Source organism: Thamnophis sirtalis, unplaced genomic scaffold (assembly GCF_051295495.1).
Source record: "Thamnophis sirtalis isolate CommonGarterSnake01/CBP01778 unplaced genomic scaffold, rThaSir2_p1.2 scaffold_15, whole genome shotgun sequence".
Lineage (NCBI taxonomy): Eukaryota > Metazoa > Chordata > Lepidosauria > Squamata > Natricidae > Thamnophis > Thamnophis sirtalis.
In genome coordinates this window covers 29,927,169-29,999,068 of record NW_028261395.1, presented here as the reverse complement: position 1 = coordinate 29,999,068, position 71,900 = coordinate 29,927,169, and the positions used below count along the sequence as shown (strand labels likewise).

The following is a 71,900-nucleotide window of genomic DNA, read 5'->3' as shown; positions in this document are numbered from 1 at the left end:
GAAAGAAAGAAAGAAAGAAAGAAAGAAAGAAAGAAAAAGAAAGGAGGGAGGGAGGGAAGGAAAAGAAAGAAAGAAAGGAAGGGAAAGAAAGAAAGATGAAAATAGGGGAATGTATTTCTCCTGGCATAATTGCCCCAACTCTACCCCAAAATTAAGGTATTCCAAGATTGTAAAAAGAGATGGTTGTTGTTGTTGTTTTTTAAATCAAGAACTGGGGCAGGGAAATAACCCAAATACCCAGTAATTCTCACCTAGGTTTCTTGACAAGATTCTAGAAGCACTTGCCCTTGGCTTCTTCTTTAAAAGTTTTTCTCCCTGTCCCAACTCTCTAGCTTGGAAACTTGGCCTTCCTTCATGGTCTTCCACCCAGCTCCTAAACATGTCTAGGACCAGTAGTAGTGATCAGCCTCCCTCCAAAAAAATCCAACATCTTTTTGTTTCCATCTCACAATCACCTGCAATTTTGAAGACCAGATCTGGAAACTCAAAGCAGTAACAGTGCTTGAGGGTCTCCTCCAGGAGTGGGATTCAGCCAGTTCGGACTGGTTTGGGACAAACCTGATGTTAATGTTACATCTGGTTCGCTAAATCAGTAGTTGCAAGGACTGGCTGGCCCCACTCATCCCATCCCTCCCAGGAGTCTCCATGAGCCCTGTTTTGAATGCCAGATAAGTGCAGTGATCAGTTTCAGTTTCAGTTTCGCTTTATTTGTATGCCGCCCTTTTCCCTGGGGGGACTCAGGGCGGCTCACAGTTCAAAGGGGGGGGGGAAGGACAAACAATTTACAACATAAAAACACTACACTCAAGCAGAGACTCAGGGAGGGCAAAAAACTGGCCTCCTGGAAGTTCCAGAAGACTGGAAATGGGCCTGTTTCTGGCCTCCAGAGGGCCTCTGGAGCCTAAGGGAGGCCGTTTTTGCCCTACTGGAGGCTCATGGAGAGCCTCCGGAGCCTGGGGACAACTGGTTGCTAAAAAATTAAATTCCACCCTTGGTCTCCTCCTATATGGAGTTTGTCCCATAATCAGTTTTGCTGTGAGATACAGATGCTGGAGAACCATTAGCCTAATCCTATAGCCTGGGAAATAAGCTCTCAACTATGAATGAGACTGGCTTTGATCCCTTCTCTTTGCTCTTTTTTCTGGTTGGTAGTCACCCGCTTGTGGTTTATTATTATTATTATTAAGCAAATTGACCAAGTTAAGTGGAACCATCAAAAGTCCATTAATTGAATTCCATCTAATTTGGCAAATGAATTCTAAGAAGTCGAGAAGCTACATAGATGTCAGCCATGTTATTCATCAGGAGCTGAGCCTGATATTGAAGAGACTTTATTTCCAAGTTGTAGCAGATGGCAGCTCCTAACCAACATTGGCTGATCTTCAAAAGCTCAGCAGTCAGGGCCAGTTGGCAGTTGGGTGGCATCCAACCAGGAAATCCCTAGACAGGAGGCTGAATTGAGAAGTTGGACACCATCCCAGGAGGTGGCAGTGAGAGCCTATATCAATATCTTTGCTGAGAAAGGTACAATAGGAATTGTATTGAAAGAAGATTTAGTCTAAAGACAGTTAGGTTTCCATCCCACTCATGTGTGTTCTTTAAAGGTAAAGGTTCCCCTCGCACATATGTGCTAGTCGTTCCTGACTCTAGGGGGCGGTGCTCATCTCCATTTCAAAGCCGAAGAGCCAGCGCTGTCCGAAGATGTATCCATGGTCATGTGACCGGCATGACTAAACACTGAAGGCACACGGAATGCTGTTACCTTCCCACCAAAGGTGGTTCCTATTTTTCTACTTGCATTTTTACATGCTTTCAAACTGCTAGGTGGGCAGAAATTGGGACAAGTAACAGGGGCTCACTCCATTACATGGTGCTAAGAATTCGAACCGCTGAACTGACGAACTTTCTGATTCACAAACTTGGCATCTTAGCCACTGAGCCACCTTTTCATGTGTTCTTTACAAATATCTGAAAATGTTTACTAACTTTAAATGACTTGCTGGTCTGATCTCTTACAACAGGAACGCAAGGACCACCAGGTCCCCAAGGGCCAGCGGGAAAACCTGGTTCTACTGGAGCCAAAGGAGATAGGGGTGCCATGGGTGAAAGGGGGATAAAGGGTGATAGTGGTCTCTCAGGTGAGTGAGATGAATGTTGCTTCCTTGTTAAACTTTCATTTAACAACCTTTAGTTTAGAAGAACATTTTGAGTCAGTCCTTTTCATGTCATTGTGACAACCTTTCAGTGTCCTTTTTAGCAGGGGATGTGGTTAATATTTGAGATCAATCTGTTTGATGTTTCCATCAACCTATTGGTAAAGGGATGGTGGGATCCACCTATATTTTCAGCAAGGAAAAGGCACATGAAAAAAGAAGTGATAGGTCGGATTCATCAACCGCTATCAGGCAGAAAGGTTCAGGTCAGGGGTGAAATCAACTTACTTTCGCTACCGGTCCGCAAATGTGAACCTCCACGAATGTGTAGGACCTTCCATGCATGCACAGTGCATCAAAATGGGACGTGATGACATCTGGGTGGGTGGGCAGAGCCTGCTACTGAATGCACCTGCAAAGGTAAGTAGAATACTGAGGGGGGACACTGCTGTGCAATGCGATTTAGATTAGCTAGAAAGCAGAAAATCCAATGATTCTAGCTAATATAAATCGCGTATCACAGCTGATCATCAGAATTACCATTTCACCCGGAAACCTGTTTCCACGAAAATAAGACCTCCCCAGATAATAAGCCCAGTCAGGCTTTTGAGCACATGGACTCTCCCAAAAATATTGCAACACAGCAGCAGCCATCAGGCGACATACTCGCTGCTCCTGCACCTCAAACATAATAAGACCTCCCAAAAAAATAAGGCCAAGTGCTTATTGGGGGGGGGGGTCAAAAGAAAATAAGGCCCTGTCTTATTTTCTGGAAAACACAGTAGCATTTTTTTTTACTACTGGTTTGGGCGAACCAGTAGCATTTCACCCCTGGTTCAGTTCCTTATGTTAAATTGAAGTTCAAAAAAGATTTATCACTCTTGTATGCACAACCATCTAGCCAACTAACATTTAAAGGTAAATTGGCATCAGCTAAGGATCAGTGGAATTAATAGGCATTGGACTTGGATTGTTTCTGGCAATGTAATGACTCTTAGCTGATGATGCATTTACTTCCACCTCCCAGTTCTGCCTGCTCTTCTCCTACATTGGTTTTGTGCCAGTGTCTTCCTATTCAGGATGCTATAGTCCAATATCTCACAGACTGTGATCATCTTGTTCTCTCTTAGAGGTCAATCTTTTGAAGACTAAAGTTAGCACCCTGGAAGGACAGCTGAAAGCTCTACAGGCCAGCTTTGCCAAGTATCAAAAAGGTAAAAACAATGTGCAGAATACACAAATCCCTCTGGATGAGTTTAATCTCTTAGCAAAGAGTTGATGGATTAGAAGAACTAAGGCATATCTGCAGGTGTGATGCAGCAGCACCCTTATGCCCCAAACCATGGTAGAAAGCTTGACAGCAGGTGTTAATAGTTGGGAAGGTGCTCCTGCCCCATATTTGCAAATTATTCCTGAGTTGAAGATGCTCAACTACTTTAAGCATTGGGGTTGTGTCAAAGAGATGCTTTGTTTTAAAGAAAGTTCATGAGAAGCTTCCCTGTTGTTTCACGAAGCAAGGGTGTCCTTCAAGACAGTCTCTTGCATTTTCAGTAACAAGCTGCCATGATGTAAAAAAGATTTTGAGACTCTGGAAAGAGTGCAGAGAAGAGCAATAAAGATGATTAGGGGACTGGAGGCTAAAACATATGAAGAACGGTTGCAGGAATTGGGTATCTCTAGTTTAATGAAAAGAAGGACTAGGCAAGAGTCTCCAAAGCACCTGAGGGTAGGACAAGAAGCAATGGGTGGAAACTCGTCAAGGAGAGAAGCAACCTAGCGAGCCGAGGTGGCACAGTGGTTAGGGTGCAGTACTGCAGGCCACTTCAGCTGACTATTATCTGCAGTTCAGCGGTTCTAATCTCGCCGGCTCAAGGTTGACTCAGCCTTCCATCCTTCCGAGGTGGGTGAAATGAGGACCCAGACTGTGGGGGCGATATGCTGACTCTGTAAACCGCTTAGAGAGGGCTGAAAGCCCTATGAAGTGGTATATAAGTCTAACTGCTATTGCTAACTTAGAACTAAGGAGAAATTTCCTGACAGTTAGCACAATTAATCCATGGAACAACTTATCTCCAGTGACTGCTCCAACACTGGAAGTTTTTAAGGAGATGTTGGATAACCATTTGTCTGAAGTGGTGTAGTGTTTCTTGCCTACAGACAAGAAAGGGGGGTTGGACTAGAAGACCTCCAAGGTCCCTTCCAACTCTGTTATTCTATATAGGTGTGGAAGGGCAGAAGAGGTAGTGCAAAATATCATAACAAGGAGAATTGCATTATTTCCAAGGCACAACCAGGTTTTTTACACTTAGTCCTATCAGTGCAGGTATGAATTATTGCATATATACATATCCTACTGTACAACACAGTGGACAGGATGAATTTGCAAGGGGACTGTAAAGTTGCTTTCTGGGAAAACAATCCTCATATTTATAAAGATTTACAAAAATAGAGTACAAAAATAACTAGTTTTATTTATTTATATTTCGTACTTATTAACTGCTCCCTCAGATTTTATTTTATTTTTTAAATAAAATAACCCTGCAATTTTGCTATGGTTTGGACCAGTGGTGGGATTCAAAAATGTGAGCAACCGGCTTTCTGCACCAGGATGGAGAAGCATTTTTGCCCTCCCCAGGCTCCAGAGGCTTTCCCTGAGCCTCCTGGAGGTCTAAAATGTCCTCCCCCGTGGGCTCCAGAGGCCCTCTGGAAGCCGGAAATGGGCCCATTTCTGGACTTCCGGAAGGCCCATATTTCACCCCCTCAAAGCTCTGGAGGCTTTCCCCAAGCCTCCTGGAGGGTTAAAATGGCCTCCCACCAGGCTCTGGAGGCCCTCCAGACAGAGGCCGGAAACAGGCCTATTTCTGGACTTCCAGGAGATCCATTTTTCACCCTCCCAGAACCTCCACATGGGCCCTGCGCTTGCCTGGCATGATGAATGGGCCACGTAGAGACTCCTGGGAGGGGCGGGGTGGGGTCTGGGTGGGCAGGGCCAGCCAATCCTTGGAACAACCAGTTTGCATGCATGAACCAGTGCAAACTCGCTGAATCCCACTTCTGGTTTAGACCTATCTCCCGTCCTTGCCACTTGTTTAATTTTAAGTTGATTTTAATGTTAATATTTATTATTTTAATGTATTCTCTGGTTGCTTTTACTTGTTGTAAGCCACTTAGAAGCAACACTACCAAATAGGGAGAGCATATACATATAATAGCTATGGGCCCATTGTATTGCTGGACAAACCACTGGATATTTCACAAGGCTAGGATGATTGGGAAAATAACATATTGCTAACGGAAGTATTTTAAGAGCCAATGATCTTTTCCTATGGCAAGTTGACCTCACGTCATTTTGTGTTATGGTCCGCCGGCAGCCAGCAGAGCTGGCAACAGAGTCAGACAGTGAGGAGGTTGAGGAGGAACATGGGCCAGTCCTGAGGGCTGAGGAAAACTCAGACAAGGGCTCTGCATCAGAGGCAGAGAGGGAGTTAAACAGCAGTGAAGCAGAAGAATAGCTGGAGCCTGTTTCCAGTGTGCTCATGCGCAGAGCTTCCAGAAGACAAGAACAGCTAAGAAAGCAGGTTTGACTTAAGAATATAGCCATAACTTGGGGGTGGTTGGCCCCTCCCAGAGGAAACAAAAGAGGAACGAATGGGGAGTTGGAATGAAGAATTTGTTCATTCGATCCAGAAAATTCTGTTTGTGATTATAAGAGACTCTGTGCCAAGTTTTGCTTTGCCTTGTGTTTGGAAACTAGTTATCTTGCAGAGCTCCAAATGAGATAAGGTGCGTGTGGATAAACATTCCTCTGAAAGACTGTTTCCTAAAGCCTTGCTGACTGTGAATGAAAAGAATTCACAGTCATGTAAATAAAAGAGGTTTTGTCAGAACCCAAACTTTGCTTCTTGCTTTCTAAGGAAGCTTGGGTCAAAACAATGTGCATCAGTGTAACCATGAGCCGAGGTGGCGCAGTGGTTAGAGTGCAGTACTGGAGTCACTTCAGCTGATTGCTAGCTGCAGTTCGGCGGTTCAAATCTCACCGGCTCAAGGTTGACTCAGCCTTCCATCCTTCCGAGGTGGGTAAAATGAGGACCCAGACTGTGGGGGCGATATGCTGACTCTGAAAACCCCTTAGAGAGGGCTGAAAGCCCTATGAAGTGGTATATAAGTCTAACTGCTATTGCTATTTACTACACTATGGCTGATGTTGATGCTGACTTAAGAATGCACCTTTTTTTTCATTCTAGTTGCCATGTTCCCAGGCGGGCGCATAGTTGGCAGCAAAGTGTTCAAAACCAACGGCTACGAAGGCAACTTTGATGACTTGAGGCAAAGGTGCGTGCAAGCCGGAGGCCAGCTCGCAGCCCCGAGAAACGCCGCGGAGAACGATGCTGTCCAAAAGATTGTGTTGCTCTATAACAAATCGGCTTTCCTTGGCATAACTGACTTAAAGACTGAAGGGACATTTAAATACCTGAACGATCAGCCCCTCACTTACGCCAACTGGCTGACTGGGGAGCCCAACAATCAGGGCCAAGAGAATTGTGTTGAACTTTTTTCGAATGGAAAATGGAATGACAAATCCTGTGGGGAAAAACGACTCCTGGTCTGCGAATTTTAGACTCATCTGTCACACAGCATTTCGATCCAGGGAGGCTGCAAAGTTTTAATACCACATTTCCTTCTTATCTATAGGTGTTAGAGAAATCATGACTTAGCTAATCCTCCCTAAATTCTACTGAGGGGAGGGAACTGTTGATTTCATGTATGCAATTAAAATAACTTTACTACCAGCAAGGCCAGTTCCCAGGTATACTTCCCACCTGATGAAGTATATAATTGAGTTTCCTAATATCTTATAGGTGAAATAATTCAGGGGAGGCTCACTGTCACAGAGGGATACAGTGAAAGATCAAATGAGGTACTAATACTACTCTAGAAAGCCTTAGTAAGACCACACCTAAAATACTGCATTCAGTTTGGGTCACCACATATAAAAAAGAGGTTGAGAATCAAGAAAGAGTGCAGAGAAGAGCAACAAAGGATGACTGGGGGAGGCTAAAACAGATGATGAACCGTTATAGCAACTGGGCATGGCTAGTGTAGTGAAGAGAAGGGTCAGGAGAGACATGATAACAGTCTTCCAATATTTTGAGGGGCTGTCACAGAGAGAAGGGGGTCAAGCTATTTTCCAAAGCATGAATAATGGGCGGAAACTGATCAAGGAGTGAGATTCAACCAAGAAATAAGGAGTACTTTTCTGACAGTGAGAACAATCAACTGATAAAACAGCCTTCAGAAGTTGTGGAAGCTTTATCACTGGAGGCTTTCAAGAAGAGACTGGACTGCTATCTGTCAGAAATGGTGCAGGGTCTCCTGCTTGGGCTGGGGGTTGGATTAGATGACCTACAAGATCCCTTCCAATTCTTTTATTCTGTTACTGTCATCGTTTTAGTTACAAATATGCAAGCAGATGCTTCCCCTCCATATTTGTAAATGAATGCAGCCTGTTTGTAAATGTAGGATGCCTATGGTATTGGTTGATGGAGATTTCATTCCAGTGGGGAATCACAAATGAGATGGAGAGAAATATCTTAATTCAGCCATAAGGCCATTTTTATGGGTTTGTTCAAGGAAGTGTAAATGCTAGAACTTGATTGTTTCCTTGCAGGGGTTTCATGACACCCCCCCCCCCCCCCTAGGTAACATCATCAGTGCTAGATGAAAGTGAGATTTGCTCTCCGTTATGGACTAATGGCTTGCCCTGTCAGTGTTGGTGGGAGTGGTGATTTTTCTGAACAAGGTTTTCTGAATCCGGTGATTCTTCCACCTTTCAGAAGAAACGTCATATGTGGTAACTAACCATTTGGAAGGGGATTGGCTGCAAGAAAAGTGCTTTCAGCATTCATAGCAGCCACACTACACGGATAAATCTGAGTATCCCAAACATATCAGTCAATAGGTCAAAAGCACCACATGGAAATCAATGTCTGTCTGCTCTTATGGTTTGTGTCATTCTCTTGAAGTCAAAGAATGGTTCTAGACATGCATACCTGCCTTCCATAGCAGGAATATATATTGCATGGCTCAGAAGGAGGGCTGAGAAATTATCTACTGTTATGGCCCAGGTGACCTAGGTTTAAAGGCAGGCATCAATGGAATCCTTTATTGTTCTGATTAATGGCCACAACAAATGGCCCTACAATGGCCAGTAAGGTTTCACCCCACACTACCCTGAAGGCCCCTACCCTCAGTCCCTCAAACAAAACAATCATTCATATGTGTGTGTGTGTGTGTGTGTGTGTGTGTGTGTGTGTGTGTATACTGTGTCACAACCCCTGGCATGCCCAAATATGGGAGGGAGCATATTGCTTTCCTTTTCTGTCTTTCAGATCACCCTAGGAGCCACCCAGGCAGAAAGCCATTTTTTAATGTTGCCTTTGTTGCCTCCCTTTATTTATTTATCAGCACAAATGCAAGATGTGTCTGTGTGTGTGTGTGTGTTGCATATGCTCCCTCCCATATTTGGGCATATATATTTCTTAGATTTTCACTGGCGTAGATATGCTGGTCTTGTTGTATTCGGGTCTTTTCCCGTGTAAGATTGAGATTGTCTTGGCAACGTATCAGCAAGGTCTCACTCGCCATCTTCAGGCTTAAAGCGTGGTCGGAGCTGCCGTCTTTCTATAAATCTTGGTGAGGGCGTGTGTGTGGAGTGCTGGCTTTGTTTCAGTAAGTGGATTGATAGGCTGTGTGGTTGTATCATGATTGGTAAATTGGTGCTGATTGGTGCTGGCTGTGTGTCCGTTGTTGTTTTGTGTGGTAACAGCCTGGGTGGTAGGTGGGGCTCGTTTGTTGACTAGGGATGGTTTCCAGATGTCTGGTAGGTGGGAGGTATCATCACGTTTATTCATGTTGTGGGGGTGTTTCTCTATTTCGACAGCTTCCATAATTATTGAGAATTATTGAGAAAATAGAGAAACAACCCCACAACATGAATAAATGTGATGATACCTCCCACCTACCAGACATCTGGAAACCAGCCTAGTCAACAAATGAGCACACAACAAACAACCACTCCACCCCCTGCACCAAGATTTATAGAAAGACAGCAGCTCTGACCACGCTTTAAGCTGAAAACACCAGCCTGAAGATGACAAGTGAGACCTTGCCGAAACGTTGCCAAAACAATCTCAATTTTACATGGGAAAAGACCTGACCAGCATACCTACGCCCATGAAAATCTACGAAAACATATTTGTGTGTGTGTGTGTGTGTGTTCCAGCATAACCCTGGAATGCCTTGAGCAATTTCAACCTTGGTACACAGATGACTTACCCTGGAGAAAAATACTGTGGGGGGTAAGACACCCCTAAAACCCCTCGGTGTGTGTGTTATGTTGAGATACAACCTTTCGTGCCTTAAAATGGCTTCTACTGTACTGACGTAAAATGGCTTCTACTGTACAGGGCAGGGAAGTTGCCATGGTAACGGCTTCACAGTACTCCACAAGGGGGCTCCCTTTCATAAGGGGGAATATCCATCATTAGAAATTATATTTGGTCTGGACATTTTCCTTCTATAAATAAATACCCGGACAATGCAAGCTCACAGGGCAAGGTCCAGAGTCAAGGTAAAAAAAGGCAAGGGAAGTCCACAAGGCCATAGGGAACAAGGCAAAGGCAAAGCACGGGCGGAGCATGAGTCAAAGGCGGGGGAGTGTAAGCCAAAACAAGCAGTTGTTCCTGACAAAGACAAACTCCCCACCCCAGCTTCCCCTTAAGTCAATGCAGGCCAGGTGTTCCTTTCCCTGGGAAAATCTTCTCCTGAGCATCTTCACGGCCCTCCTTTGAGTTTGCCTCTACTCTACTCTCTGTGCCCTCGGATCAAGTGAGGGAGGCAGCTGTTCCTCCTCAGAGGGGATCTACTGCCTATCAGCACCACCGCCTGTCTGCAACTGCTCCTCCTCCATATCTATTAGGTAAAGCAGGTCTCCATCTGGTCGACCGCCTCCCCCAATGCCTGAGAGGCCTGGGACAGCATCGTCCTCATCCCCTGGCTTCTCCAAACATTCCAAGGGAGACATGCTATCCCCATCGAATGGTCCCGGTTCCAACTCTTCCTCCTGGATTCAGTATTCCAAGTGTGGCTTTTCCAAGGCATTATAAAGTGGTATTAACACTTCATGTGATCTTGATAAAGATCTGGACCAAGTTGACTAGATACTGCCATCAAAGTGGGTCAACAATAGAATCAGATTCAGATATACTATTCCCTGAATATCTCCACCTCTACAATCTACAATTATCTCTCCCTTCGCTGTAATTTGCTTTTTAAAAGCTATCCAGGACAACGCATCAAATTTGGCCCTCAGAGGTAATTGAGGCTGAACTAGTTGGGTGGATATGGCTGTTGGCAAGTTTGGATCATATGCACAACTGAACAATCGGAAACGACGTACACTGGCCATTCCATTTGCACATTTTCTTTTGGCAATTATCCATCTTACCTGGGCCACGATGAAAATCACATGGAGACTGCCTGCCAGACAGAAAACAGCTGCGACCTGCTATCTTGTTCAAACATCTTGTGGAAATTAAACATACTGAAGTGTGAAATTGGTTGATGCTGTCACTTCACACACGTTCTCTGAGCCTTCATTGGAACATGTGCCATCATGGTGTGATCACATTAATTACTGAACACATATTGATTTCAGGCTATATATCTAATTTATATAATTCCCTGCTGCCCCGCTCTTTCCAGCCCACTCATTATTCTATGTGTGCATTTTACTTGGATTATTTTGCCCTGTGTTACGAATCATGGCCCATGTTTTTAAAGCTACACAAAGTCCTTCTGCAATAGAATATTAGGGTTTTATGGATTTTAGATTTCCTTAGTCGTGGCGTTTTTAGAAAGCAAAAGCACTGATTGGTGCCAATGTGACAATGTCGCCAAAGCAAGTCCTTTCTTTTTTCTTTTTGAAAAAGTTTATTTTATTTTAATTTCATACATATAACCACAAATATACCATTACATCTGAACAGATTTTTTTGTATTGTCCATTATTATGTCATTCCCTCAACCCAGAACCGGTATCATTTGCTCTTCTGCTTTCAATGCATCATATTGTGCCCTATTTCACCGCCGCCCTATCTCCTCTCCCTCTCTCCTCCTCCCTACCTCCTTTCTTCCCTCTACCATCCCTCTCTTCTCTACTTCCCCTTCATCTCTCTTTCTCCTCTCTTCTCTTTCCACTCCTTCTTTCTCTTCTACTTCTCCTCTCCCTTCTATTTACCTCTCTCCTGTCTCCTCTCTTTCTCCTTATCTCTACCTTTCCTTTCCACTCTCTCCAATTAATTTACATGGTGTATTTCAGCGTCTGAGCACGCTTCATTTAATATTTGCTAGTATTGATAATTACATTCCAATAAACATCTTTCATGTTTATAATTTTACAATACATCCTCTTTTGAGTGGTATACATATTTCAAAATTCCATTCTTTCTCTCTCTCTCTCTCTCTCTCTCTCTCTCTCTCTCTCTCACACACACACACACACACACACACACACACACACACACACACCTAAAAGCCTATTTTTTTGACAAAGTGTGAGCCGGATTCAAGTTTTCTGCTAAACTCATACAAATTTTACATAATTATATATCGTTAAGAACTCCCAATTTTTAACTCACTCATTAGCGCTTCAGTGATTTATTCTTATTTGGCATATTTTCAATTCCCATTGTATTTAATAACAATCCCCACATCTCGGATATCTTCTCTACTTAAGAGGGGAAAAAAGAAAATTACCTGATCAGTTAGCCACACTTATATCCTGTAAATATCATTACTAATGTTATCTACATATATAATTCCCTTCTTCCTCTCTCCTATCAACTTTCTTTCTTTCCTCACTAGAGGCTCACAAGGCTCACTAGAAAGAAGTGGAAAGGATAAGAAAGTTCTTACTTTTTCTGGCATCAATAGACCTGATCCTACAGGAGAGGAATGAGACATCATGATGATGATGATGATGATGATGATGATGATGATGATGATGATGATGATGATGATGATGATGTTGTTGATGATAGATTAATATGAGTGTAATCAATTTTAAAAAAAACTGAAAAAAAAGAAGATAAATTACCTATGGCATTATGGACCTTGAACAGAGAAAATGTTTTATTAGTTGAAAAATATTTTTTCACCAAGTACTGTGCAACATTTCCATAATTCCCCCTTAACTTACTGTATTGTCCCTGAATTGAAGGTGTTGTCAGACCTGGAAGCCAACTTTTTCGTTGGGCTTCAGGGCTGCCACATTTAGTGCCTGGGAAAACGGGAGGGGGGATTACAAGGAGTGGTGGAGGATTAGCCATAACACCATTCCTTTCTCTGGGAGTCAAGGGGTTCCGGCTTGCATCTGGATGGGAGTGACTGGGGGTTGTCTCCAGTTGGGACAGTGAAATGATTGGGCCATGTGATGGACTTGTGAGTGCGGGCAGAGGTGATATTCAGCCGCTTCTCTCTGGTTTGAGTGAATCAGTAGCAGCAGCCGCAGGAGGCTGTGCCCACCCACCCCGACGTAATGTGCAAGCACGGTGCATGCGCAGAAGGTGGTACACATGCACAGACGAGGCACATGCACTCACACTTGCAAACCAGTAGGGAAGCTAAGTGAATCCCGCCACTGGTGCAGGGGATGGATCTTTGACTTTCTTTTGGGTGGGGAAAACCTGGAAGCTTTCATATTCAGGTTTTCACAGTGTGCCAGTAGGACATCTCTAATGAAATTGAACTTTGAGGAATTGCCAACCTCTGAGTCTTCTTTTGTTGGGGGTGTTGTTACTTGGAACCCTGACAGACATCTGAACTGATAAGATATTTTTCTCAGGATTCCACTGATGGTGCAAGCATCATATCCTAAATGTAGTCTCAGCAATTGGGACATTCATGAAATCTCCTACTAAGAGACGAACTACAATTTTGCTGCAACTCTCCCACCTGCCCTGTGCTGTGCAAAAAAGAAAACGTAAAGGAGGAAGTTTGACTGTGCCCTTTCAGTTCAAAAATCAGAATATGTGGCCGAATACTCAAGGGATTTTACCTAAAATAAGAGGAGTTCCACTTCTGTCATCCAAGGCCCATGAGTAGCTTCAATGTCATGCCAGCCCAAGGGTAGCTTTTGAATGTCATGCTTCAAAAATGCAAGTGGGGCATTCAGGAGCAATAGGATAGAATAGAATAGAATGTAGAGTAGGGTAGAATAGAATAGAATATAGAATGGAATGGAATAGAATAGAATGGAATGGAATGTAGGGTAAAGTAGGGTAGAATGGAATGGAATAGAATAGAATAGAAGGTAGAGTAGGGTAGGGTAGGGTAGAATAGAGAATGGAATGGAATAGAATAGAATGTAAAGTAGGGTGGGGTAGGGTGGAATAGAATAGAATAGAATAGAATAGAATAGAATACAGAATGGAATGGAAGAGAATAGAATGTAAAGTAGGGTAGGGTAAGGTAGGGTAGAATAGAATAGAATAGAATAGAACAGAATGTAAGGTAGGGTGGGGTGGGGTGGGGTGGGGTAGGGCAGGTTAGAATAGAATAGAATAGAATAGAATAGAATAGAATAGAATTCTTTATTGGCCAAGTGTGATTGGAATGGATGCATTAAAAACCTTTAAAAAACCTAAAGTATCCATGGTTTGTTGAGAAAGTAGGAGGGAGGGAGTGGGGGGAGGGAAGGAGAGATAAACTGGCTGGCCCTAGTCCTTTGTTATTTTCCATGGCTGACTTCACAGATCCTGTTTTCCTCTTTGCTCATTTATTCTCAGTTGGCAAACATGTTGGCAGGAAGCTATTGAAATCTAATTGCTTCCAAGGCATCTCTGAAGCTTGCAAAACAACCAGCATCTGGGCTGGTGGTCAGTTTGCTTCCCTCAGGACTCTTAGAGAAAGCACAGCTGTCCAGCAAGCAATGTTTCGCCCCACAAAGGTAGCAGATCTGGGAGTGAATTACAATCAGTGAGAAAGCAGCTCTGAATCTATTGACAATGGCCCAAGCAGATATATATAAGCTGGGCAAATAAAGAACCAAGCCATACCAGTGGGAAATAAAAGTGTATGACCTTTATCGGGAGAACCAGTGGAGTGGCAGGTTCTGCTCTGAAAGATCATGTTATTGTGGATGGATCTCAATATCATGGCTACAGTCCAAGGCATGGTTCTTCATCTTGAGATCATTCAACATTTAGAAATGTGTAACGGTAGGTCTGGATGTCTAGGGAGGTTCTCAGTCTTACTCCCACCCCATTCCAAGGGTGTTCATCCCAAACTGTATAGCTAAAAGTCTATAGAGATTCTCAGTCATCCAGATCATGGTTGTCGCAAAAGTTCCTTTTTCCCCCTCAAAAGGGAACTAGACTTTGTTTTTTTCCTTGAGGACATTTCGCTTCTCATCCAAGTAGCTTCTTCAGTTCTGACCAAATGGTGGAGGATGGAAGGATTTATATTCCTTGCGCACAGCAGATCATTTGCATTCTTTTAGAGAGTCATTGAGGCCACTTGAAGGTTTACCTGTGTCCTTGGGTCACCTGAGTGGTGCAAACGGATGTGGAGCTTTCTTGGAACTGTTCAAAGGACTGTGTTGCAGACTGGATGGAGATAGATGGTGTTTTATTCCTCCCCCTCTGTTGAGAGGGGGCTGTTCAATTTTGACATTGATGGCCTCTTAGACCCCTCTTTCAAACCGGCCGTCCTCTTTGTCCAGAATGTGGGCTTTGCTGTCTTCAAAGGGGTGACCTTTGTCTTTCAAATGCAGATGGACTGCTGAATCTTGTCCTGGTGGGTTTGTTCTCCTATGCTGTGCCCTGCATTTGTGAAGTGGTTGTTTTGTTTCTCCAATGTACAAATCTCTACTTGTTTCATTGCATTGTACTGCGTGTATCACATTGCTCAGCTTGTAGCTCCGAATAGACAGCAAGTAAGACATTTATCCATTAGAACAATTAATCAGCGGAACGACTTGCTTTCAGAGGTTGTGGGCGCTCCATCACTGGAATTTTTAAAGAGATTGGACAACTGTTTATCTGAAATGGTATAGGGCCATGATGGCAAATCTATGGCACGCATGCCAGAAGTGGCACGCATAGCCCTCTATGTGGGCATGCACGCCATCACCAGCTGGTCTTCAGGTGTTCACATTCTGGTTTGGCTACTCGGTGCTGAAAAGGTTTGCCGCAGGTGCTCCTGCTTAAGCAGGGGTTGGACTAGAAGACCTCCAAGGTCCCTTCCGACTTTGTTATTCTGTATTCTGTCATTGGGGTCCACCTTAAAAACTATTTATCGAGACATTTCAGCTGATGGCTCTGAATTCATGCCAAGAGAAACACCAGAATAATATATGGATAGAATCTTTTTTATTATTATTACAGTTCAGCTGGAAAAAGGCAACTGGTGACCTCCAGCTATTTTGGACTACTGTTCATCCAACTCTTTGCCACCAGCTCTGCTGGTGGAAGCTGATAAGAGCTTAAATCCTAAATATTTTAAAAGGCATCTGTTTACCCCTGATCTCCTTGTTAACTCCCAAAGTTAGCCACTTCCCATCTCTGACTTCTTTTTTCTACCACAGGATTTATCAGAAAAGTAAGTAACTTTATCTTCAAATTTAAGATAATCGCCTATTTCCAAGAAAGATTAGATGGGGAGGGTGGGGGGGAAAATTATTTTTCTCTTATTGGATGCACCGGGGAATTTAAGATGACCTCTCTTTCTAGAGATAAAGCGTTTGGGAAAACAACTTTTCCCCAGCCTTTTTAGAGGAATATAATAGTTTTGCTCACTCTGGAGCTGTGACATAATAGTAAATTCAATTCTTTTTTTTCTGAAAAGTTTTTTATTTTTTATTCTCTTACATACAATTATAGGTATATATTCACAGTGTTGTTATTCTTCTTTACATTTGTCATTCTTATACAGTTATTATTCCATATAAAGGTTTAGATTATACATTCTGTGTTGCTTTGTTTACCATCCCGTATTTTAACACCACCCTATTTTCCCTTTCTTTTCTCTCTCCCTTCTCTACTTTCTTCCTCCCTCCCCTCCTTTCCCTTACCTCTCCCCTACTCCTCTCTTCCTGTTGCCCTTCCTACCCTCTCTCCTTCTTTCCATCCCTTCCAACCTTCCTTTCCTCTCCTCCTTTCTTCCTTTCCTTTTCTGTTGTTGTGGGTGTCTCTTTTCAACTCTCGGTTCATATATTCTTGGGATGATATTCCCGCAAACCTAATTATGGTTTAATACCATTTCTTATTCCCTTCCCTTCATTAACTTATCCTAACTATATTTTCCCCTTATATCTCACTCTTGAACATATACTTGTATATTTCTACTTTCTTTTCTGTTTCCCCCCCTCTCTTTCCCCCCCCTATTAAATGGAAAAGGGGGGAAAGAGCAAATTCAATTCTCCTCAATGCTTTTCTTCCTCTGCATTCTAATTAGCTTTTCTCAACTGTGTGAATGTGTATTTGTGTGTTTGTGGCATTTTTCAGCACAATTGTTTCAGGGTGGACAAGCAGAGATTATTTTACGAGAGGCGGGATTCCAAGAACACGACTGACCAGCTTTCAGTTCTCAAAGATTAATTTCTACCACTCCCTAGCCTTCTCTTTCCAGGTTCTCTGCCCCTTATTTTGTTGGGCAACGTTCAAAGAATAGATTTCCTCCCCCTTAAATATTTGTCGTTCCAGTTGTTAGATTTTCTTAGGTCAGTTTCCTCTTCCATTCAATTAATCACTTGTACAGTTGTGGGGCTGTGTGTGAAATAATCCAGAGCTGATGTTGTCATTTTATACTTGTTCCCTGGGGCGCAATGGCTCAGTGGTTAAAGACACTGAGCTTGTCAGCTAGCTGACACGCCGGGTTCAAGACCTGAGCTCCGTAATGATGGGGTGAACTCCCATTACTAGCTTCAGCTCCTGACCACCTAACAATTTGAAAGCACGTAAATGGTACCAATTTGGTGGGGGAAAAACAGTGTTCTGTGTGATTTTGGCATATAGCCCAGCTGACAATGGAAATTGTCTTCGGACAACACTGCTCCCTTAGCCAAGAAATGGAGACGAGCACTGTGCCCTACAGCTGGACACAACTGTTCTGACCGAGGCTTCCCGAGAGCCTGAAGCAAACTCCTTGTCCCGACAAAAAACCCTTTTATTAATTTACTGTGAATTCTACTCATTCACATCCAGCAAAGTCTTTCAAGGGAGGATTTACAGTCACAGACCTTATCTGGCTTGGAGAGCTGCCAGGCCGACCTCTGTAAAACTTGGCAAGAAGTTTTGGAGAGTCACGAACCAATTAAGCGAACTAATTGTCTCCAACAAACTCCCCCTCCCTTTCACTCCTCTTTTATTTTCTCTGGGAGGGGGCCATTCATTGTCTACCTGTGGCCTTATTCCCAAGTCAACCCTTTTTCCTTAGCTGTTCCCTTCATCTAGCAACTCTGTGCATGCGCACAAGTGGAAACAGGCTCCAGCTGTTTATCTGCCTCACTGATGTCTGCCTCTGAAGGCAGCTGAAAACTGTCAGACGGCCATGGACCCCTCTCTGCCTCTGACACAGAGCCCTCATCAGAGCCTTCCCCATGTTCCTCCTCAACCTCTTCACTGTCCAAATCTACTGCCAGCTCCACTGGCCATTGGTGGGCTACAACAACAACTGGACAGGGAAAAACTTTTTTACTATGAAGTAACCATTCTGGAAGAAGGATGTGTGGCCACCCCTTTTTTGGAAAAATTATCAGGGGACTTGCATCAATTAAGTCCAGGAAGTGATGTGTGGAGTCAAAATTGACTCGAGGGAAACTTTAATGCCAAGTTATCTGCATGCAATGCAAAAATGAACTGCAAGTAATCACATAAATTAATTGCATAGCTTTCCTTACATAGCCCATCTCACTAAGCTCAAGGTTGACTCAGCCTTCCATAGTTCTGGGATCAGTAAAATGGGGACCCAGATTGTGAGGGGCAAGAGGCTCTGTAAACCACTTAGAGGGGGCAGTAAAAGCACTGTGAAGCAGTATATAAGTCTAAGGGCTATTGCTATTGACTCAGCCTCCCATCCTTCTGAGTTCAGTAAAATGAGGATCCATATTATTGGGGTAATAGGGTGACTCTATAAACCACTTAGAGAGGGCTGCAAAGGACTACAAAGTGGTATATAAGTCTAAGTGTTATTGCTATGATCCAGTTTCCTTATAGGTCTTTCATGGCATAAATGGGCTTTCATTTGCCTACTGACTAATGTCCTTTTTGTTGGATCTGTCATTATCAGGTAACTTTGGCCAGACCTCATCCAAAAACCATGCAGTTCGTCTTCACCTGGCACTTCACCTATGAAGCGGTATATAAGTCTACTGCTATTGCTATTGCACTGACCAATTGTGTGTGTGTGTGTGTGTGTGTGTGTGTGATGTTTTGTCAAGGCACCTGGTATATAATATAATATGGGCGGCATATTAAATATTAAATAGCTTGAAATAGATCTATACTAGTCTCCCTTCATTTATTTATCAGCAAAAAAAATCAATACAAAATGGTTTCAGCCTGGAAGTGGTGGAGGGTGGAGCTGAAAGGTAAAAGGGAAGCAGTCTGCTCCCTCCCATATTTGGGACATACCAGGTGCCTTGACAAAACATCTAATCATTATTTGCACAAAATGTATGTACCCAGACGACACACTGAATTAAAATAAAATGTTATACACACACACACACACACACACACACACACACACACACACACACACACCAATTCTTGAGCTTCCTTGTTTTTTTCTCAACCATTTTTGCTCTTATCACAAGTCCTTACATTTCAGCTTCTCTCCCCCCCCCCCGTTATTGTTATTGTTTCTGTTTGCAAACAAAGGAGGTCAGTTTTAAACAAATTCCCTCCCTGATGATCTCGTTATCAGCGACTACACTGGAGGTCGGGTGAGCAGGAGGTAGGGTGCTAGCAGGGGAATCAAAGAAGTGTGATTCCCACACATTTTCACAGCCTGGAGTGATCAAATTAATTTGCTATCTTGGGATGCATAGAACGGCCTCTTTATCTCCTTCCTCCCAATTTGGTTTTATTTTTACTTTTCCTTCTTCTCTGTGAACAGCAGATGTTCTGACAGAACTGGAGCCAGTGGGGAACACATGAGAGGAGAGCATCATCACACTGGTGTCGCTTTTTTCCCCTGAAGCTCACATAGAGGAAACTTCCCTGCGTTTTGTGTAAAAGTGAGAGTCAGTGGGTAAAGCAAATCTTGCTGACTTCACTAACTTTTCCACAGCTGAAAGTAGGACATCCAGAAACACACAGGAATAGAATAGAATAGAATAGAGTAGAGTAGAGTAGAGTAGAGTAGAGTAGAGTAGAGTAGAGTAGAGTAGAGTAGAGTAGAGTAGAATAGAACAGAATAGAATTCTTTATTGGCCAAGTGTGATTGGACACACAAGGAATTTGCCTTTGGTGCAGATACTCTCAGTGTACATAAAAAGACAAGATACATTCATCAAGAATCATAAAGTACAACACTTAATGATAGTCATAGGGAACAAATAAGCAGTCAGGAAACAATTAACATAAATATAAATTGTAAGGATACAAGCAACAAAGTTACAGTCCTGAAGTCGTAAGTGGGAGGAGATGGGTGATAGGAATGATGAGAAGACTAATAGTAATAGTAATGCAGCTTTAGTGAATGGTTTGACAGTGTTGAGGGAACACACAATACTTTCACACAAAGCAAGGGGCTACCCCCAGCCAGCCGTTATGTCAGCAGAGATACCTAAACTTTTCTGAACCAAAGTTTAGACGAGCAGAAGATGCACTAAAGTTTTAGATAGAGGAAAGATTGGCAAAATGCTACCAAAAAAAAGAGAAGAAAATAGAGGAGAACATTTGAAGAGCAGACTCAGAAAATAGCCACAATACCCACAATCTCAGTAATGTCTGTTTCTATGAATAAATATGTCAAAATGTGTGGTTGAAGAAATGACAAATGTAGAACAAATTTGACAAGCTGGAAATGGTATCGAAAATGGATTTAGCAATAGCAATAGCAATAGCAGTAGACTTATATACCGCTTCATAGGCCTTTCAGGCCTCTCTAAGCGGTTTACAGAGAGTCAGCATATTGCCCCCAACAATCTGGGTCCTCATTTTACCCACCTCGGAAGGATGGAAGGCTGAGTCAACCCTGAGCCGGTGAGATTTGAACCGCTGACCTGCTGATCTAGCAGTAGCCTGCAGTGCTGCATTTAACCACTGCGCCACCTTGGCTCTTTACAACTGGGAGGCCAAGAAAATGTATTGGAGAAAGATTTTTACTGGATCAACGTGGTGGGTGGGGTGGGGAACGAGCTGAGGTTTTCAAATTTAAAAGGGAAATACAAATGATGAACCAAGAGAGTAATCTAGATATATTTTTTCCTTGTGGAATGACAAAGAAGAATTGTTAAAGCCTTAAAGAACTATGTGAAATGGGACATAAAAAATGAAAAAAAATCAGATCCTATGACAATATTTGAATGAACTTTAGATTAAGGCTGTTAGAAAAGAATGTAAAGTTGATTTATTTGATCAAAGTTAAAACAGGACATATTGTTACTTCTGGCAACCCCTTATGGACTTTCTACTCATACCAGGAAAGATTTCTTTATAGACAAGAGATGGGATATGGGAGGAAGAGATAAATGTGAAGAGAGAGTGAAGAATAAATTTCTTTATATTTGTGATAGAGGTTGAAAGTTACCTCTTTATATATTTCTTTCCTCTTTATTATGTTAACTTTTTCCTTTTTTCTCTACACATTTTACTTTCCATTCACATTTCTATCTTTAATTTTAGTTAACATTATAATCAAAAATTTTAATAAAAATTATATACCCTTTCCATAGTTGGAGATCCTCTAATCAGGCATCGTGTTCCTTTAGGGTTTCACAAAAGCCATCATTATTTTCCGCCACTTGATTTCTTATTTAATTTTTATTACTTTTTTTTAAAAGAGAAAGGAAAATGGGCCAACAAGAACGGCTTAGATATTCAATCTCCTTTTCCCTGTGATTCATGGACACAGTTTATAGGGCTGTGAGGATAAATTAGGTACTTGGGAAATTACTAAAATAAATGTAACAAGGAATTATTTAAAAATCACTATCCACAGATTTAGAAAAGCACAGTGGCAGGCATTTTTAAGATGGGAAAAGTCAATTGTGTAGGAAAATAGCAACTGTAAAAATATTTTATTAATCTTCAATTATCTCTTTCAAATGACTTCCAGTAAGAATTGAAGACAACATATTAAATGTAAGGCAAAGACAATGAATTCATTTGTGTTCAAACAAAAGACTGAAGATTAAGTTTTGGATTTTGCAAGGCATTGCACGAATGACTGATAAATTGATTTGATTGTTACAATTAGTTAATATCATCTTATATGGATAATTAATGCGACTCTCACTAGTCTTGTTCAATTTTATAGTTTGTAGAGCCTCAGTGGTGCAGTGGTTAGAGTGCAGTACTGCAGGCTACTTCTGCTGACAGCTGGCTGTCTGCAATTTGACAGTTCAAACTTCACCAGGCTCAAGGCTGACTCAGCCTTCCATCCTTCCAAGGTGGCTAAAATGAGAACCCAGATTGTTGGGGGCAAATAGGCTGACTCTGTAAACTGCTTAGGCAGGGTTGTAAAGGCACTATGAAGTGGTATATAAGTCTAAGTGCTATTGCTATTTCCCCAAAGGAGAAATGGAGAAACATGCTCTTAAAAGAAAGAAAGCAGACTCAGTCTTTTTTTTTAATAATAGATATTTTGTGCCCATTAAGAAAGATTGGGCCAACCTATTCACAAAACAAGACCTTCACCTCCAGGGATGGGATTAAAATTTACATTCTCCTCCATCCAAATTCTAAGACTAGGACATGACCCTCTAGGACCGTGATGGCAAACCTACGGTACACGTGCACAGATGGCATACAGAGCCCTCTCTGCGGGCACACAAGCCATCATCACAGCTCAGCTCCACTGCACATGTACCCACACCTCCCACCGACCAACTGATTTTTGGGTCTCTGCCGTGCATGCATGCAGGGCAGGGGGTATGTGGGAGAGGGGTCGAAGGGGTCCGTGTGCATGCGCAGGGGAAAGGGGGAGTGCAGGGTTATATGGCACCCACCACCTTGGCCCATTTTTGGTCTCAGAAGGCTGCAGGGAGGTCAACTAGGCCCAAAATGGGGTGAGGGGTAAAATTGGAACCCAGATTGTTGAGGCCAAGATTCTGGCTCTGTAAACTGCTTAGATAGGGCCGTAAAGCAGAATATAAATCTAAGTGTTATTGCTATTGACTCAGTCTTCCATCCTTCCAAGATCGGTAAAAGGAGGACCCAGATTGTTGGGGGCAAGAGGCTGACTCTGTTAGCCACTTAGAGAGGGCTGTAAAGCACTGGGAAGCAGCATATAAGTCTAAGTGTTATTGTGAACCCTCTTTATCTGTATATTTGGAGAGCCCAATGGTCTAATGGCTAAGGCACCAGGTTGGAAACCAGGCGATTGTGAGTTCTAGTCCAGCCATGAAAGCCATGAAAGCCAACTGGGTGATATTGAGGGCCACCTATTTTCTTTCATCCCAATGTCAGCCCTCAGGCTGCCATCCAGGGGGAAACTGTCCATCACCATGCCCGCTCGGCCATGCTTCTACGCCACTAACGCTGCCACGTTGATGTTGCCTCTCTGATGTCGATTGAGCCTGTAGCTGCATGTGGCTCTTCTACTCGGGTGCAACTGCCTACTCTGATGTAACTCTTTTGCTCAGATGCGGCTAACCAGGAAAGAGACTATGATGACACTGAGTGGAGGTGTGGCTGAGGGTGTGGGTCATGGTGATTGGTGATGGTGGTGGGTGTCATCTGGGTGGAGTTGTGGGTGGAGCTGGGTGGGGTAATGGTAGATAGATATAGATGATATAGATATAGATATAGATAGATAGATATAGATAGATAGATATAGATATAGATAGATATTGATAGATAGATATAGATATAGATATAGATATAGATATAGATATAGATATAGATATAGATATAGATATAGATATAGATGATATAGATATAGATGATATAGATATAGATATAGATATAGATATAGATATAGATATAGATATAGATATAGATATAGATATAGATATAGATATAGATATAGATATAGATATAGATATAGATATAGATATAGATATAGATATAGATATAGATATAGATAGATAGATATAGATAGATAGATATAGATATAGATAGATATTGATAGATAGATATAGATATAGATATAGATATAGATATAGATATAGATATAGATATAGATATAGATGATATAGATATAGATATAGATATAGATATAGATATAGATATAGATATAGATATAGATATAGATATAGATATAGATATAGATATAGATATAGATATACCGTATTTTCACGACCAAAAGCCGCACCGGATTAAAAGCCGCAGTATCAATTAACGTTAATTTTTAAAACTTTTTCCACATATAAAGCGCACCGGGTTATAAGCCGCGCTCAGAGACCCGGCTCCCCTTGGTTCCTCATCGAATCACGTGCGCAGGTTGCAACTTGGAACTCCGTCTGCCCGAGTTGGGGCATTTTCTGGCTTGGGACGCTCCGGCGGCTTCTTTGGGAGGCAGCCCGCCGGCTTCGGCGAAGGCTGGGACGGAGAGCGCGGCGACCGTGGAGCATGTGTAAAGTACTTTCGCCCCCACGCCGGCCCCCCTCACCGCGCGCCGGCCTTCGGGGATGAAGGGGCAGGACTTCCCGGGCGGAAGGCATGCCTGGCTCTGCGGCTCCAGCCCCAGCACCTTTCGGCCGAGCCTCTCCCGCCAGGCGGCCGCCTTCCTCCGCTGAGCGGCCCCGCGCAGCCTCGCCACCCCGGGAGATCGCCAGCGTGGGGGCCTGGGGCGCCGCGGCCAGGGAAGCCAAACCGGGCGGCGGCGGGCAGGGCGCCCGGGTTGCGGTCCCCGAGGCGGGCGGGTGGGCGCACGTGGCAGGCGTCGGCTAGCGGGAGGCTTCGGGCTCCGCTGCTCTCCCGGCTCTTGCCCGGCCGGCGTGGTGTGCTGGGAAGACCGGCGCCGCACCGGCCACCCGCGCGCCCTTGACCGGCAGCGCAGAGCCGGCTGGGGCGCGGAGCGGAGTTAGGCAGGGCGACTGCCGGGGCGGATGGGGTGCTCGGCGCCGGCAAATCCTGAAGGGCTGAGCCGGTCAGCCGTCCCTTCTGCCGTCCCTTCTTGCGGTGGCGGGGGTGACGGAACAGCTCAGTCTATAGGGGCTGGGAACTGGGTGGCTCTCTGCTCGCCGACTGAGAAAGTAGCGAGGTTGAAGGGAGAGACCCGAGGGACGTGTGCATGCTTGCGAGCTTCAAGTTTGAGCGTCGGGAGGGAGAGATTTTCTATCTTTTTTCACACATAAAGCGCACCGGGTTATAAGCCGCACTGCTGGTTTTTGATAAAATTTTAGGATTTTCAGTGCGGCTTATGGTCGTGAAAATACGGTAGATATAGATATAGATATAGATATAGATATAGATATAGATATAAATAGATATATAGATATATAGATATATAGATATAGATAGATAGATAGATAGATATATAGATATATAGATATATAGATATAGATAGATAGATATAGATATTGATAGATAGATATAGATATAGATATAGATAGATATTGATAGATAGATATAGATATAGATATGGATATGGATATGGATATGGATATGGATATAGATATAGATATAGATATAGAGATAGAGATAGAGATAGAGATAGAGATAGAGATAGAGATAGAGATAGAGATAGATATATAGATATATAGATATATAGATATATAGATATATAGATATATAGATATATAGATATATAGATATATAGATATATAGATATATAGATATATAGATATATAGATATAGATATATAGATATATAGATATATAGATATATAGATATATAGATATATAGATATATAGATATATAGATATAGATAGATAGATAGATATAGATAGATAGATAGATAGATATAGATATTGATAGATAGATATAGATATAGATAGATATTGATAGATAGATATAGATATGGATATGGATATGGATATAGAGATAGAGATAGAGATAGAGATAGAGATAGAGATAGAGATAGAGATGATAGAGATTGGTGATGGTGTTATCTTGGTTAGAATTGACTTGGATTTGATTACCTTTGTATCATTGTCATTTAGTGCTGGTTATTACGTAATTTTTTAGATAGAGATATAAGTTTTTCATCAAACAAACTGAATCTCTGTTTGTATGCAACATGAATGCCGGAACATGACATAAAAGTCAGTTCTCACCCCCTATCAATACTTCACTTCGCACAGTTCCTCTTTGGTCTGAATGTTGTCTGAAGGAGCAGAGGCAACAGCAGTGGTCCTACCTGAGGTCACTCCTTTGGTTGTTCCAACACAGGAGGAGGAAACAGAGGTAGCTGTAAGATGTAAGGAGAGTCCCTTAGTAGACCAGGCCTCTGCCACTGGGGCTATTCCTACATATCAAGCAGTGGTGCCAGTGAATGAGTGGTGGAAGCGTATGGGGTTAACAACCAGCTCAGAACTACCTGTGCCTTCTTAGACAGAGATAAAAGTTTTTCACCGAACAAAGTGAATCTCTGTTTTTATGCAACATGAACGCCGGAACATGACACCCAACTCATCCCACAGGGTTGTTCTTGTCAGAAAAATAGGAAGAGGGAAGAATATTGTGTGTGTTCATGTGCCTTGTAAAAATTATAAAGACAAGGCATAAATAAAATACATGACTAAATATCCATTTTGCTCCTCCATTTCTTTTTTCCTTTTTGTTCTTTAGGGTGCTTTTAGATATTTGTCCAATAAAATGTTTTTTGAAAAACAAAAATGCCTACCTTTATGATTGAACAAAAAGCTAAATTTCATGTAGAAGTTAAAAAGGTAAAGGTTCCCCTCGCACATATGTGCTAGTCATTCCCAACTCTAGGGGGCGGTGCTCATCTCTGTTTCAAAGCTGAAGAGCCAGCGCTGTCCGAAGACATCTCTGTGGTCAAGTGGCTGGCATGACTAAACGCCGAAGGCGCATGGAGCGCTGTTACCTTCCCACCAAAGGTGGTTTCTATTTTTCTACTTGCATTTTTTACATGCTTTCAAACTGCTAGGTTGGCAGAAGCTGGGATAAGTAATGGGAGCTCACTCCATTACATGGCGCTAGGGATTCAAACCGCTGAACTGCCGACCTTGCTGATTAACACACTCAGCGTCTTAGGCCACTGAGCCACCCCGTCCCTCAGTATGAGGGAGTTAGTGAACTAAAATTTTAATTTGTCCCCACCCAAGAGTCTAGAAACCCTGCTCTAGGCAACGATGCACCATTGGTATTTTATAGCCACCAGAGCCATGGGATCTGGCCAAATTCTTGGAGTGATTGTCTAATATGTTATTTCCAACTTTTCTTGCACACATTTCCTTTTTTATCTTCTTTGCCATATAGCTTTTTGCCAGTTTCCCCCAGTAAATTCTTTTCAATTTGTTCTGTCCTATCCTGTGTTGTAACATTTTGCAACACACACTTGTTCTTCTTTGTTTAAAGCGAAAGTTGGTTTGTTGATTTGCTTTAAAAAAAAAAAAAAGCAATTCCCCGAGATCACTCTTGCTTCATCTGTTCTTTTCTTCTGCTGCAAATGGTTGCAACGTATTTCAACTGAATTGGGACTGAAGAGTGAATTCCCCTGGAGTTCCCGCAACAGGTAAAAAAAACTGGGGAAATCAGACAACAAATAAGTATTTTTCCCCTGTTGTTTTAGAAAATGATTAATGAAAGAATCAGATTTTGCAAAATCACTGCCTGAGAAACGCATACACGAAGAGTTGGTTTCTTTCATTGCTGTGTAAGTAAGTCCTTTTCCGTATCAAACCTGCTTAAGAAACCTTCTGCTTGTTAATCTGTTTCCTGTGATTTCTGAAGCAGAATCTTAATTATTTTTGACGGGTAAAAAATGTGGAGGGGAGGGGAGATCCAGGTGAGGTGAACAAAACATGACAAGGAAACAAGAGAATAAACTAAAAGGGGAAAGAGAATGCCGCAGCAAGGAATAGACGAAGTTAATGAAGGGGTTTATTTTTTATTCATTTATAAAAGTTTATTTATTTATAAAAGTTTAGCTCAGGGTTGAAAGGAGGGGTCCTCCTTGGTACTCTGAGTTTGCAAATGTTTCATTATCCAAACTAGGTAATATCATCAGACTAATTTAAGTAATGAAATGTCTGCAAGGAAATAATCAAGCTCAGAGAGCACCAAAGGACCCCACAGTCTTCCTCCTCCTCTTCCTCATTGTCATCCTCTTTCTCCTTTCCCCTTCTCCTCCTCCTCCTTTCCCCTCCTCCTCTTCTTTCTCCACGCACCCCATCCTTTCTTCTAGTACTGATGATGTTCCCTAGTTGGGGCAATGAAATATCTACAAGAAAATAATAAAACTCAGAGAGCACCAAGGTTCCCAGAGTCATTGTCCTCCCCCTCCAGACAAACCCCTCTCCCTTCTAGCACTGATGACATTCCCTGGTTGGGTAATGAAATTCTGCAAGAAAACAACCCCTAAAATATCAAATTCTTTTGCCAAATACACTATTTCTGAAACTACTCATTTCCCTTTTTTATTCACAGCACAACACAAGATGTGAAATGTTTATTATTCCACAAAGCAGTCCCTTTGTAGCAATTCTCAAAAGTATCAGATAATCTTCCATAAAATAAAACAAACGTAGGATCAGCAAATCGGTATCTGAGGTGCAGTCAAGCTTAATAAACAGCAGCAGCAGCCTGAAATGTTTTAGGCAAAGTGGGCTAGATTTTTAACTTCTGCATTAAATCAGTAGCGCAACGAACATGATTTTGTGAATCATTTGATAAATAAATGATTCTATATTGTATAGATTACAAGTGCAACAAATTTAAGCTTTGATAGGGCTGTGTCTCTATGTTTGGCTGTTCTGGAATAATTGATACCCCAAAGGATCGATGTTGATGCTACTTTACAGTAAAATCAGCATTAATGAGATTTATTAAATCTTGAGTTACACAGGAAACCACTTAAAAGCAGGAATTAAGATAAACTAAAGGAAATGTGAAGCAGCAAGCTGAAACAAATGAAATTTGAAACAGTAAGATAAAGTAATGCATCATGACTTTGTACGCCATTGAAAGTTGTGACAGTGTGACTATTTATTTACTCAAGCAGAAAAGAAGAAAGAAATAGCCTAAAAACAAGGAAAGCAGAGACAAAACATTCCATGAGGAAAATCTGATATTTTGATGCTATCTTGAGTAGTCCATAGGCTCAAAGGTCCAAAGTGTTTGTTTGTTTGTTTGTTTATTTATTTATTTATTTATTTATTTATTTATTTATTTATTTATTTATTTATTTATTTATTTATTTATTTATTTATTTATTTATTTATTTATTTATTATTTATTTATTTATTTATTTATTTATTTATTTATTTATTTATTTATTTATTTATTTATTTATTTATTTATTTATTTGTCTTGTATGCCGCCCATTCCCGGAGGACTCCAGGCGGCTCACAAAAGACAAGGGAAAGGGGGGAACGAGACAAAGACAACATATTAAAAACAAAACCAACATTCACAATTTCCGTGGAGGTAGATGCTTCTCAGCTCCCCCCAGCCTGCTGGAACAGCCAGGACTTGGTGGCTTTGCGGAAGGCCGGGAGGGTAGTAAGGGTCCGGATCTCAACAGGGAGCTCGTTCCAGAGGGCCGGAGCTGCAACAGAGAAGGCTCTCCCCCGGGGAGTCGCCAGCCGACATTGGCTGGCAGATGGAATCCGGAGGAGACCCAACCTGTGCGATCTAATTGGTCTGAGAGAGGTAATCGGCAGGAGGCGTCTCTCAGGTACCCAGGTCCGATGCCATGTAGGGCTTTATAGGTAGCGACCAGCTACTCAACCATTGCAGCTCCAGCACAATTTCATGAGTCCAAAGTTCAAAGCCTTTATTGTCATGGTATATCATGTATACAATGAAATTGGTTTAGCCTCTACTGGTGCAGTCCATAACAAGAATACAACACAACCAGTAGTGGGTTTCCATTTGTTTTTACTACCGGTTTGCTCGTGCGCTCGTGTGCTCAGAAGCGTCCAGGTGGGTGGGCGGAGCCTCCCACTACCACCGCTACTAGCTCACCCGATCCGGGCCAAACTGGGAGCAACCCACCTCTGAAAACAACATGAATAATATAAAGAATATCCTTATGCAAGTAGTTAGGGGGAGGAACCTAGTCATACGTTTCCATATGTTCATCATATTTTGTGCAACATGTATAGTACTCTGGGGTATGATCTTATATCCAGTGGGAGGATTCAGCCGGTTCAGCCCAGTTCAGGCGAACTGGTAGCTCCAACAATCAGCTGGGTAGCGAACCAGCTCGCTCTGATGATCAGGAGGGCCTGCCCACCCGCTCCTGTGCTTTACTTACCTATATGCTCTCAGCTGATTCATACAGCAGAGTGGATTGCTGTGCCTCAGCTGTGTTACTCCCCAGAAGTAACTTGGAAGGTAAGTTTTGTTAAAGACCACGCAATCACCGAATCAGTTGTTAAACCGGCAGGATCACACCACTGCTTATATCATGGTATATACATATTAGTCATTACATCGGCACCAGTGAAATTTGTCATATTAATATGTTTGTGGTGTTATAGTGTGTTTAAGAGTCTGACAGCCCATGGGTAGAAGCTGTTTTTCAACCTGTTTGTCCAGCTGGTTATACTTCTGTGTCTTCTGCCCAATGGTAAAAATGAGAAGAGACACTGGCCAGGGTGTGAATCATCCCTAAGTATCTTCCTTACTCTGCTAAAGCAGCGAGACCTGGCAATGTCATCCGATGGTGTTAAGGGGCAACCAATGGTTTCTTGTGCTGAATTGATCATTCTCTGTAGTGCCTTCTCAGTCCACGGCTGTTAAACCAGCATACCTAGTGGTGGATTCCTAGCAATTCGAACCGGTTCGGCCGAACTGGTAGTAGTTTGGCGGCCTGGTCACTGAACGCAGGCCTGCCACGCACCCGAACCAGTTCTCCAACGGCGGCACCATCTTGATTTTTGGTGCACAGAACAATTTTCATTGCAATTTTTTCCCCCATTTTTGAATGTTTCGCCCATGCGCAGACCTGTTTTTGTGCAAAGGTTTTGCATGCAATGAACCAGCAGTAACGCCAGCAGCAACCCACCCCGAGCGTACCATACTGTTATATAGTATGTGAGGACACTTTCTATCATGGACCGATAGAAAGAAGTCATCAGCCTTCTCCAGTTCATGAGGAGACACCTTTCTCCATGACCCCAGTAATGGCTGTTATTAGATTGTATGCATTTGATGATCTGTTGCATAATGCCCGACTGATTAACTTAATTTTTTTTTTCAAATATGTTTTATTTTCATTTTCATTTTCATTTCATACAGTCACATATATACTGTGCATAACCGGGGCCATATAACATTGAGCAATAAACACAGTCATCCTTGTCAAAAATACTCCCCAAAATACAAACCCAATATACCACTTCAACCCTCCATACACCCTTTCTTTCACCCCCCTCCAACTTTCCTTTCTCCCCTCCAACATTCCCCTCTCCTACTTCCCCTCCCCCTCTATCACTCCTTTCTCCCAATACACTCCTTCCCTTCCACCTCACCCTCCTTCCGATCCTCTCTCCCACCCTCTCTACCCCTCTTTCTTCTTTCCCTCTGCTCCTCCCTTCGGTGTATTTCTACTATCTATCAATATATTCAGCTTCTTATTTTTACACTAGAATTAAAAAGGCAACAGTATACAAGTGCAATCATGTTATTTTAAAATCTAGCACATACTATATTTCCCCCCTCCCCCCTATGACCCCACCTCCCTTCCCCCCCCCCCCCCCGACTTCCCAGAGCCCGTACACGGTATAGCTTTTTATCAAACACAGTCTAAGATATATTAAAACCAAGGAAATTTAAAAAAAAGAAAAAAGAAAAAAGAAAAAAAAAGTCAATAAAATCTCTGCGTTGAACTCAGCTTCTTGCCATTACACAAACTTTAAGCAGTTTACATTGTTCCTAATCTTAGTTGTTTGATTACCTGCAATATTTCCCCAGAAGTTATTTGTGAGTTCAACTTTTGCCTTTACTCTTCTCTAACTAGGGGTATTATCTCTTTATCTAAGTATCTGTCTATATCTAAACCCTTAATTTTGTCCCCTTTGTACCTCCTTCCCTCTATAACACAATTTGGATACATTTCAAATTTTTCTTTTGATTTCCTCTTCCAATTCTTTTCGTTTTTGCCCTTGTTTATGTCTATGTATTTTGTTTATATTCATCAGTACTCCTCTCATATATGCTTTACTTACATCCCCTACAAATTCCATAAATATACCCTTATTCGTATTCAGAACAAAGTATTCAGATAGCAATTTTTTACAATCATTAATATACTTTTCATATCTAAATAAACTCTCATTCGACCTCCAAGACCTTCTTGCCTGCACTACCCTTCCCAATTCCGTCCAGACTGGGTTATGATCCAAAAGGACCCTCGCCGCAATCTTTGTCTTCTTCACCCTAGAAAATAAATCATTAGTGATTTGTATAAAGTCAATCCTTGAAAGGGATTGATGTCCATCAGAAAAAGGGGTGAAGTCATGCGCCTCTGCATTTCTTTCTCGCCAAACATTTCTCAATTCGAAGTTGTCCATCAAGTCTTTTTCCCTTCTAGAATTAGGTCTAATACAATATATCTTCCAAAGGGATCTGCTTCAATTAATTCAGCCTTAATGTCTTTTCTTAAGTATACAACTATACCATTTTTCTTTTCCGTAGCAGAGGTCACAAAATATTGACCAGGTTCGGGGTTGAACAGATATTTTTGATCAGTTAATTTGATATGAATTTCTTGCAGACAAATTATATCGTTCTTGAACTGTTTGAGATAGTAAAATATTTTCTTTCTCTTTTCTTCTGTAAAGAGTTCAGACCATAACTCCTTGATCAATGGCCGATGATTATTAAGGTTGTTGCAATATGCCTTGTTTTCCCATTCATCTGGTAGTCATACGGCTAGATCTTTGTTCCCTGGTCCCTTGCCCTTCCGGAAGGAGGAAATGGTGCTTTTTGTCTGGTGTGATTTGCTGTTTATCTTGTCCTTCTCGTGGTCTTTCTCCAGATCCAGATAATTCAGGGTGTCCCACCTTCAAGGTCTTGTGATAAAAATCTCGGGCTTCCCATACAGAGTTGAGACGATATTTTTGCTTATCAAATGTAATTATGATACCAAATGGCACATCCCATCTATACTGTATCTGACGGTTTCTGAGTTCTTCCACTAGAAAAGCATAATCTCTCCTGGCTCTTAGCATTTGGGGTGGTATTTCTTTCAAGACAATCAAGTCCTGTCCGCCAATTTGAAGCCTGGTATTATAAGACTTTTGTAGTATCATGTTTCTAAACTCTCTTGTAGTAAAATATATAATTACATCTCGGGGGAGTTGCCTCTGTTTTGCCACCCAAGAGTTAGCGCGATAAATTTTTCCGATCTGCCAGTCAAAGTTGGACCCCGGTCTTTCCACCAGACGGTTAAAAGCCTCTGAGAAAATCTGCTTCAAGTTCTCCTGTTCATTTTCACGCAGCCCCCTGACTCTTAATGCAAGCTCCATCTGTTTGTAATGTATCATAACAATTTGTTTTTCAGCGTTTTCAACTTTTTGTTGCACCACTTCAATTTTGGATGTCAAGTTAGTGTTGGCTTCTTCAAGAACCTCTAGCTTATCTTCCATTTCAGAAACATATTCTGTCAATACAGTTACAAGTGATTAACTTAATTAATAACGTTTGATCCCTGTGAAGGACTTTCAGTGGCCATGTCTGTTTTTCCATCTCTCTTGATCTAAGATGACCTGATAAGCATTGTCTTTTAAACGAGGGAAGGTTATTCCATTTGGCTTCCAGAACGACGCTGATGATTAACTAGTTCAGCCACTATGGAACAAATCAGATATTTGCACATGCAACTATCTGTTGAACTTGCTTAATTTTTTTTCTCAGAAACAAGGAGACACTTTTTTTTTGTTTTCTAGTAGAAACAAACAAGGTCTTCTGGATTATTACACAGCTGGTGGGTGATGCGTGGTAGTAGTAGGCATTCAGTCCAGTGGTGGGCTTCAAAAATTTCAGCAATGGGCTCTCTGCCCAGTTGCCGGATGGATGTGGCCATGGTGGGCATGGCCTAGTCTGCACCTGCACTGGGGGGGGGGGTTGCCTTCCCCAGGCTCCAGAGGCTCTCCTTGAGCTACTGGGAGGGTGAAAACTTCCTCCCCCAGGATCCAGAAGTCCTCCGAAGGCCAGAAACAGGCCCTAACCCTAATCTTAAGCCTTCCGGAACCTCCAGGAGGCTCATTTTCCCCCTCCCTCAGCCTCCGCACAGGCCCTGCACTTACCTTGCATCCAAAATGGGCTGCATGGAAACTCCTGGGAGGGGAGGGATGGACGGGGCAGGGCCAGCCAGGGGAGGGATTTGGAGTTCTCAAACCTGCCATAACATTAGTTACAGGTTCTCCGAACCCGGGCGAACCCGTAGCAGCCCACCCCTGATACGATCCTATTCTTTAATTTTCTTTTTTTAATATTATTTATTTTATTCGCAACATTAAAATGCAACCACCAAAACAAAAGAAAGAAAAAGAACAAAAGGACAAAGTAAAACTAAACAAGACATTTAAAAAGTGCATAGGGTGGATGGGTGGGGGGAAGCCACGTACGCATAATTGCCTCTTCCCAGTTGAATACTGATCAATCTATTTCAAGAATAATAGCCACCACCACCACCCCGCCAAAACAGGCCCACAATTTATGAACTCCTACAACTCTTATCTTTATCTTCAGTCAATTGCAATAGGCAGCTTGACTTGGATCAGCTTACATCCTCCAACAATATCTGTAACACCACAAAATATCCACAGCAGCCCATCCCAGCTCCTTGGGAAGGGCTCGATAAGTAGATAGAAATACTAAATCCAGCCAGAACATCTGGCAGACAGTGCAATGAAACATAATATACAGTATACTGTATTTTTCGGACTATAAGATGCCCCGGAGTATAAGACGCACCAAGATTTTGAAGAGGCAATTTTTTTAAAAAAGGGTTTTGCACTCTGCAGATCTCCCAAAAGTGGCCCGTTTTTCACCAAAATGGGCCTGTTTTTTGTAAAAAAATGGGCATGCATAGCCTTTAGGAGGCTTGTATAGTGCTCCTAGGGGCTGATGGGGCAAAAACAAGCAAAAAACGGACCATTTCTTGCTCATTTTTGCCCTCCCCAGCCGCCAGGAACATTCTGGAAGCCTCCTAAAGGCTATGCATGGCCATTTTGCAAAGGGGGTGGGGTTTGGGGAGGCTAAAAATGCTGTATTCAGTGTGTAAGATTCACCCAGATTTTCACCCTCTTTTTTGGGGGGGGGTGCATCTTATACTCCGAAAAATATGGCAAATATTCCATGATATAGAATCTGTGAAGCACAAATGTTGTAGGTAGTAGCAGGTGGTCTGCTTTGTGGGAGTGGCTTGCTGGCCATGTGACTGGGTGGGAGTGGCTTGCTGGCCACGTGACTAGGTGGGAGTGACTTGCCAGCCATGTGACTGGGTGGGCGTGGTCAACTTGTAAAATGTGGTAAAACTCACTTAACAACACTCTTGCTTGTTGGCTCAGAAACTCTGGCATTTGAAACATGCAAGTCTTAAAGCTGTCAAGTTACAAGACCCTTGCACCCCTAACCCTTTAGAAAAAAAACTCCAGGGGTGTTCAAACTTGACAGCTTTAAGATTTCTAGACGTCAACTCCCAGAATTCCTCCTCTCGCTCTTTATCTTGATGATGTACTGCTTGAGTAGACATTAGAACAATTTCTAATTTTTGGTCCCTCATACAATATGAAACAAGCTACAGCCTTCTTTGCTTCTGATGACCTCAAAACATAGAAAAGAATAGGGGGGCACCATCACCCAGGTGTTCTGACCTAGGCTTGCCAAAAGCACGAAGCTGACTCCTTGTCCTGATAAAACCCCTTTTATTTAGTTTAAAGTGAATTCCTCTCCCGCAAAGTCCCGGCCAACAGTCTTTCAAGTGATTTCACAACTACAGACCTTTATCAGGCTTGGAGAGCTGCCAGGCCGATACATTCCAAATGCCACTCTGTAGTAGCAATTACTTGTCAGGAACAGATCTTCACCCTAATGAATTGAACTAATTGTCTCCTGCAAACTCCTCTCCCCTTTCACCCCTCTTTATTCCCTATGGGAAGGGCCATTCACTTCCACCTGTGCCTTTACTCCCAAGTCAACCCGTGTTCTTTAGCTGTTCCCTTCTCCTGGCAGCTCTATGCATGCGCAAACTGAGAACAGACTCCAGCTCTTCTTCTGCCTCACTGATGTCTGACTCTGAAGGCAGCTGGTAGCTGTCAGACGGCCCTGGCCCCATCTCTGCCTCCAACACAGAGCCCTCATCAGAGCAGAGCCTTCCCCAGACTCCAGGACTGGCCCATGTTCCTCCCCAACCTCCTCATTGTCTGAGTCTGCCACCAGCTTCACGGGCCACAACCACCAGGTTTCCCTCCAATTGACCAATGGGAAAGTGGTGGTGGGGGGAGGCCATCCTATCCTTGTACCACCAGCAGAAACACCACAAAATGTCAGAATGCTCTTTATCCCAAACAAAAGGGAAACGAAATATGTACTATTTTCCTCCTCTTTAGGTCCTGTTCTTAAGATATGCTGCTTCATGCTTTCTACATCCTGGTGTTGGGAGTGGCACTGGTGAAGCCGTCAGATCCTGAGACATGCAGATGTGAAGAGAAAGTCAACATCTGCCCTGTGGTTCCTGGCATGAATGGATTGCCGGGAACCCCAGGGAGTAATGGCTTACCAGGAAGAGATGGGAAGGAAGGACCTCCAGGGCCAAAAGGAGACCCAGGTACAGCACAAACAGTTCTTTAGTTTTTCTCAGATCTATGTTGACCACAAACATTAGGGCCAGAGCAATCGCTCGGTGATAAATTCTACATCCTGTAAAAGGAAGCGAAAACTCTGAACGATTGAGGGAAGTAGGTACGTCTAGTCCAGGGGTGTCAAACTGGATTTCTTTGAGGGCCAGATCAACATTGTAGTTCTCCTCTATGGGCTGGCGAGGGTGGCAGGGAGGGAGATAGGGTGATGCCTCCTGCAGCACTTTACCAGACAAAATGGGTCATGGGGATGCATGACTCATTTTCACCCTCGTCCTCAGCCTCCAGCAGCAATCTGCATACAAAAACAGGCCATGAGGGGGCCTCCTAAACCCCCACATGGCCCTTTTTTGGCCTCCCCAGCCTCCAGCAGCACTCTGCTAGCCAAAGATGGGCCATGTGGAGGCCTTAGCATGGCCCATTTTTGGCAGGGAGAGCGGCAGTAAGCCAGGGAGACCAAAAATAGGGGGTGAGGAGTGCTGTGAAAGAAAGAAAGGAAGAAAGGAAGAAAGGAAGGAAGGAAGGGAAGGAAGGAAGGAAGGAAGGAAAGAAAGAAAGAAAGAAAGAAAGAAAGAAAGAAAGAAAGAAAGAAGGAAGGAAGGAAGGAAAGAGAGGGAGGGAGGGAGGGAGGGATGGGATGGGAGAAAAAAGTGAAGGAGGGAGGGAAGGAAGGAAAGAAAGAAAGAAGGAAAGGAAGAAAGGAAGGGATGGGAGAAAAAAGTGAGGGAAGGAAGGAAGCAAGGAAAGAAAGAAAAAAGTGAGGGAGGGATGGAAGGAAGAAAGAGGGAGGGGGAGGGGAGAGAGGGAGGGAGGGAGGGAGGGAAAAAAGAGGGAGGAAGGACCACAAACTTGGCGCTAGATGCAGCTTCAGAGGACACCTTGAAAGAGCACAGCAATCCAGGGCTGGAAGGCCCCCTGCTCCAGCAGGACATTGTTAAAGTGAGTTTCTGTCTTTTGACCCCCCCAGTCATATGACTACATAGCCACACCCACCGAGTTACATGACACACACCCCAACCAAGCCACACCCACAGAACTGGCAGGAAAAAAAAATCAGATTTCACCGCTGCTCCAAACTTATTATTCTATGTTCTATTTGGTGACCAATGATCTTAGCTATGATGATAATCAGTTTCTTCACTTACCTTTTTGTGCATTTTTAATTGAATTGGCAGGATCAAAAGGAATACAGGGACCCCCGGGAAAAGCTGGACCTCCTGGCTCAATCGGAGATCGAGGGCTGAAAGGGGAAAAAGGAGATAATGCAGGTAAAGGTAAGAGGTAGGAAGGAGCCGAGATTTTACAGAATGCTTTTGGTTTTTATGTAGAATATTAAAGGAATATGCAATGATTGTTTGCTCTCGACACTTTGCATGGTGAAAAACAGTCAAAGCTATCATCTGGGACAGTGGTAGGTTTCTACCGGTTCGGACCAGTTTGGCCGAACTGGTAGTGGTTTGGTAGCCTGGGTCATTGGAACCGGCAGCGACCCAGGCCTGCCACACACCCAAACTGGTTCTCCAGGTGGAGCCATAGGCGCATGTGCAGAACATTTTTATTGCACTGCACATGCACACGGACGCAAAGCATGCCCACGCCATACACCCGCGAGCAAACCGTCAATAGTGTCTGCCAGAACCCACCCCTTCAGTTAGGAGTAACTGAATCTTTGCTGAAATAGATACTATGTATACCTCTTCTTCTCATCCATCTTTTGGTCTGCTTAAACTTCTATACAGTATCCCCTCTATTCGGTCTTTTATGAGGGTAGATTAATCAAACAAGTCTTTGGTAGATCAACTGATTGCATGGATGGATCGCCATAGCACTCTATTAAGGCCATAAAAAAAGGTCTCTTCTTTTCAAGAGTTGGGAGACTGGAACCCAGTAATTGCTGTTATGGGAGAGTGTTGCTTCTGGTGTTGTGTTTTTGGATATTGTTTTTTTTAATTGTTTCATGCATGCTTTTTTATTATTGTTGCTGTGAGATATCTAGCTTTAGGTAAACAACAAGGAAACACAAATGGCACATGGGGTGCAAATTTATGGAATATGACCATATTCCTTTGATTTTTGGTTGTCTTAGACTAGCACCGGGGTCGGCAACCTTAAACACTCAAAGAGCCACAAAGGTCCTAACCAGAAGCCCCCCATTCAATTCTGGAGCCAACTGGAAGTCCAGTTCCCTCCCACACAGACACAGAGTCTCCTCCTAATGAGGCATCCTTTTTCCTCTACCTGTCCTAACCAAAAACCTTATCAGTTGTGGAACTGACCAGAAAATCTGCCCCTTGCCATAAAGTCTCCTCCTGGTGTGCCATGCTCCCCCTCCCCAACCAGAAGATCATCTCAAAATTGTGTCACTGTCCAGCAACAGGAAACCACAGCAGAGGGATGAAAAAGCCACATGCGGCTCCAGAGCCACAGCTTACCGACCCCTGGACTAGCAGCTCTTCTCCTACAGCACATCTAGCTATCCTAATTGTACAAATCAGTGACGTGCGGTGAGGTTCACCGCCGGTGAGGCAAGCGGGCAGGATTTTGCCTTTCCCCCCCCCACCAGCCAGAATAGTGCGCGTGCACGCGCCATCCACCCCATCATCCCAGCTGCACCTGAGGAGAGGGAGGGAAAGCCAAGCAGAGCCCCCCCTTCCCACTTGAAGCCCTCTTAAAGCAGAGAACAAGCCCACTCTATGGCAGACAGGTGTGCTGGCACTTTAAAGGGCATGCCGCCTCGGCCTGCCATACAGTGAAACATGTCCTGGTTTGTGGCCGGGCGGCACGCTGGCACTTTAAAGTGCATTAAGCTTGTCGATTGAAAGATTGGCAGTTCGGAGGTGCGAATCCCTAATGCTGTGTAATGGAGTGAGCTCCCGTTACTTCTCCCAGCTTCTGCCAACTTAGCAGTTTGAAAGCATGTAAAAATGCAAGTAGAAAAATAGGAACCACATTTGGTGGGAAGGTAACACTGCTCCATGCGCCTTCTGCGATTAGTCATGCCGGCCACATGAACACAGAGATTTCTTCGGACATCACTGGCTCTTTGGCTTTGAAATAGAGATGAGCACTGCCCCCTAGAGTTGGGAATGACTAGCACATATGTGCAAGGGGAACCTTTACCTTTACCTTACAATATAACCTAACATAGAGAAAAAATAATGGGGCTTGAAACCAGATTAAAAAGGTATTTATTTACATCTTTTATATATATACCCACCCATCTCACAGAAGTACATCTGGGCAGCATACAAGTATGAAAGCCCCCTCCCCAACTACATACGACTTCAGTGGCCCAATAACAGTAGCCTTACACAGAGTAGGTTGGGAAAATAATCAAACTAACATCTAACCACCTAACTACAATTCTTTGGGGAAACAGTCAGGGCTTAAGGAGGAGCAAACTATTGATACTGTGCAAGGTATGAGCAATCTTGTGTTCTAACTCAATAGGTCTGTGTCATATTTGACACCACGCACAGCCAAGAAGCTTTCTGACATTATATTAAAAATCTGTTTTGTTTCTGACCAAAGTGAAGACTAATTCTCTCCTTTCCTACCCTTTAGAGTTTGGCGTTCTTAAAGCTCAGGTTCATGATTTACAGGCAGAGCTGAAGGTCCTGAAAGAAGCTTTAAGGAAGAACCAGAGAGGTAAGACAGATCAGTCTAATTAGGTACATTTGCAAAGACTTTCATAAATACCTTTGCGGGGTTCTTGGTGCTCTCTGAGCTTGGTTGTTTTCTTGCAGATGTTTCACTGCCAACTCAGTAACATCCAGAGGTGGGTTGTTACCGGTTCGCACTGGTTTGGGTGAACCAGTAGTGGTATTTTGGCCTGGATCAAAGAACTGGCAGCAACCCAGGCTGGCCATGCCCCCGAACTGGTTCCCCAGTGTTTTTTAGGGTTTTTTTTCATATTCTGAGCATGCACACAACAGTTTACAGTCAAATGTGCGGGTGCAGTGAAGCACACACAAAGCAAACCAGCAGCACCAGCAGCAGCAACCCACCCCTGGTAACATCATCATCCTGCTAGTGAAACATCTGCGAGAAAACAACTAAGCTCAGAGAGCATCAAGATCCTCTCATTTCAACCTTGAGCTACACGTTTTTTCCTCTATAAATTTTTTGCTCTGATACTTCCCATGTCAGGTTTCCAAGAAACACCCCCAACAAAAGATGACTCTGAGGCTTGAGTTTCTTCAAAGTTCCACTTTATTAGTGATGTCATATTGACACATCTGGGAAAACCCAAATCTGAAAGCTTCTGGGTTTCCCCACCCAAAAGAAAGTCCAGGTCCCTGCCCCAGCACCCACATGCCCATCGCATAGTCCAATCAATGCACCGTCCCAACTGGGAGATGTTTCCCAGACACACCCCTCTAAGTACAGGGCAGAGTGGCCTTGACTCTTGGAGAAGAGAGTGTTATTTTGACTATCTATCTCCCAGCACCATACAATCCCCCCTCCCAGTTTCCCACAGCACCCAATACCCAAAATGGCTTCCAGCCCTGACATCTTGATGTTCTTTCCGTTCATTTGATGTTAAAAATCAGGAGGATCACGATGAAAACAGACGAGAAAGAATTGTTTCGGTTTCGGTTTCGTTTTATTTATATGCTGGCCTATTCCCAGCAGGACTCAGGGCGGCGCAGAAACCCAAAGGGGGAAAGGGAAACACAAAAACTACAAATACAAGCATTTAAAAATAACCAACAGACACACAAATCGAGAGGGGAAGGGAACTCATCTACCCCAGGCCTGCCGACACAGCGAGGTTTTAACGGCTTTTCGGAAGGCCTGGAGAGAGGTGAGGGTCCGAATCTCTGTGGGGAGTTTGTTCCAAAGGGCCAGAGCTGCCACAGAGAAGGCCCTCCCTCGGGTAGTAGCCAGATGGCATTGGCTGGTAGACGGAACCCGGAGGAGGCCAGCCCTGTGTGATCTAATGGGTCTTTGGGAGGTAATTGGTAGCAGGCGGTCTCTCAAGTTCACTTTGGTTATTTTCTTCCTTAGATTTTCAAGAGTCTGCTTTCCCAAACTTCACCATCATAGGAACCAAAAGATTTGCATCGAATGGAGCTGAAGTCAATTTTGAAACTGGCAAGGCCATCTGCTCCATGTTTGGAGGAAAGCTTGCTTCTCCGAGAAATGCGGAGGAAAACACTGCCCTAGCAAAACTGGCTTCACAGCTTAAAAGACACACTTTTCTTGGGATGACCGACCAGGAGACAGAAGGTAATTTTAAACACCTCAACGGGGACCCAATGCAATACTCACGATGGGCAAATGGCGAACCTAATGGAGTAGAAGAAGATTGCATAGAGTTGTATCTAGATGGCCGATGGAATGACATTCCTTGCAATGAATCTCGATTAATCACCTGTGAGTTTTAATCCAACCACCCTTTTCTGAGTTTAACAGGGTAGTAGGAACAGATTTCCAATGTACTAAATGACATTCACTAAATAACTTCAGAACATGAGCAAAATGACCAGGGGTGAAATTTTAAATTTTTACTACTGGTTCTGTGGGCGTGGCTTGGTGAGTGTGGTGTGGCTTGGTGGGTGTGGCAGGGGAAGGATACCGCAAAATCTCCATTCCCACCCCACTCTGGGGCCAGCCAGAGGTGGCATTTGCTGGTTCTCTGAACTACTCAAAATTTCCGCTACTGGTTCTCCAGAACCTGTCAGAACCCTGCTGGATTTCACCCCTGAAAATGAGCTTATTCACGTTGATATTCAAAAAACTAGCAAGATTTTACAAGGCTTTTCAAGATTTGCTTGGACAATGGTCAAAGAGACCCACATCGGAGTCATTTTGTGTAATTTAATTAGCAAGAAGTGAAAACTGCTACTATTTAGATATCAATATGCTCCAAGGAAATTTTACTGGTTGGAGATTATTATTATTTTTTTGCAAGCACTAAAGAAATGAAAGAAGGGGGATCATAATGATATCAAATCTCTTTTGCTTGTTTCTTAAGAGTAATGAAAACTTCACACATTGCACTTTGGAGGCTACTTAAGAAATGTGGGTTCACATGAGAAATGTTTGTGATAATACAACTAATAAATAATGTATTGGCCATTGCCATGTTTGGATAATCACATATTAAACTTGATGTAATATTTATTTGGGTTTTACTAGTTAAATATACTGTATATAACGTGTGCGATGCTATATTCCACCAAGCCAATATCACTTAACTGCCTTTTAATGTTTTAGCAACCATCTTATCAGGACTACTTATGGTTTTTAATGCAAAATCTTTTCCAGAAGTTGATAGGGGTGGAAAAACATTTTCCATTTTAAAAAAGCCCAAATAGATCACGGCTGTACTATTTGGAGGGGGGGGGAAGTACTTTGATCAATAGCGTGGTCAAACAAAACTCTAATGAATTTCTTAATGGGTAAACATCACATCTCATTCACAGAGTTTGCAGATATTGAAAGCTTCCACATACAACCCTTCTAGTTATTTCCCTATTATTTACCCATCCAAAATGTCCATCAAAATGGGGAAAAAATAAAATTACTACATAAGTTGTTTTAATGACCATCTCGTGTTACAAAAAAGGAACAAAAAAGGAACCAAAGACTGCAGGATGATCTGATGATCTGATCAACAATCAATGCGTCCTGGACTAAATAAAGTCTGACTTTGATTCTTGGAGTGATCAAAGGTAAACAGAAACTCACATAGTTTGGGCATGGAATGCAAGCAGAAGATGATGGATTAGGGAAAAATGATCATATTGGCAAGGTTAGAGGAAGTAGAAGAGGAAGAGAACAAGGAATAAGATAGAGAGTGGGAGGCTCAAGAATTTATTGGAATTTATTTATTTATTTATTTATTCATTCATTCATTCAGTTAGTTCATCACTCATGTACAAGATAATAGGAATAAGAACACAGGAAATGAGTACAAATAAATGGGGACATTAGGACAGGGACGTTAGGCACACTGGTGTGCTTATGCACGCCTCTTACAGACCTCTTAGGAATGGGGTGAGGTCAACAGTAGACAGTTTAAGGTTAAATTTATGGGGGTTTAGGGATGTCAGGTAGTGTATTTTCTGCATTCGGGTTTTGAGCGGTTTACCTTGAGTTTGTATCTGTTGTGTGCTCATGTATTATTGCGGTTGAAGCTGAAGTAGTCTAAAAGATGCTGGATGAATTATTCCTAAGGAGTGGTTGGGATGGTTGACATATGCCCAACAGTTCCCAGTGGTTGAATCCAATTCACCAACTCCTAACTAATGAACTAGGATGACTCCACCAGGAACCATCTACACCAAGCATTCAAAGCAGATCAGCAAAGGGTTCCAGACTGTCTTTTGATCTAAGAAAACGGGACTTTCCTATAGAAGAAATATCCTGTGTGAATGTGATGAAGAGCAATCCATCCCACACATGTTATGGTGCATTCAATGTCCTTCAACAGAAGACCTCCTACTAGTGAAAGAATACACTGTTGACATAGTCCAATGTGGGGCTAAAGTCACTTAGTTTTAATACTATTTATTCTACATACTTTTACATGTGCTATATTTCTATGACCTATTTTATTTGCTTAGTGTTAGATGTCATATGTCTATAATCTCTAGGTGCTTCTGGCATGCATGTAGAAAGCAAAGGGTTCAAAGTTCAGCGTTGAAGAGCGTTCGAAGACTGCAGCTGGTCCAGAATGCAGCCGCGCGAGCGATATGGGGTGTACCTAGATACACCCATGTTACACCCATCCTCCGCAAGCAGCACTGGCTCCCCATTGGTCTCCGGACGCGCTTCAGGGTGCTAGTCGTTACTTTGAAAGCCCTACATGGTTTAGGACCTGGCTACCTGAGAGACCACCTCCTGCCACTTACCTCCCAACGACCAACAAGATCGCACAGGTTGGGCCTCCTCTGGGTGCCGTCGACCGGACAATGCCGGCTGGCGGCCCCCCCGAGGGAGGGCCTTCTCTGTAGCTGCGCCGGCCCTGTGGAACGATCCACCCGTAGAGATCCAGACCCTTACCACTCTCCCGGCCTTCCGTAAAGCCACCAAGACTTGGCTGTTCCGGCAGGCCTGGGGCTGTTGATCGATATCCAGCCCCACTTAGATGGAATGTATGTTGTCGAATTTTTAATAATTGTATTTTTTGTTTTAAATTTTAAATGTTCCTTTGTCTTGCTTGTGAGCTGCCCAGAGTCCCAAGGGAGTGGGCGGCATACAAATTTTATTAAAGTAAAGTAAAGTAAAGTAAAGTGCAACAGGTCACAAATTCAAATGTTAGAACTGCTTTTCCAAATTTCTTATAGAATAGAACAGAACAGAATTCTTTATTGGCCAAGTGTGATTGGACCCAAAAGGAATTTTGTCTTTGGTGCATATCCTCACAATGTACATAAAGAAAAATAAAATAGAATACATTCACCAAGAATTATAAGATACAACACTTAGTGATAGTCATAGGTTACCAGGGGTAGGTTCTGGCTGCTGCTACTGTCGGTTTGGTCAGGAACACACTGCACATGTGTGGGGGAGCGAGCGAGTGACGACTGGGAGGGTGGGTGGAGCAAGCAGGGGGGCAGGACATGGGAGGGAGCGTTCCGGTACGGGGCCTCTGGAACAATGCGTACAGGAAGGCACACTAAATTTCACCATCCAGTACGGCCGTAATGGTCTGTACCGATTGAAACCCATGCCTGCTCCTTTCCTACCCTTTAGAGTTTGATGTTCTTAAAGCTCAGATTCATGATTTACAGGCAGAGCTGAAGATCCTGAAAGAAGCTTTAAGGAAGAACCAGGAAGGTAAGACAGATCAGTCTAATTAGGTACATTTGCAAAGACTTTCATAAATACTTTCGAGGGGTCCTTGGTGCTCTCTGAGCTTGGTTGTTTCCTTGCAGATGTTTCACTGCCAACTCAGTAACATCCAGAGGTAGGTTGCTACCAATTTGGGCAAACCGGTAGCGGTATTTTGGGCTGGATCAAAGAACCGGCAGCGACCCAGACTGGCCCAGTATTTTTTAGTAATTTTTTTTTTAAAAAAATAAAATTTTATTCAACATTTTTCCAACATTAAAATCTCAGTTACACTTTTGCAGCTTTCCGTTTTCGGTATTTTTCCAATTTCAAAATTTCTATTTTAAGGCCTATTGTTTTATACATATACCTCCTTATTTCATAATTACTCATTTTTATAACATATACAATATTTACAACTCTACTACTTTCTAAATATATACCATTTCCTTTTGTTATAATTTCTATATATTCATTATGCATTAATTTTACATCTCTTTTCTAGCCAATTGTACTACCTATTCCATAGTTTATACTGTAATACACTGTTTCTACTATATCCCTTAGTTCCATCATTAATTTGTTCATTTCCACACATTCTAGCACCTTTTTTATAATCTCTGTGTTTGAGGGGACTTTTTTTGTTTCCAGTTTTGGGCGAATGAAATTCTGGCTGCGGTAATTATATGAAGCATAATATATTGCATTTCCTCACTTATACTTCCTTTTATTATTCCCAGAAGAAACAACTCATGTCATGGTTTCATGTCAGTTTTTTTATTCTGTTATTTCCTCCAACCATTTCTGAATTTTTGTCCCGTACTCTCCCATCGCCAGGAGACTGGGACTTCTAGTCCTTCCTTAGAAGTTGAGCAAAAGTTGGACGAGTCAAAATGGAGCTGGAAGGGACCTTGGAGGTCTTCTAGTCCAGCCCCCTGCTCAAGTAGGAGATATCTCCACCACATGTGTGTTACATGTCTATAATCTCTAGGTGCTTCTGGCACACATATAGAAAGCAAAGGGTTCAAAGTGCAACAGGTCACAAATTCAAATGCTAGAACTGCTTTTCCAAATTTCTTATAGAATAGAATGGAACAGAACAGAACAGAATTCTTTATTGGCCAAGTGTTATTGGACCCAAAAGGAATTTGTCTTTGGTGCATATGCTCTCAGTGTACATAAAGAAAAATAAAATAGAATACATTCATCAAGAATCATAAGATACAACACTTAGTGATAGTCATAGGTTACCAGGGTTGGATTCTGGCTGATGCTACTGCCGTTTTGGTCAGGGACACACGGTGTGTGCATGCACATACAAGCCATATGGTTATAGTCATAAGTGGGAAGTGATAGGTACTAAGCAGGAAGAGAAGAATAATGGTAATACAGTCTTAGTAAGTAATATGACAGTGTTGTGGGAATAGTTTTCTTCCTTCTCTTTATTATTATATTTATTTATTATATTCTTAATTATTCCTTCTCTTATCTAAACAATTGTAGAATGTTGTTCTACAATTCCCCTTCCCTGGTTTCTGTGAGCCGCCCTGAGTCCCCTCAGGGAAAAGGGCGGCCTACAAATAAAAATCAATTCAAATTGTTGATGATTATGTCATTCTGTTTCACTGATGGATCTCCTTTTGCAGCATAATAGATAAGTTAAAGAAAAACAAGGTGTGGAATCCATTACATTCAGAAAACCAGCTCAACTAGCACGTTTTTTGTTTTTGTTTTAGAAAAGACAGAAGACAGTTGATCCATTCTGAATTCTGGTTAAAAAAAAAAAAGCAGCTTCCTTATTTTGGTATATATTCCTAGAAAAAAAGAGGGCATTAATTTAAGATCAACTCACCCTGCAAAGTTCCAGGAAATGGATAAAAAAAATCACAGTGTTGAAATTTGGTAGAGAAATGACCAACGTTCAGTGGCAAGTTTTTGATGAGAATAAAAAAAAATATGAGATGGTTTCACAAGAGCTCTGCAAACTGAAAGACTAACCAAGCGGGATCTAAAAATTGAACTGGAATACAATCATCAAATCCATCACCAAGTCAAGGTCACAGATGACCGATCATTTCCTCCTTGGAAAAATTACAGATATTATCTGTAATAACTGCTGTTTGTTCTGTTCCTGATTAATGTTTGCCATTTGTTAAACCTTCCAATGAATGTCAGGACTGAAAGAAATACAGGCTTGGTATAAAGATTATCAAACAAATAGAAAAGTAGAAAAACAAATAGGGAAGAGCATTGGCCAAAAAAAGAGAGATAAATTGTGATAATCTAAACCAGGGCTGTCAAACACGTGGCCCATGGGCCAGATGCATCACGTGCTGGCCATGCCCACACTCAGTTTAGCAAAGGGGGGGGGAGTCATGATACATCATGTGACCCCTCTGTTACTACGCAAGTTTGACACCCCTAATCTCAACACATTGTAGTTTCTGTTGTTGTTAGTTGCGAAGTCATGTCCAACCCATTGCAACCCAATGGACAATGTTCCTCCAGGCCTTCCTGTCCTCTACCATCCTCTGGAGTCCATTGAAGCTCACGCCAACTGCTTCAGTTACTCCATCCAGCCACCTCATTATCTGTTGTCCCCTTCTTCTTTTGCCCTCCATCGTTCCCAGCATGAGGCTCTTCTCCAGTGAGTCCTTCCTTCTCATTAGGTGGCCAAAGTATTTAAGTTTCCTCTTCAGGGTCTGGCCTTCTAAAGAACAGTCAGGGTTGATATCCTCTAGGATTGACTGGTTTGATCATCTTGCAGTCCAAGGGGCTTGCAGGAGTCTTCTCCAGCACCAGAGTTCAAAGCAATATTTCCCCCAAGCTGCGTTGCTGCGCAACCATGCAGGTGAGAAGAATACCGTGCAGCAGTTTCCAACTGCCAACCGTGATAATCTAAACTAGGGCTGTCAAACATGCGGCCCATGGGCCAAATGCATCACGTTCTGGCCATGACCACACCCAGTTTAGAAAAAGGGGGGAAAGTCACGATACGTCACATGATGCCTCTGTTACTACGCGAGTTTGACACCCCTGATCTCAACACATTGTAGTTTCTGTTGTTGTTCTAAGCTGCGCGGCTGCGCGGCCATGCACGTGAGAAGAAAACTGCCGCACAGTGATTTTTGATGCACCCAGTCTCGTGGCAACCCACAGCCCATCGCCTCTTGCACGGGTTCTCCCTTTCGCACGTCTCCTTTTCCTTCTCCCTCTCACAATCCCAATCCTCTTCTCCCTAAAGGTCGGAGGCTCCTGGGCTCTTGGCGGGGAGGGCGAGGGTGGATTGAAACGGGACAGGGGGAGCTCCATCCCTTGCTCTTTTCTTTGGCGGGAGGGCTTACTTGGAGCGTGGGAATGCAGACGGCGTATAAAAGGGCGAAGAGGGAGTTCTCCAACCTTGGATGCTGCCTGTTAGTTCCCCACCGCCTCTCGCCCTCCTTTCCCCATAGTGCGGTCGCTTGTCAGTGGACTTTCTCCCCCCTCCCCCATTGAGGAATGCGTGAACCCGTCAGGGCGTGTGACTTTTGTACCTATCACCAAAGCGGGATTCTAAACTTCCTTTTCAAGAAATAAAAAGTGCTTGAGCAAGCACGGTTAGGAGAAAGGCAAGCCATCTATCCATCCAGCAGGAGTCCTCCAGATGCATGGGGGCTGCCCCGCGCGTTGCGGCCATCTGCCACAGTGAGGAAGAGTCAGCCATGTACAGTATTCCCCCTTTGTGGACTAGGTAGGGATAGCAGAATATGTGTCCATGAAGTTTAAACTTAAAAAAAAAAAACAATAAAGGAGGGTGTTTGAAAGAAAGTGGGTAGATTGCCTTAAAATAATAGGGTTGCCTGGAGGTTTGGGAGCTGGTGAGGTGAGGTGGAAGGAAAGGTTGCATCCACAAAGAATTCATGGTGTGCCTGCGCGAGGCATCTCAAGAATGTATAAGCAGGGAAAGATGTGCGGAAGAAAAGTGTGTGTTTTTCTTTGCAAATCCAACTTCCTCTGTAACAATCCTTGGTGCATTCCTTTTAAAGTCACAAGGTAGCCGAGCATTATTACATTATTATATATATATGTATGTGTATGTATGTGAATGTATATGTATGTATGTGTATGTGTATGTGTATGTGTATGTGTATGTGTATGTGTATGTGTATGTGTATGTATGTATGTGTATATATATATATATATATATATATATATATATATATATATATATATATATATATATATATATATATATATATATATATATATATATATATATATATGTTATATTTATGCTGATAAATAAATAAAGGGAGACTAGTATAGATCTATTTCAAGCTATTTAGCTCTCATCAGCTAGCCACACCCTTGTTGGGAATCGAACCTGTGCTCTATTGCCTCTTAGGCAGATGTGTTAACCATTGAGCTACAAGGCTCGACTCCTTATCAGCCAGCCAGGGTGAGAGGTATATATTTAAAGTCACAACCCCTGGTATGCCCAAATATGGGAGGAAGGTCACACTTCCACTCTCTGTCTTCGGCTCGTCACAAGAGACCATCCAGACAGAAACCCAATATTTTTTACTGTTGCCTTTTTGTTACATTTGTTATATTTATGCTGATAAATAAATAAAGAGAGACTAGTATAGATCTATTTCAAGCTATTTAGCTCTCATCAGCTAGCCATACCCATGTTGGGAATTGAACCTGTGCTCTATTGCCTCTTAGGCAGATGTGTTAACCATTGAGCTACAGAGCTCGACTCCTTATCAGCCAGCCAGGGTGAGAGGTATATATTTAAAGTCAATATATATATATATATATATATATATATATATATATATATGTGTGTGTGTGTGTGTGTGTGTGTGTGTGTGTGTGTGTGTGTGTGTGTGTGTGTGTGTGTGTGTGTGTCTGTGTCTGTGTCTGTGTCTGTGTCTGTGTCTGTGTCTGTGTATTATATCTATATAATATATAGAACTGTGAAGTGGGTACCGACAAATAATAATGTGAACTGAGGTTAGGGAAGGAAACTAATAGAAAGGGCTTATTTTGAAATGTTCACATTACAAGAGAAAAAAGAATTCATATATTGCCAATATACTGATACAACTAATTGAAATTGCACAGTGAGTACAACAAAATAGTGACCAAAAGGCAGAGCTAGATAGCTCTTATTTTGCTTGAGTTATTTTCTAACAAAAAAGGTATGCCTTCATCAGAAAGTATGAAGAGCTGAATGAAAAGGCATATCTGATGCTTTGGAAAAGATAACAACGTGGCTTGGGAATGGCTTTTTGCTCTGAATGAATTGAATCTGCAGATATTAGCTGTTGATATGAATAAAATCAGACAAATTCCAAGTTTGGTTGCTTATTTGATTTGGAAGGTACCTGGAGATGTAAATAAATTGTACTTATGAAAAAGGTGTTTGATTAAGAGTTGATTGTGAACTGAATATGAACCAGCAGAATGATAGGGCTATAAAAAAAGCAAACTTAATTTTTGCACTATATTTTGCTTTGATTAAATATCTATTTCAAATATTGCTTCTTATAAGATGGATTCAGAGCAGGCAACCCGGCGCGAGCAGTTTGAAGGTGGAGGAGAGGAGTGGGGGAGGGGAGGAACGAAAGAGATCGAGCGGGTAAGAATCCTTGTGAAAAAAATTCAGGTGCTCACTGCTCAGGCATGGAAATGTGACACTCAAACACTATACTTTTCCGTGCACACTGAAAAAAGATTAGAGAGAACATTGGTTCAAAGGCCTCAATTCTTTGGCGCTCAGCCTTCCTTATGGTCCAACTTTCACAGCCATATTTTGCAACTGGGAAAACCATAGCCTTGATGATATGCATTTTGTTAGTAGGGTGATGCCTCTGCTTTTTAGTATGTTGCCTAGATTTGCCATCTAGACATAGTTTTACTGAATTCCATTTCATGTTCATGTAATTTAGATTAATAAAAATACAGAATGGATCTGTCCTATTCTTTTTGTACCATCTCCCTTTCTCGTTCCTGAAATCTGAGGTTCAGACCATCTCATCTGCTACTTATATGTAATTCTTCAATCCTTTTCTTTTCCTTTCTTCAGTCTTTTTCTTTATTGATTCAGTAAGACAGTAAGCCCGGCAGTAAAATCACTATCCTAAAGGATGGCATCTAATTTTTATCCTGATCAGAAGCAGTTGTGTAGATTTCACAAGTTAAAGGTAAAGGTTCCCTCGCACATATGTGCTAGCCGTTCCTGACTCTAGGGGGCAGTGCTCATCTCTGTTTCAAAGCTGAAGAGCCAGCATTGTCCGTGGTCATGTGGCTGGCATGATTAAATCCTGAAGGTGAAGGCACATAGAACGCTGTTATCTTCCCACCAAAGGTGGTCCCTATTTTTCTACTTGCATTTTTTATGTGTTTTTCGAACTGCTAGATTGGCAGAAGCTGGGACAAGTAACGGGAGCTCACTCCATTACGTGACGCTAGGTATTTGAACTGCTGAATTGCTGACTTTTCTGATCGAGAAGCTCAGTGTCTTAGCCACTGAGCCACTCTATCCCTTTTTTTTCATAAGTTATGATACCACTATTAAATTTCTATGACATTATGCTGCAATATTTAGTGGATCAATTCAACAAAATTAATTTGGGAACTTTTTCTAACAGTTACATTATAAAGGACATTGGTTATGATCAATATTCAACCACATCTATCCATTAAAAGAGCACCAGTACAATGTCATTTCTAATGTTTCTAATGTGACACAGCAGTGCTATATAATAAACAATACAATATCTTACATAGAAGATTGTTAAGAATATTACATGAGATTTAAATTTTCTGCTGCTTTACCTAAATCTTGAATCAGAATTGAACAGATCAGGAGCAACAACTTTTTTAACTATTAGCTTATCACCACTACCAAGAAAAACAAATCATAATTTGATTTGGGAGCCAATTTGGTCTAGTGGTTAAAGTGGTCTAAACTCTAGAAGTTGTAGATGCTCCAACGCTGGAAGTATTAAAGAAGATATTGGATAACCATTTGTCTGAAGTGGTATAGGGTTTCCTGCCTAAGCAGGGGGTTAGACTTGTAGACCTTCAAGGTCCCTTCCAACTCTGTTATTCTATAAACTTGACCCCCTCTTCTTTGGGGCAGCCGCTCAAATCCTGGAATACTGATATCATGTCACCCCTAGTCCTTCTTTTCTCTAGAATAGCCATATCCAATTCCTGCAACCGTTCATATGTTTTAGTCTCCAGGCCTTTAATCATCTTAGTTGCTCTTCTCTGCACATCTTTTTTAATAATATGGTGACCAAAACTGGATGCAGAATTCAGGTGTGGCCTTACTAAGGCTTTATAAAGTGGTACTAATACTTCACATGGTTTTGATTCTATGCCTCTGTTTATGCAACCATAGATTGTATTAGTTTTTTTGGCTGCCGCTGTACACTGTTGGCTCATATTTGAGTCATTGTCCACTAGTATTCCAAGGTCCCTCCCACAGTTACTGTTTTTGAGCCAGGTTTTACTTAATCAGCACTAGTAGCTTTGGTTTTTTTCCAGCCTCTCCACATTAAATTTCATTTTGTTGGATAAGGTCCATTGTTCAACTCTGTCAAGATCCTTTTGGATCATGAACTTGTCTTCTGAAGTATTGGCTATTCTTGCCAGCTTAGTGTCATCTGCAAATTTATGAGTTCCCCTTTTACTCCCTCATCTAAGTCTTACATATTGTCTTACAAGAGTCAATAAGGAAGCAATTGGGACATCATAGTCCTACGTGACACCAAGCTATGCTGAAAAATGTGGTCTGGAAATTGTGGGTCAGAACATTTTCCCTCAAAATGCGAAGGTGAAATGTGAGACCTTGTTTCATAAGCCCTTGTCTATAAAAGGAAACCTTGAAGTCCACCAAATTATTCTTCCCAAGACACCTGTGAAACAGCGGAAATCACAAAGTAAGTAGTCTGACTTTTGACTCAACCCTGAAAAGAGACACTTCATGTAAAATCACTAGTGATTCCTTTCTAAATCTGTCAGCCAATTGGTTGGGAACCTTCAGAGACCTTTCTCCAAGCCTAGGGAAGGATTAAGGGTTTAATCTTAAATATTTGCTTTCATCTATAAAGAGGTAGTTAGGTGGTATAAAGAGGAAGAGCTAGAGTTAGGTAAAAAAAATAGCTGCTGTATTTTTCTATGCAGACTGCTGATTATTTCGAGATATATGCAGAACTAAAAGTTTATCTGAGCAGTAAAAATGCTTGTTTTTATTTATGGAATAAATAAAAAATTGTCAAGTGAAAACTTGAAAAACTTGAACAATGACTTCAATCCAGTTCTTCCCAAGGTTCAACACCAGAAGTGGGTTCCTACCAGTTCGCACCTATTCGGTAGAATCGGTTTGTCAAATCTACTGAACCGGTTAGAAGAGTTTCCACCAGTGGACCCGGAAAGCAGGTCACACGTACAGAAGAGGTTCTAAAAAATTTTGAAACCCACCACTGGCAAGGATCTTGTAACTTGACAGCTTTAAGACTTGCATGCTTCAATGCCAGAGTTTCTGAATAGCTACTTGGACCAACCTAAGTACTAATTCATAATTTCATATCTGGTCCTATGGGCAGCAAGCTATTCCCATCCAGTCACATGGGTGGCAAGCCACTCCCACAAAGGAGGCCAGACCTACAGCGTAGGTTCCAACAATTTTTGAAACCCACCACTGTTCAACACCAATGCAGATTAGAAATGTGTCTGTCTGTCTATCATCTATCCATCTAATTTCTACTGTATTTTTGTTGTCTGAATGTCTTGCAAAGATTACAAGGAACGCAGAGACACAGAGAAGCTGAGTGTCCAGTCTGCTGAAGGATCTCCCTTATTCAACTCATGATGAGGTTGTCTTCAAGGTATTTTCTATTTATCTTCTACCACTGATTATTACTGAATATTACTACATAAGGAGGACACTTTGAGTCCTACATTAGTCTTTCAATCACCTATTTGTTGTTTTGTAATCTTCTCTTGTTCTCATCTTTCAGGTGAGCCTGTATTGGCAGTCCAAATCTGGTTTGATTTTCTACTGTGGTATCTTACTCCTTAATGAAGAGTATTAAAGAATAATACACTCTAATACTCTTCATCTCCCAGTTCCTTAAATATTCCTAAAATATTCCTGATTAGAATTGGGTATAATTGGGAGAGGAATGCCAGAATAGTGGAAAATAGGGTTTAGGGTTCAGTTGTCTTTGGTGATATTTGAGTTCCTCTCTTTTTCTGCATTCACTAATAATGTTAGCAATGCATATCTGCAGGTAATCAACAATCAACAGTCCCAGATCTGGTCTCATATCCAGTAACGGACAACCCACAGAGGATAAGATAAGATAAGAATCCGATAAATACTCACAGGTTAGGTAAGGTGACCAGATTTTCAGATTGGAAAAGAGGGACACCCTTGATGGGGGTGGGGGGGGGCTTCATTAAAAAAATTTTTTTTTGTCAAAAGGTCACCCCAGGACACTGAAACCAGCATAAATACGAATCTGTTGCCACACAAAATTTTGATCACGTGACCATGAGGATGCTGCAACGGTCGCTAAGTGTGAAAAATGGTCTCAACGGTCGCTAAGTGTGAAAAATGGTCATCAGTCACTTTTTTCAATGCCATTGTAACTTTGGTCACTAAATGTTTTCCCCCTCCTCGAGACTCCTCACTTCTTCCTTCATTCCTCTTGCTTATCTACCTTCACCTTATCTGTCTTCTGCTCTTTCCCTCTCTTCCTTCCTTCCTCCCTCCTTCCATCCTCTTCTTTCCTCACTCACTCCCTTCCTCCTTTTTTCTCTTCCTTCCTCCTTCCATTCTTTATACGATATAAAATTCAATGAGGGTGAAACACACCAAATCTGGCAAAGCTGCCTTGCACCAACCTGGCCTGCCCATAGAATAGCAGCCACTTTGAGACACATAAACCTGGTCTGAACATATTGCATCACAAAGATTTGCAAAGATCACATTTGCAAAAAGGAACATTTCTTGTAGTAAATACATTTTATAAACAATTTAAAAGTAAAAATCCCCCCAAAATAATAAAAAAGGTATTCTATAAATAAAAGAAATCCTTAAAAACCATTGTTAAGTATTACACCAGCAATAATTTATACTGTCACCATTTCAAACTATCATCAGAAATACGAATCCGTTGCCAAACATCAACATTTTGATCGCGTAACCATGAGGATGCCACAACGGTCGCTAAGTGTGAAAATGGTCGCTAAGTGTGAAAAATGGTCATCAGTCTCTTTTTTCAATGCCATTGTATCTTCCTGATTATTAAAAGTGCAAATTCACTCAGTGTCAATCATGACTCCTGAGTCCATTTCAAACTATTGTGCATAGAAATTTTAAAAATGGCTTGTTTCAATTTATTTTGGATAGAATCTTTTTTTAAATAGTCTAAGACAATTTAAAAAAAGAATCAACACAGAATACCACTATTTTAAAAAATCATATGCACAATAAATAAAACATTATTTTAAAATACATTGAGCCTATACTCCTTACAGTAAATGACTCATCTGGAAACAAGCCAATAGCATTTTTTGTGCTTTCAAATTTACAGATGTTCCAAAATCAGCTTAAAGTCCAAATATTTAAAGACCACCCCCCCTCAAAGCTATCTTACCAGAGCTTTAAATATCTTCTGGGGAGGCCCTGTAATCCCATTCATGACAAAGGTAGGGCTTTCTCAGGAGAAAGGTCTCAGCTGGTGCCCTGCCCATCCTTTGGAAACCTCCTCCAGAGCAGGGAGCCCTAACCTGCTGTCCATTCAGGAAGGCTGTACAAATTATTCTGTCTTCTAGAGCCATTGGGATTTAATATGGTTTTATCACTGGATTTTCTTTTTATTGTTTTTGTGGAATTGTTACAATGATTTTATAATAATATAATTTTATTTGGCATTTTTGTTGCTGTAAACTGCTGAAAGCCCCTGATAGAATACAAATTATTTAATAATAAATTTAAAAAGCTGGGTGCAAGATATGAAAACACTGCAAACTATTGTTCAAGATAATTTGAGAAAAGGGAATCATTCACCAAGAGTGCTAATAACTACTGCTAAGTTATATAGCAAATCAGATACTAAGGCCTAATGCCACAGAGGGGAGAGAAATTCATAAGTTTTCAAGATTTCCTGCACTGCTTCAAATATATACATTTAATACCAATGAATCCACAGCTATTATTTGATACAAGAAGATGGGTATGGAGAACGGAAAGAAATTTAAATTAATAAAAAAGATGCCACTGAAATCATCTGTTTTAAATTATAATCCCTCTTCCTGACAGTGGATCAATAAAAAAAGATTATGCCCAATTCAAACTGGAAAAATACATTTAGCTCAAAAAAATAAGATCGTCATGGTGATGAAAGAACATGGCAAGTATCCCTAGGAATTATTTGTCTCTCCAGGCAAATAATTGTTGCTCTGGTCTTTAATGCAATTCTTGCTTAAGGCGGAGCCCTCCCCCGAAAAAATGCTTCTGCCGGGCTGCGAGAGCCACGTGGAAGTTGTCTGCACAGCTGACAATACCTGTTGCTCTGGTCTTTAATGCAATTCTTGCTTAAGGCAGAGCCCTCCCCCGAAAAAATGCTTCTGCCGGGCTGCGAGAGCCACGTGGAAGTTGTCTGCACAGCTGACAATACCTGTTGCTCTGGTCTTTAATGCAATTCTTGCTTAAGGCAGAGCCCTCCCCCGAAAAAATGCTTCTGCCGGGCTGCGAGAGCCACGTGGAAGTTGTCTGCACAGCTGAAAAAAGGACTGTTTGCTGGGCTGGGGGGAGGAGACAGCCCCCTGCCTTCTCCCCCTTTGGCTTTGCGGAGTTCACAGCCAGCACGGGCGGCAAGTCTGGATGGAACCATGTGGAAGTTCTCTGCCCGACCGGCAGCCGCTTTTTACTCCCGAGTAAAATTTTTACTCGGGAGTAAATTTTACTCCCGAGTAAAAATTTTACTCGGGAGTAAGTAAAATTTACTCCCGAGTAAAATTTTTTACAAAACATGATTTATTTTACTCACCACCAGTAAGCGCAGCTGCAACCCCAAGAAGAAAGACAAAATAAAATGGAGACTCCTCTGCGTCCTCAGCTAAGGAGTCCAGCCAATCAGTGAGCTGGTTGGCCAGCTCACTGATTGGCTGGAGTCCAGCCAATCAACTCAGTGAGCGGCAGGCTGGGCTGGCTTAAATTTGTAGGTAGCATAGAACAGAACGATGAGCCAGCCCAGCAGCTGATGGGCGGGAGCTGCAAGCGCCAAAAAAAGCGTGCCTTTTAAAAAAGCGGGCGGGACGCAGGAAAATGCATCAAAAAGCGGGGGTGTCACGCCAAAAGCGTTATGTCTGGTCACCTTAAGGTTAGGCCTCCTCCGGGTGCCGTCTGCCGGACAATGCTGGCTGGCGACCACTCGGGGGAGAGCCTTTTCTGTTGCTGCTCCGGCTCTGTGGAACGAGTTACCAACAGAGATCCAGACCCTCCCCACCCTTGCAGCCTTCCAAAAAGCCACCAAAACCTGGCTGTTCCGGCAGGCCTGGGGTTGCTGACTCAAACCAGGTCAATCCCCAATTAATCCGGATGTATGTTGTGTTTTTAAAATGTTTGTATTGTTTTATGTTCTTCCCCTGTATGTTATTTTTATTTTATTCGTACTTGTAAGCCGCCCTGAGTCCCCGTCCCCCCCCGAGATTGGGTGGCATATAAACCCATTAAATTGACAATTGACAATTGATAACTTGTTTTATATTATTTTTGTCATCTTAGATCATGCATTATATTATTTTTGTCATCTTAGGCCATGCAGCCAAACAGTGCTGACCTTCTTAATGCTTCTTCAGCTGGCTTTCAAGATTTCACTCCAAGAGGAGATCACACCTAAGGGAGGGGATTTCAGAATTGACTTGGCCCTTTCAGGTATCTAAATATTTGCATGAGAGTATGCTACTTTTTTAAAACACAGAAGGAGGCTGCAGATATTTTGTGTCTTTTAAGCCACGTTTAGCTACCATGTTCTGTTCTACTAATAAGAGGTTGCAGAGATGCCAAGAAGTAGGAGAAAAATTCCAAAATTATATTAGGACAATACAGTTATTAAAGCAACTTAATAACTATACTGTTGTTAAGGGTTAGTACATAACACATAACACAGGTATGCAATTTTGAAGGGATGTATTTTCTCAAATAAGTAGAAAGTTCAGATTGTTATAATCAGATCCCGATCTAAACATTTGAATCTGTATGGAGTAGCAACACACTGTAGTTGGAGCATAAGCAGTAATTCAGTAATAAATTACCAATGCACATAAGATGTTTGCTACAAGTCATACTTCTGTCACTAATATCTACGTATCAGGTGCATCGTTTTGTAGTTTGTACAATGGTTGATATGATTCGCATGGTGTCACTGGCCCTCCTTCACCCAATCAGTAGAGTTAGAAGGCTTAGTAAGAGTTTGGAAGCAAAATATGAGTACAGGAAGTCCTCAGCTTTCGCTGGTTTAGTGACCATTCAAAGTTACAACAGTATTGTAAAAAAATGACGTGTGACCATTTTTCACACTGATGCCCACTGCAGAACTCCATGGTCAAGTGATTAACCCTGTCCCTCTACTGAGGACCCAGGCCACTTGAGAGGGTCAGGACTTCAGCCCCTTTCAGATAATGCTTTTTTTTAAAAAATATATACTTTATCTTCAAAGTCTTTGTTCACATTGGGTAGACGAAACCAAAAATAAGTGGTCACAAATGAAAGTCTTTTCCCCTTCTGAAATAGGGCATGAATCAGTCTCTGTTCACATGAGAACTCAAGAGAAAAAGTCCTTCAATGATTTAAGCCAAGCAGAAATAATCCCTCTTCACCCTGGCTGAGGCAAATTCACCACCTATTATTTCCCAGCAAGGAGACACAGTTGGCACCTCAAATATAGAGCAAATCGTCCTGACGAACCTAGTTCTGGCAAAGGAATCCAGCTTGATTGATGTGCCCTGGTAAACTAATGGTTGTCTGAGACAACAGGCCACTCCCAAACCCCTACTATTTATTTCCCAGATGGGGAGTGGCTGGCTTGCATCTATATCTGCTTTTCCCTGACAGCCGGCTTAGTGCTTTTCTTTGCTCTCCTCTCCTCTCCATGCATCTGCACATCTGGGATGGGCCTCATCTGTTCCTCCCCCTCACTCAGCTCAGGCCCTGAAGACAGCTGCCTCTCCACCTGGGGGAGGACGGAAGGTCCCACCTCTGTCTCTGATGCTGTTTCCTCATCAGAGCCTTCCAAAGGCTCTGAAGCTGGTGCAGGCCCTCCCTCTCTCCTCCTCATTTGACTCTGCAGCTAGCTCTGCTGGCAGCTAACAGGCCGCAACAGTGGCTCAGTGTTGTTCGTAAATTCCACCACATAATGACTTTTCCAGCAGACTGTGCCTTGTTTGTATTAACTTCACAATCACCAAGTTCATTCTTCCTGCTCCTTGTATTTGTACAAGGTCTAAACAATTGAACTTTGATATCACTGTAGTGAGTACATCTGGTTTACAGGCCTGGGATTGTATGAAGGATTAAAATGACAGCTTCCCTGCCTCTCTGACAGCAAAGTGACATTGCATAAATTCTTATTTTTTCTTTTGCCATCTTAGCTCTTTTCCTCCTCTGATATATATAGAATAGAATAGAATAGAATAACAGAGTGGGAAGGGATCTTGGAGGTCTTCTAGTCCAACCCCCTGCTTAAGCAAGAAACCTTACACCGTTTCAGACAAATGTTTATCTAACATCTTCTTTAAAACTTCCACTGTTGGAGCATTCACAACTTCTGAAGGCAAGTCATTCCACTGATTAATTGTTCTAACTGTCAGGAAATTTCTCCTCAATTCTAGGTTGCTTCTCTCCTTGATTAGTTTCCACCCATTGCTTCTTATCCTGCCCTCAGGTGCTTTGGAGAATAGTTGACTCCCTCTTCCTTCTGGCAGCCCCTGAGATATTGGAAGACTGCTGTCATGTCCCCCCTGGTCCTTCTTTTCATTACCCAGTTCCTGCAACCGTTCTTCATATGTTTTAGCATCCAGTCCCCTAATCATCTTTGTTGCTCTTTTCTTCTCTCTTTCTAGAGTGCACTCTTTCTTCTGCTCCTCAAAGAAAAAGGAACAGGGCCTTTTTTCATCTATTGATAAACCATCCCTCACAGAAGCCTTCCCCAACTCTTCCTTGGCTCACAGATTTTCATTTCTTGAACTTGTGCATATTTACACAAGGTTGTTTTACTTCCTGTTCCAAACAAGGATGCAGTTATTTCACCTGCCATCCACTGAGTTAATAAACTGGCTTCTCAGGCGAACACAGTTGTGGTCCATGAAGGAGATATTTAGGAGTTGCTATTTTCTACAGGCAAAACCTGTCCAACCATCCTTCCTAAGTTGAGATCTGCCTAAAACACTAGAAGACGGGATATCTATTGTTTGAGGCTGTTGAACTTTCTTCTGTCTTATTACGAAGGTTATTCTGCTCCTTGTTCAGCCACAATAAAAACACTGGATTTAGCAGAAAGATTCATCAGGAAAAAATAATATCCAGGGATCAACAGAGGCCCTTCCCACCCCAAATTTAAATATGCATATAAGAAATATCTGCAATATTAAACTCAGTGGTGGGATTCAAATAATTTAACAACCGGTTCTCTGCCCTAATGATTTCTTCCAACAACCGGTTCACCTAACTGCTCAGAAAATTAACAACCGATTCTCCCGATCCCTGAATCCCACTACTGTGTTCAATCAGTGCAATCAGAATATTGATTGAACAGAAAATGCGTAAGGGAAAATAATATTAGGAACCAACAAAGATTATGCCACGCAAATTTAAACATGCATATAAGAAATATCTGCGGCATTAAGCTCCCAAACTCAAGGACATCTAAGCCTTGAAATATCTCTTTATATGATGAATCGGCATCTTCTGTATGAATTTTTGAGTACAGTATCCTTCCCCTGCCATGCCCACCAAACGATGCTCACCAAGTCACATCACTCCCACCAATCCACACCCACAGAACTGGTAATAAAAAAAATTGAACTCCACCACTGTTCCAATGATAGAATACCATTTTTCATATATTCCTAAAAGTCAAGTTAGTCTTAATTTAATTTCAATCCTATTCCTTTCTTTAAAACATATGAGAGTACCCTCATGGTTTCTTTAAGAAAAAGATCTGACAAATCCAATCATTGGGTGCCTGAAGTAAGAGCAGTGGGAAGGAGAGTCAAGTTATTGAGTCACTCTGACTAGATGGAAATGTTCTCCAGGGTCGTGACTATTACAAATATCATTCTTTGCAATGAAGAATCTCTAATTGAATTTGCTATCAATGAGGAAATCTAACTCAATTCCATTCCCATCCAGAGCTTGAACAACTTCAATTGCAAATAGAAGAACTTCGGATTCAGATGGACATTCTCAAAGCTACCTTCGTCAAAGTTCAACAAGGTAAGACATTTGGGAGGAGGGGTTACGCCAGCGATGGCTAACCATTTACGTTGCCGTGTGCCAACCTGCATGCCAGAAATGGCATGCAAAGCCATCCCGCCTGGACTGTGCAGCCTCGCTGGCCTTCACACATGCAGGAGCGCCAAAACCTGGAAGACCAGCAATTTGGTGAATATGCACGTGCCAGCACCCAAACCTCTACTTTCTGTCATGGGCCGGTGCCCAACACACGGCTGGCTGCCATGCCTGCTTGCGACGGAAACCCCAAAGTTTGGTGTCCTGGCACCTGCATGTGTGCTGAACGCTGTTCCTGGTTTCAGCACTCCTATGCATACAAAGGCCAGCTGACCAGCACACGTGTGCACAGGAATGCAGAAGAGGAGCCAGAGAGGCTACGCATCCCGCACGGGATGACTCTTCCGACACACATGCCATAGGTTGGCCACTACGGGGTTAGGCCCTTCTGGTATGTGTGTTTCCACATCTTGATCTAGCTAACAATCCTTCCGTTCGAAAGAAATCATCCGCAAAATTAGTAAAGGTAAGACATTTGGGAGAAGGGTTTAAGCTCTTCTGGGATGTTTCTTCCCACATCTTGAGCTAGTTAACAACCTTGGGCTTCCCTGCTGGATCCCCATCCAAATTTTAATCAGGGACAACCCTCTTTGGCTTTCAAGGGAGCTCTGAGATCAGTGGCAGCAAAGAGTGGCTCTGATAATACAACAGAAATTCTCTCCTGTGGGTTTATCATTATACCACAGATAATCCGTGACTTACAGTAGTTTGTTTAGTGACCATTCGAAGTTACAACAGCAATGAAAAAAGTGACTTAGGACTGTTTTTCACATTTAGAATCCTTGCCATGGTCTCATGATCATAAAATGGGGTGCATCTCATTTAAGAAATGCCTCATTTAGCAACAGGAAACTTTGGCTCAATTGTGGTCATTTGTCGAGGATTACCAAATACAATTGCCTGAATCTGAGATCTGATTTTTATCATGGGATGCGAAGATTGGGGGTTACCAGGCAAGTGGTGTGTTACTAGCACACTTCTAACACTGTACAATAAATGAGGGATAACATCGATTGAGAATTCAGAGAGCTGCTGTCAGGCACAAAGGATCAGCATCATATGTTATAATTAATTCTTGCTTTTTTCCCTTGCCATATATATTTCCCCACTATATTATTCCTACTTTCCAAATATTTTTCTCTAGTTTTATTGGTGTTGTTTGGAATAAGTATAACAATCTTGGTAGTATATTCATCTTCACTACAGCTATTCTTTCCATTAGTACAGTTGTAAGTTTTTCCATCTTTCCAAGTCTATTTCTATTTGTTTTCTCACCTTATAATAGTTGTCCTCCTACACATCTTGATGTCAATTGGATACCCAAATATTTCACTTTTTCACCCTATATGTCCAGTTTCCCTATTAACTCTCTTTTCTAATTGTCTGTTATGTTTTTCACCAAGATTTTTGTTTTGTCTTTATTAATCTTCAAACCCACTACTTCTCCATACTCCTCTATTGTTCCAACTAGTTTCGCCTTTGTTTTTATTGGATCCTCCAGAATAAACTAAATCATCCACAAATGCTTGTAATTTGTATTCTTCTTTCTTAACCCTCATCCTTTTTATCTCTTTACGATGTCGTATTTCTCTATTCAACATCTCTAGTGTCAATATAAATAATAATAGTGATAATGGACACCCTTGTCTAGTTCCTTTTGTGATCACTACCTTTCCAGTGATAGCATCATATGTTATGTCAAAAGTTTTATTGTTCAAGCCTATACAAAGAATCTAGTCAACTAAAATTTAGTACTGTTGATGCCAGCTAAGGGTCAATGGAATTAAAACTGGGTTGCCCTTGGAACATTGATGGGAACATAATAATGCTAAGCTGATGATGCATTTAACTCCACCCTGAGCTCTACCTGCTCTTCTCCTATAAGTTTTTTTTTTCCCACTAAAAGGAGAAAAATAATTGCAGGTTCTCCGGTCATTTCCACTTTGCCATTTGTACACACAAATAAACAGAGGTCTAAGACCAGTGGTGGGTTTCAAAAATTTTTCGAACCTACTCTGTGGATGTGGTCTCCTTTGTGGGAATGACTTGCCGGCCATGTGTTTTCTTTCTTTCTTCTTTCTTTCTTTCTTTCTTTCTTTCTTTCTTTCTTTCTTTCTTTCTTTCTTTCTTCCTTCCTTCCTTCCTTTCTTCCTTTCTTTCTCTTTCTCTCTCTCTTTCCTTCCTTTTGTCTCTCTGTCCCTTTTTCCTTTTTTTCTTTCATCTCTCACTTTTCTTTATTTCTTTTTTTCTTTATTTATTTCTTCCTTTCTTTCTCTTTCTCTGTGTGAGTCTGTGTGTGTGTGTGTGTGTGTGTGTGTGTGTGTGTGTGTGTGTGTGTCAGTGGTGGGTTTCAAAAAAATTTGGAATCCCTTCTGTAGTTGTGGCCTGCTTTCTGGGTCCACTAGTGGAACCTCTTCTAACCGGTTCGGTAGATTTGACGAACCGGTTCTACTGAACTGGTGCGAACTGGTAGGAACCCACCTCTGTCTAAGACCCAATTTTTTTCTAGTAAAACAACTCTGAAGAAGGACAAGTCAGCTTAAATGGACTGTATGCTTCTGCTATTAAGAGAAATCTTGACAAGAAATGAAAATATTTTCAGGAGCAGCTTAACTCCTTGTAAGAGAAGCAATTATGTGATGACATCACATAATAGTGCAGGAGTTGGATTTCACGTTGTAGGGTGGGTTTTCTGGTTGGTACTTTTTATTTTGGTCTGCGTTTTTTGTTTTGTTTTGTTTCTTGTTTTCTTTGCTACCTTTGAGCTACCTGGGATTTTGGAAAGAAATTTGATTCTCCAAAAGATAATATTTGTAGCTTAAGTTGAAATGAGATGTCCTTGATGCTCTTTCAGTTTGGTTGTTTCCTTTCAGATGTTTCATTACCCAAGCTAGATAGACTAGACTAGCACTGATGATGTTAACCTAGTTGGGTAATGAAATGTCTGCAAGAAACAACCAAGCTCAGAGAGCATCAAGGACCTTTCAATTCCTTTTCCATTTTTCAGGGACTGCCCCTGAATGTTAGCTATGCAATTTAGAGAGTACATTTTGACTATGAAAGCAATGACCCAGAGAAGTGGGATATCTCTGCTTCATTGTCCTGAATCAGAGGACAGACAACCCTCTGTCTTTAATGCTTTAATTTAGATCCCTGAATGGAACAGGGTGCCCACATTGTGATTGTCTCTCAGGATAGAATAACAAAAGGGAGAGTTGAAAGCCATCTGTAGATTTCTCTTTTATATGTTTCCCCTTTTTAATGACATTTTTTAAAAAAAATCCATAACTAATGTATATAAAAGGCATGTAGAAAAGATGAAAAAGTAGGATGCAATTAATGTTCATTTTCTTGCAATATAAAATGCAAGTAAGTTAGCATGGAGATGGGAACATCATGGAGGTTATTGTTTTCCATCTATCATTAGTTGCTTCTCATGTTGTGAAATGCATTAGCTTCAGAGGTAGTATTCTACTGGTTTGGACAGATTTGCCCGAACCAGTAGCAGAAATCATGGTTGGCCCCACCCACCTGCCCCGGCTCAATGGCATCCCATTAGACCTTTTTTTTTAAGCCAAAGCGCATGTGCGGAAGCCTGAGTGCATGCACGGGCGGGGCGCGTATGCTCACATTTGCAAACTGTAAGAAAAGTTAGGGGATACCACCCTTGATTAGCTTACTTTTTAAAGAAATAAAAATTAAAAGCACTGTTAAGCTTTCAACTAAGAATATCTAGATAACGCAATGTAAATCACAAACTAGAGCCATGGGCTGCAATAAATCAGATCAACCGGAGGAATTTTATTTCTCTTCATTTGAAATATAATCTCTAAATCTAGAACAGTCTGCATTTTGAATCTGGTACAAATCAATGGAGAAAAAGTAGTAGTCCATGAATGGCTCCCCATTAAAAATGAATTCAGCGTCAGATTAGCTTTTTGATACAAACATTATTTTGGATGTCGAGGTATAGGCCCATCGTTTCACAAGCTGTTTTCCAAACCATGTTGTATATTTTATTGAAAAGCCTTCCTTTCCGTTCAACTGCCATAGATGTAATCATGGCACACGTTGCAACATAAACAAACACAGCATTTGTAAGCTTTGCAATTCTCTTTCCTTCTAGTTTTCCCTGGTTGTGGTGGAAAGATTGTTGGCAATAAAATTTTGAAAAAAAGAGACAGTCAGGGTACTTTCCAGGAAGGCAAAAACAGCTGCGATGACATGAATGGAAAACTCGTCTTGCCAAGGAGTGAGGAAGAGAATGAAGCCCTCAAACAAATATTAGGACAACAATGGGCAATTCTGGGAATCATTTACAATGCAGCTAAAGGCAAGTTTGAGGATCTCACTGGCCAGCCCCTCCAATTCGTCAAATGGGCTTCAGAACAACCAAAATTCGAGGAAGATAAAGTGTGTGTGGTAATAAAACCAGATGGCACGTGGAGTATTGATTATTGTGAGGAGAGGTGGGTAGTCATCTGTGAATTTAGCATCTAACGGATGTTGGGTTGGGGGAAGGAAAAGAATTCCACCATAGAGTTGAAAAAGAAAGCTTAATCTGTGTATCACACATACAATCTAGCATATGATAAGTAAATCCTAATCCAATAGCTTCCCCTGTTTTCAGCAAGGAGTTTTATTCTGTTGACTTCAGCCTTGTCATTCCAAAAGAAGTTGCCTTCTTCCAGTTAAACCAACCATCTTGGAATTCTTCCATAGTCCTCCACTGAAGTAATGGCCAGATTTGAGGCTGTTTGGCTTTTACGATCCAGCATCAGATAGATGTTGCCACCTTCCAAGTCTTCTCTATCCTAGCTTAGACAGCAAATCTTGCACAGAAATGTAGCAGTTTATAGATCCATTTCCAAATAAATGCATTTCTTATCAGCATTTGTTGTTTGAGAGTCTTATTTTTTTATTTACATTGGGAGGCAGCTTAATAGGCATGGTCCTACAATCCTACCCTTGCTATATTTCCCTGAAATTCTTGGACCATTATGCAAAAAATTCTTCAGAGCCTTGGTGGGGCTAGAATTCAGGGATATTCCGATAAGGGAATATCATTTTCCACCAAAGGATCCAGATTTGAATTTAAAATTCATTACAGTAGTTTGTTGTGATCCATGCAGCCCAGGAGGTAAGAGACAAACTACAGTAGCAATAGCACTTAGACTTATATATGGCTTCACAGTGCTTTACAGCCCTCTCTAAGTGGTTTACAGACTTAGCCTCTTGCCCTCAACAATCTGGGTCCTCATTTTACCCACCTAAGAAGAACAGAAGGCTGTCAACCAGGGGTGGGTTTCAACCGGTTTGCGGCGGTCCATGCAAACCGGTTGGTCGCTGAACCCAAAAGTAAGTAACTTCCAGGAACGGCGAAGGGTGCGCCCGCCCGCCCACGGTCCTTACCCGGTTTTGACGAGTTCTGCGCTTCCACGCATGTGCAGGATGCATACAGCACCTGCGCGATCGTCCAGGAGCAGCTGGAGCATCGCGCAGACGCTAGTACGCATACGTGCACCGCGTGCGTGCACGAGGACGCCGCCGGCCCCGTTCCAACCGAACCAGTTGGAACGGGGCGAGAAACCCACCCCTGCTGTCAACCTTTAGCTGGTCAGGATCAAACTTCTAGCAGTGGGCAGAGTCAGCCTGCAATGCTGCATTCTAACCACTGCACCACCACAGATCATAATAAATACTAGCTAGCTTAGTAAAGGAAGTTTGGCCTGGTGGGTTAACCAAAAGCATAATGGGACAATTGAATAGGGCTGCCTTAACATGCCTACTTCTTCTTGGGCACTCCACCACAGCTGACACAACACGGGCATTCTTCCTTGGCTGGCTCTCCACTGGTGTTCCTCTCCCATCATTGGTCTGCCAGTGCTCTTCCCCTACTCCTTCATCCGGGGGGGAGGGGGGGCTCCACAGAGAGATATGCCCAGAAAAAATCATTTAGGAAAGCAGACACTCTACTCCCATTAATTGAAGTGAAAAAGAACTTTTGACTAAAGATGTTGGTTGCAAGGTGAGGAGGAATCTGAAGTTCCTGCTCACCAATACAAAGAGCCAAACATTCCCCATCCCTCCTGCCAAGATCCAGTCTGTTGCCACCCAATATGGGATCATCATGATGTCGTGGGAAAGTCTGGGTTGTTTAGACCGATGGAATTTCATACCCAGGGCAAACAGCCTTGGAAATGCCCAGCATAAGTGGTACAAACAGCTCTGGTCTACTTAACGTGTCAGCTTCCCCCAACCCCATTTCGCATCATGAGATATACAGGTGTGGATTGTCCCAAATGCCTTCCTCCTCCCTTTCCCTTTGATGGCAGGACACCAACAAGGCAGCAGGCTGATGAGGGAGATCCTGACAGATATTTTTCCATGGCCATTTGGCTGTGTGGGACAATTAAACACACATCCAGGGGAGCCAATGCATTTGCCGAGGGAGCGTGGAGCAGGGGGGGGGGAGAGACACACAAACAGAGAATGAAGAAGGGAGGGAGGGATGGCAGGAGAGAGAAACAGTCCAGAGGGAAAGGAAAAATGAGGAAGCCAAGGTGCTACAAAAGGGGGAGCTTCCCCCTTTCTCCTCCCTCTTTTTTTTTAATCTCCACCCAGTTTGGCCAGGTCCCACTAGAGGGAAAGAGTGTGACGGGAGAATAAGCAGGAAGGGTTTATATTTGTGGGATTGGGGGGAAGAGAAAGAGAGAGAGAGCAAGAGTGAGCCAGGAGGGAAGCAAAAATGTGGGGAAGGCAGAGCTTTGCAGATGGAGTAAGCAAACTTACAAACAGGACATGTCTCTCTCCCACTCCCTCTCTCACACTTTCCCTCCAACAGCATCTGGACGGAGTGAAGGGAGATGCATCCAAATGGTAAAGGAGGGAACTAGAAGAAAAGCCGTCCTGGGCCTAATTCTTACTAACAGAAAAGTGACAGAGGGAGTTGCCAGAACTTTGGACAAGAGTGACTATGTTATATTGGAATTTAATATAATGCAAACACAAGCGATAGAATATAATCCAATCAGTGTCTTAAAACTTAAAAGAGATAATTTTAAGAAACTCAGAGAGAGCCTAAGCAAAATTTATTGGATAGAATTCCTAAAAGGGAAAACAAGAAATGTGGGAAATACTGAAAAATGTAATCATAAAAGCCCAGTCCAACACAATACCACTAGGAAAAAAAACCAAGAAATTCAGGAAGAAACCAGCATGGTTTCAGAGATCTCTCTGATAAACTGAAAGACAAAAAGGATAAGTACAAAAATTGGAAAGAGGGACACATAACTAAGGCAGAATACTGGCAGATAGCCCAAATCTACAAAGGTGAAGTCAGGAAAGCAAAGGCTCTCAATGAACCAAGATTTGCAACAAAAGTCAAAGATAATAAGTTTCTTTCAACATATAAATATCAAGGGGAAAAGCCAAGTAAACAGTCAGTTTAACCTAATTGTAAAAGACAGACTAGAAATAAAAATTAAAATAAACAAGAAAATTGTAAGAGAACACCTGTCTAACCTTGATGTACACCTGATAGATCACCTCCCAGAGTTCTGAAGGAGATGGCAGATGTTATCTCAGAACCATTGTACCATAACTTTTTTTTAAAAAAAATCCTGGAGCACCTGCCAAAGGATTGGAAAAGACCTGATGTGGTTCCCATCTTCAACAAAGGAGGGAAAAACAGAGGGATCTTGGAGTCCTAATGAATTGTCACGTAAACATGAGCCAGCAGTGTGTGGTGGAAGCCAAAAAAACCTAGGATAATCCTTGGTTGTATAAAAACAGAGGCCCAGAATCAAAATCGTGTAAAGTATGAGTACCGCTTTATAAAGCCTTAATAAGACCGCACCTGAAATACTGCATCCAGTTTTGGTTACCACATTACAAAAAAGATGTTGACGCTTTGGAAAAAGTGCAAAGAAGAGCAACTAAGATGATTACAAGCCTGTAGCCAAAAGCATAGGGAGAACGGTTGCAGGAATTGGGTTTGGCTAGTCTAAAGAAAAGAAGGGCCAGTTCAAACTTTCCAGTATTTGAAGGGCTGTCACAAAGAAGAGGCAATTAACTTATTTTCCAAAGCACCTGAAGGCAGGACAAGAAACAATGGATGGAAACTAATCAAGGAGAGCCGCAACCTGTAATTAAGGAGAGTTACTAACAATGTGGACAATTAACTAGAGCAGGGGTCTCCAACCGTGGCAACTTTAGGCCTGATGGACTTCAACTTCCAGAATTCCCCCAGCAAGCTGGCTGGGGAATTCTGGGAGTTGAAGTCCTCCAGGCCTAAAGTTGCCAAGGTTGAAGACCCCTGAACTAGAAGAAAGCTTGCCTTCAGAAATTGTAGATGCTTCATCACTGGAAGTTTTTAAGAAAAGTCTGGACAATCACCAGTCTGAAATAGTATAGGGTCTCCTGCTTAAGCAGGGTGTTGGACTAGAAGACCTCCAAGGTTCCTTCCAGCTCTATTCTGATTGAAGTGTTATAATCCCTTGGTAAACCATATTTGGAATATTGCATCCCATTTTTCTTGAAAAGCAGGGGTGCTCTGCCTCAAGTGTTGTAGGCTTGCTCAGGGCATGCAGTTAACTCCATGTTTAGGAATCTCTTTCAGATCAAGTTTATTATCAGGCATTCTTAATAGCAAAACTTACAGATCAGTGTTAAGATACTTCTGACTTTCTATAATCTATCTCAACATGTGGTGTAAAAAGATGATGATTTCGCTCCCATGTTGAGAGAGAGAAGGCAAACACATTGCTCCCTTGGAATTCAAAAAGCCCGGCTATTGTCTCTGCATGTAAGCAGAATGCCCAAGTGGCCAATCAGAAACACAGATGTAATCACATGTCATGGATCTACATAAGGAAATATCTGCCTACATTTCCCAGGAGGTAGTTTCTTAAAGGAGACAGCTCTTAATTCCTACACTATCTATATACTGCTGGGGCAGCACAAGGGGAAATAAGCCATTTCCCTCTCAACATAGCATCTTGGCTTATCAGTGTTTGGTTTGATCTCTGTTACATCTTTTCAGGCACAAGACTAACAGAGTGCAGACCGAATGGCATAAGATAGCAGTAAGTGCTAAAGCATACAGCTGTGATCTAGCACATCAGAAAACAAGTTTGTGTCAGAGTTTGTTGCGTACATTCAAATCCAGAAAGCACACCAAGGTAACTGATTCAGCTGGATTCATTAATTTCTTTATATACATAAGAATAGATGAATAAAGGCTTTCAGAGAGCTCCTGGGGGCTGGGGAAGGCAGAAATGAGTGAAAAATGGGCCGTATTTTGCTTAATTTTGCCCCCACAACCCCCAGGAGTACTCTATAAGCCTCCTAAAGGCTATACATGCAATTTTTTTGACAAAAAATGGGCCTGCTTTTGCAAAAAAAGAGGCTGTTTTTTGCTTGTTTTGAGGTCCCCACTCCCCAGGAGCACTCTGCAAGCCCCCTAAAGGCTATTCCTGCCATTTTGTGGGGGGGGGAAACGGGCCTGTTTTTTGTGAAAAACAGAAAAAACACAAAAAAACCCCACAAAAAAACAGGCCATTTGGGAGGGTTTGAAGAGTGGAAAAGTTTTTTTTTTTTTAGTTTGCCTCTTCAAAACCTTGCTGCGTCTTATACTCCGGTGCATCTTATACTCTGAAAAATACAGTAGTTAGTTTCATTTCAGCAGACAAGTCCAGAGAGACTGCTAGTTTACTTCTCAGAGCAGCAGACTGCTTAATACAGCTAAGTCATGCCCAGACTTCTTACTTAAGTTTCTATTTCAATTCTCTGCACAGACTCAGATTTGTTTAAGCTCCCATTGGCTGATTTAGTTGCTATGCCTATTCATTGGCTGACCTTCTTCCCATGTCTCTCCCAGTCATGAATATTTTAACAGTTTGGTCCAGTGGTGAAGGCATCAGGCTAGAAAGCAGGAGACCACAAGTTCAAGTTCCACCTTAGCCATGAAAGGCAGCTGGGCAAATGTGGGCCAGTTACTCTCTCACAGCCAACAGGGTTATTGTGGTGGGGAAAATAAGAGGAGGAAGGTGCATTGCAGTGGTGGTATTCATTTTTTTTTACTACTGGTTCTGTGGGCGTGTCTTGATGGGCATGACATGGCTTGGTGGGCATGATAGGGGATGGTTACTGCAAAATCCCCATTTCCTCCTGATCAGCTGGGACTCAGGAGGCAGAGAATAGATGGAGGTGGGGT

The 71,900-nt window shown here is 42.2% G+C and overlaps 3 protein-coding genes across 4 annotated transcripts in view; all 3 read left to right on the top strand.

Annotated features, from left to right (window-relative positions):
• Positions 1 to 6,942, top strand: part of LOC106547282 (uncharacterized) — a 14,611-nt gene extending 7,669 nt beyond the window's left edge. The window contains exons 5-7 of the mRNA XM_087702547.1: positions 2,022 to 2,138; positions 3,284 to 3,367; positions 6,398 to 6,942. Coding sequence (XP_087558673.1) covers positions 2,022 to 2,138; positions 3,284 to 3,367; positions 6,398 to 6,771 — 575 coding nt within the window. The 3' untranslated portion in view covers positions 6,772 to 6,942. The remainder of the gene's footprint in view (positions 1 to 2,021; positions 2,139 to 3,283; positions 3,368 to 6,397) is intronic.
• Positions 6,943 to 35,903: 28,961 nt separating this feature from the next.
• On the top strand, positions 35,904 to 42,453 carry LOC148042536 (pulmonary surfactant-associated protein D-like). Of its 2 annotated transcripts, none has more exons than XM_087702548.1 (4): positions 35,904 to 36,293; positions 37,500 to 37,598; positions 39,889 to 39,972; positions 41,335 to 42,453. In XM_087702548.1, exons 1-4 carry the CDS (start codon positions 36,092 to 36,094, stop codon positions 41,712 to 41,714), a joined length of 765 nt encoding a protein of 254 aa, XP_087558674.1. In that variant the 5' UTR covers positions 35,904 to 36,091; the 3' UTR covers positions 41,715 to 42,453. The 2 variants fall into 2 exon arrangements, with proteins under 2 accessions (XP_087558674.1, XP_087558675.1); XM_087702549.1 differs by having other exon boundaries at positions 35,905 to 36,293; positions 37,500 to 37,592.
• Positions 42,454 to 44,934: 2,481 nt separating this feature from the next.
• On the top strand, positions 44,935 to 66,184 carry LOC148042535 (pulmonary surfactant-associated protein D-like). Its single transcript, XM_087702421.1, has 4 exons — positions 44,935 to 44,938; positions 45,031 to 45,114; positions 61,526 to 61,609; positions 65,811 to 66,184. Exons 1-4 carry the CDS (start codon positions 44,935 to 44,937, stop codon positions 66,182 to 66,184), a joined length of 546 nt encoding a protein of 181 aa, XP_087558547.1.
• Positions 66,185 to 71,900: the final 5,716 nt, after the last annotated feature.

Excerpts from the sequence above, each read along its gene's own strand:
- LOC148042536 (XM_087702548.1), top strand. The coding sequence starts at position 36,092 with ATGCTGCTTCATGCTTTCTACATCCTGGTGTTGGGAGTGGCACTGGTG. Across the intron at positions 36,294-37,499 it reads AGGGCCAAAAGGAGACCCAG|GATCAAAAGGAATACAGGGA; the intron begins GTACAGCACAAA and ends TTGAATTGGCAG. Across the intron at positions 37,599-39,888 it reads AGGAGATAATGCAGGTAAAG|AGTTTGGCGTTCTTAAAGCT; the intron begins GTAAGAGGTAGG and ends CCTACCCTTTAG.
- LOC148042535 (XM_087702421.1), top strand. Across the intron at positions 45,115-61,525 it reads TTTAAGGAAGAACCAGGAAG|AGCTTGAACAACTTCAATTG; the intron begins GTAAGACAGATC and ends ATTCCCATCCAG. Across the intron at positions 61,610-65,810 it reads CTTCGTCAAAGTTCAACAAG|TTTTCCCTGGTTGTGGTGGA; the intron begins GTAAGACATTTG and ends CTTTCCTTCTAG.